The sequence below is a fragment of the Piliocolobus tephrosceles genome, chromosome Y, assembly GCF_002776525.5.
Source record: "Piliocolobus tephrosceles isolate RC106 chromosome Y, ASM277652v3, whole genome shotgun sequence".
Lineage (NCBI taxonomy): Eukaryota > Metazoa > Chordata > Mammalia > Primates > Cercopithecidae > Piliocolobus > Piliocolobus tephrosceles.
Window position 1 is genome coordinate 12,686,997 of NC_045456.1, and position 72,089 is coordinate 12,759,085.

A 72,089-nucleotide genomic window follows, 5' to 3' on the forward strand; every position below is an offset into this window, starting at 1 on the left:
AATGCTACTTTATTTATTTTGTTGCTCAAATTGTCCTAGCTGTGGCCATTTGGAGCTCCTTCACTTGGCTCCTATGTCCCTTTGGCATACTCTCATGATTGTGATTGTTTGTTTGTTTAGCACTTCTTTACTTCTAGCACTACAAGATGTGCCAGGCTCATTTTATGTGTTTCCTGCACCAGCTTTAGGCTTAGCCATCTCCCCAAAACTCCCTAATTTCTTTTATTTGAGAATGATATTAGAAACCAAGATCTGGGTGCTAAATTGGATTTTTACTAGTAGGCGCTTTCATCTGGCAGAGCTAGGAAATATATGTTTGCAAAGTAAGCCATGTATATGCACATATCTGTAAATATTTCTATATGTGAACATTTGTATCCACATTAAGCCAAACATAAATAGCTATTGATTTTTGGCAGTATCTATTAATTTTAAAATGGACATATACTTTACCCAATACTGCTAATTTGGAGACATTTCTACAGAAATAAAATTACAAATAGCTGTATATATAGAGCAAGGGATGTTTATTGTAGCATTGTTTGTGGAAGAAATTACTAGAAATTATTGTTCATGGAAGTTTATTACTAGAAGTAGCCAAAGTGCCTATAAAAGTGTGAACATTTAAATAAATTATTGTATATTCATACTGCAAAGCATTTGGTAACCATTAAAATATAATTAATCATTTTATGTATTAATCAGAAATATATCAAAGATTTTTTGGTAAATGATAGAAGCAAACTGTGGAGTAATAGAGTCCTATTTTTTTTAAAGTTTTTAAAAAGTTTTTTTTTTTTTTTTAATGTAGGTACATGGTACAATGGGCCCGAGAAAGATGTAGAGAGAGATGTAGAAAAATGTATACCAGACTGTTAACAAAATTGTGGGATTTGGAAGGACTCAGAATATTATTTTAAAATCTATATACCTTAATATTATATGCTTCCTATGATGATCACACTTTACCTTATTTTATGTTCTTAAGATCTAATAAAATCATTTCAATCATACACAAGAAAATATGGAGGCATGGATTTGGACTTACGTAGAAAAGGTGCTTGAATATTATTCCACTTTAATTTGCATACTGTAAGCTCTATATGTTGTTACAAATTATCTTCTGGGGCTATCATTTGGGTAAACATACAAGATAGAACAGAACTTCATTATTAGAATCATGAAAATCACAATGGCATTTGAGAAACTTGTTTCAAATATGTGTTACTCTCTGCTAAAAAGATACCACATTGTAGTCTGGTGATAGTTAATATTTCAATCACATAAAAATGTTTATTTATAAATATATTTGTGTCTCCCTATTCAATAAAAAGAAATATGCTTTTTTTCAGATTCTTAAGTTGGTGAACAAGTCCTCCTCTTTTATTCCCAGGTCTGATCTAAGGACTCCTTGTTTTCACTTTTCTCCCCTGTGAAATACCAGAAAGAGAGATGAGGTAGCTAATTCAGCATTTATGAGTTGGAGACACAATTTCACCACATTAGGCAGTGCAACTGAAATATTCCCAGCACCTCTCCTGGACACCAGCAGGGCTGCTGGACAGTGGTGGCAGGAGTGTGCTGATTTATTCTCAGGTTAAGCACAACTGCTTCTCCTCCTCTCTTTCTCAATATTGCCCTGTGATAAATTACCAGATCTTCTCAGAAGTAAAGAGGCACAAGGATGACAAGGAGACTGTGTTCGATTTCTTGTAGGAAATATTTTTCAGGTCCAATATAAGTATTTTATTGAAAACTTAAAGTTTGTTTATACTTTCAATTTTTATTATTTTTATTAAGTAGTAAATGCTATATTTCTAAAAATACTGATAAGCACTTAATTAGGATATTAAAAAGTAAACCTCCAATAGTTTAAATGTAGATAACTAATATTAGTGATTTAGGATAAGGGGGTGGTTATAGTTCTAGAATATTTTTTAAAGCTCTTGCAGGTAATATTTTAGAGAAAAATCTTTAATCTGATATAGCCTGTTCTATTCATCCTCAATGAACATTTAGTTGGTAGTTTCACATAGTCCCCTTTATGATGGTATTGCCAACTCCTTTCAGTTGGAGATAGCATAGCACAGTGAAAATTGCATGCAGTGCAAACTGTGGTGGTATCAGTTCTGGGTTTGAAGCTAGCCTCAGTCAAGTTTTTCAATACCGCAGAAACTTGTGTTTTCTCTCTGAAATGAAAATGAAAACACTGCCTTGAGGATTAAATTAGGTAATACACAAAGCAGCTAGAGTGCCTATTTAACAAATGATAGTCATTGATGTACATATGCAACAATTTCATAGCTCTCTGCTTGTAAATAGTGAGCCAATGAATAGAAGCAGTAACCTATCTGCTTAAATGAGGAGCAAATGAGGTGATGATGCAGGGTAGGTGAGCCCCCAAATTGGGGCTTAGCCTAGGAGGGTTCTTGGCTATGTCCAGGAAAGAATTCAAGGGTGAACCAGTTGTGTTAGACAGTAACTTTTATTGAAGCTGCAAAGTAGAGCAGCAGCAGAGGTACTGCTTCTTGCAGAGCAGGGCCATCCCATAGGCAGTGTGCCCAGAGTAGAAGCTTGGAGGCAGTTCTGTAGTCATATTTATACCCACTTTTAATTATATGCAAAATAAGGGGCAGATTATGCAGAAATTTCTAGAAAGGGGGTGGTAACTTCCAGGTCATTGGGTTATTGCCATGGAAGGGGGTGGTAACAACTGGGTGTTGACATGGCAATGGTAAGCTGATGTGGCACACTGTGGGCGTGTCTTGTGGAAAGCTGCTTCCACTCGTCCCTGTTTTAGCTAATCCTCAATTTTGTCTGGGGTCTGAGAGCCCCACCTCCAGAGTCAAGTCCCACCTCCTACCTCAATTCAGAGCTGTGCAAAGGAAATTAAGACCGTGACTTTGAATTAAAATGGATGTTAGATAAAGAATCCAACTCCCTGAAACACATTTAATTATTATAGCCTAATATTACAAGGGAAAATGTCAGTATTTAAATGAGCCCTCAAATGTATCATAGAACTGCCTTGTAGGATGAATCATTTATGACTATGGTTCATATTTTATTTTACCAAACCAGAATAGGTTTTCCTCCAGAAGTTTCAGAGCAAATATATCCTTCTCAACATTAATCACATTGTCTCCAATTAAACTTTGATTGTTGCCAATTCACAGGAAATTTGGTTTGAAGAAAGCATTTATAATTTGGGGATATCATTCATTGGAATGCCACAGAAGTAGAACACAGATTAAAGAACACTTTCCAAACCAATGTCTGGATTTTGTTTGGAATTATCCTCAAAACCCCAATTCTGAAGCTTAACTGGGAATATCAAATGACTTTCCATGTCAGTTATCCCTCCTATCCCCTACTTGTCCCTCCTTTCTGCTGAATAATTTTTCCCTCTAACTATGGCATTATGCATTCAACTGAGCTACCATGAAAGTAAAGCATACTGAAAACCCACGCAATGTCAAAAGTGGAAAATTAGCTAATATTTTCAATTGTGTTATAAAAAGATATGGACTATACATTGTAGTCCATTCATGTTGCTTGCTTTTGAAAGATCTTACCTAGCACTGACACATGAAGCCAGCTGTGTCTGCCCAGAGTTGGAAATGTTACAGATTTCAAGAGGCAGTTCCTTGTGCTTATATTTGGAAGGCAAGCTCCTTTGTGTGGTGTCCCACCCCACCCTGTTATTGGTATGAAGCTATATATTTCAAAATGTCTTGCTTATGAATACCAGACAGAAAAAGCACCCATGCAAGCATTTAAAGAGAGGGAAAAAGGACTAAACTGGATGAAGAGAAGCATAAATGAATTTTGGAAACTCTGTTTGTTTTTCAGTGAGATCCCTTGCTTCCTTTTTCCTCCCGCTTCTTTCAGTCCTTGTGGAGCTATTTCAGAGCCAAAAAAAAAGAAAAAGAAAAGAAAAAAAGAAAGAAATTCAGGGGAACAATAATGTTTCAACTTTCATAATGTTGCAGTATTCCTTCTGTTTGCATTTTTCTTTTCATGTGAACAAATAATTCGTTTTTATTGTATTTTACCGAATTTCCTTTTGAATTTACATTTCTGAAACTTGGCCATTGTGGAAACACTTATAAAAGCAATCTAACCTATTATTAACTATCAGATTTTGCCTATTGGAGTCACTAGCATCTGCCAATTTGCTTCTCTCCCCCACTCCATACACACAAATCCATTCTCTCTTTCTTGCCTGTCCTGAAGACTGTTGCATTTCTGCGATTTTTATAACACTCAATTATTTGGGGCTGTCTTACAACTTTGTTGTTCACCACTCATATTTAAGTCCTTAAGGAAATTCTACAATAAATAATACTTTTAAGGCTACAGCTTAACTCTTTGCAAATTTATTTTGTTTTTTGCTTCATTCTATCATATCATGACCAAGATTACAAGCCAGTCTGCCAGTTGCTATGTGTAATTTCTGAAAAGAAGAAACTGTTAGATTCAAAGTATAATTGTTTTTGTTTTCAATAATTCATTCAATGCAAAAATTATCTATCTAGTTTTGTGAATCCTTAATTATTTTGTTCTATCTATATTTATGTTGTCTGTTGCTAAACTTATGTGAAGACAGAAACGTCAAACTAAAGGAAAATAAAAATCAAGGAGATGTTCTCTTCTTCCCTTCCTTCCTTTCCTTGCCCCTTCTTCTTTTTTCCACTAAGGCCTTGTCAATTTCTTTACTATAAAGGACAAGTGAAATCAGGAGAATAATGATTAGTTGCCTTTGCAAAAAAGGAGGAGACTCCTGGTATCTTCTAAAAGAGATGGTGACTTTTGGAAAGGGAGCACCCACTCTCCAGGTCAATATAAATGCTTAAAATATGAGAATTATTTTTGCCTTAGAATTTTGGATCATTTCATTTTCTGTTTGGTAGCAGAATAAAATAATCACTTTTACTGTTCATCTTCTCATCCTTGTGGACTCTCTTCTTTATCCCCTTCAGTTTATCACTTAATTCTTTTTAGCACATTAACCAAAGGAGAAATGTATCTGGAAAAACCATGGTTGGGCTAGACCTGTAACAAGCAGCTAAATGAACTTATGAAATCATGTTTATCCAAGCTATTACCAGCTTCTGCTAACACACACACACACACACACACACACACACACACACACATACACACACACACATACATGACTAGAATAAGATTTGGTTGATTTTCTGCTAATATCAGGGGTTTAAATAAAATTTTTAGAACCTAAACAGATTTCAAGATATATCTTTTTCCTTCCTAACTGTACACTATTATGCCTAAAATAATAGGATCTAGAATTATTTAAGTTTCTAGTGCCAACCAATTCAAAATAGATTAAAAAGTAGAATGTATTGTGTTTTGTAACTAAAAGTGAAAAGAATTAGTGCAGTCTTCAGGCATGGTATGATCCAGGGAGTCAAATGATGTGGTAAGGAGATATACATATGTGTCTTTCTGTTTGTCTGTATATCTATCTATCCATCTAATCTTTTTTCCTTTTTAAATTTTCAGTAATCTTGTGCCTTTTAAAATGTTTTATTGTGATAAAATATATATATATATATAACATGAAATGCTATTTTAATAATTTTTAAGTGTATAATCCAATGACATTAATTATATTAGCAATGTTATGAAACCATCATGACTATTTGTTTCCAAATCTTTTCCATCATATGAAATAGAAACTTCATACCCATTAAGCATTAACTTCCCAATTCCCCCCTCCCCAAGCCGCTGGTAACCTCTAATGTACTTTCTGTCATTATGCATTTGCTTATTCTAGGTATTTCATATAAGTGGAATTATACAATATTTGTCCTTTTGAGTATGGCTTATTTCACTTAGCATAATGTTTTTAAGGTTCATCCATGTTGAAGCATGAATCAGTACTTTATTTATTTTTGTGGTGGAATAATATTTCATTATATGTCTATACCACATTTTGTTTATTCATCCATTGGTAGATAGATATTTGGGTTGTTTCCATATTTTGGCTACTGTGAATAATGCTGAAATGGACATTGGTGTACAAATAACTGTTTGAGTTTCTGTTTTCAATTCAATTGGACATGTACCAAGGGGTGGAATTTCTATAATCTTGATTCCTTTTTCCTCTCCATGGCTTCATCCTGAGGTGAGCAAAAACAACTTGGTCCTCACTCCTAAAGTTCTTTAAAGAAGGGAGATATTTTCTCTCCCATTGTACATATTAACCCCAAAAGAGAAAGTCTGGTTGGCCATGTTCTGATGCCAACCCTTGGATCCATCACTATACATAGAAAGAAGCTCCTTCATAGCTTCATGACTAATAACCCCACTGTGTGGGAAAGCAGTTCTCTACTCAAAAGAGACACTCTGTTTCTATGCTGGGGGTGTGGAGGAAAGGAAGAGACATTTGGTGCAATGTCATCCCAGGTGTGGGTAGAAAACTCATCTTGGTTGTTTACCAGGGACCTTTGGGTGAATGGAATAATTTAAGAATGATATAGTTAGAGTTTTGGCAAGAATTAGGGAAAACAGAAGCTTTCAGTGCTGCCAGTTGGAATACCAATTGCTATCACCTCTCTGTAGAGCATTTTGATAATATCTAGCACAGCCGAAAATGTGCAGATGTTCTGACCAAGCAGTTCTGTCCTTAATATAGTCCCAAGAAAACCTCTTCCCCTAGTGCCTAGGAAACATGGACAATACTGTTCATTGCAGAACTGTTTGTAATGGTGAAAAATGGAAAGCAGCTGAAGGTTTCATTAGCTGACTAAAAGATAAACTGTAGTATAGTCATAGAATGGAATGTTATGCCATCATTAAAAATAACCTAGATTTGTATGTATCAAAGAAAATAGACTCAAAAGTATAACACTGAATGAAAAAAAATCAACTTTCAGTATCATAAATACTATTTGCAATAGCATTTATGTAGATACTAGAAAACATACAAGACTATATTATATATTGTTTTGGGATATATTATGGAATTAAGATGTATATGAAAGAAAATTAAAAACCTGTGTATTGGAAGAGTACCCAACAAGTTCATAATAAAAAGGCAAATGGGGCACAAAGAAATCAAGGGTTTTTAAAAATTATACTGCTCTTTTTATTTTAAAAATAGCTAAATTTTATTGAATAGGTGTGAGCAGTTGCTAATTTTGGCTGGTTGATGCTGTATTATTTTCTTTTCTTCACTGTTCTATATTTTTCAAGCTTTTCACAATTAAAAGAAGTAGCACACGGAGTTCAAATAGAAATTCAATTTTTTCTTTATTACATTTTTCTCTATATATATATCTATAATATATAGAATCTATATATATTAAATTCTAAATATATTAAATTTTCTATATATATTAAAATTTTGAAATATGTAATAGGTAGACAGTTTATCCTAAGCAAATTAATGCAGGAGCAGAAAACTAAATATCACATGTTCTCACTTATAAGTGGGAGTTAAACATGGGGCATTCATGGACATAGAGATGGCAGCAATACAAACTGGGACTTACTAGAGAGGGGAGGGAGGGAATGGAGAAAGGGTTGAAAAACTAACTGCTGGGTACTGTATTAGTCCGTTCTGACACTGCTATGAAGAAATACCCAAGACTGGGTAATTTACACAGGAAAGAGTTTAATTGACTCACAGTTCTGAATGACTGGGGAAGCCTTAGGAAACTTACAATCGTGGTGGAAGGTACCTCTTCACAGGGCGGCAGGAGAGAGAATAAGTGCAAGCAGGGGAAATGCCAGGCACCTATAAAACCATCAGATGTTGTGAGACTCACTAATTATCATGAGAAAAGCATGGGGAAACCACCCCCATGATTCAGTTAACTCTAGCTGGTCCTGCCCTTGACACATGGAGATTATGGGGACTACAATTCAAGGTGAGATTTGGGTGGGGACAAAGAACCAAACCATATCAGGTACTAGGCTTAGTATCTGGGGTGACAGAATCATTTGTACCCTGAGCCTCAGCATCACACAATATACCCAGGTAAAAAACCTGCACATATATTCCCTGAGTCTAAAATAAAACTCAAAAAAAAAAAAAAAAAAGGGCAGGCAGGTAGGTTTGTAGGGGGAGAGAGAGAGAGAGAGACAGAGAGAGAGAACATTGTGTTTTTTTAACTTGGTATGTTTTTCATGTAATCCTGTAAACAAGCTCTTGCCAAAATCTCCCTGCCATGCTATGCTACTTCACGCCATTTTATAGCATTTATGCGTTAGAATGCAGTTTGTCCTTAATCTTCCCTGTGCCAGAGTATTTCCCCTAACTAAGAAAATGCCCAGTGTGTTTCCCATTAACCTCAAAATTCCTACCAGGGTTCAGCCTTACAACCCTGAAATGCCTCCTATCATTTCAGCAAACAATGAGACTGCTCCCTGAACATTAAAAGCTGGTAAAAGTAAACTATTGAAATCAGTATTCCTATGAGAAGAAAGTCCTGGGAGGAGGTGAAGATGGATTTCAGAAATCCTATTCATACCAAGAGGAGAAAATGATTAAATAATTGTGCGTGAGGCAGTTGGTGACAGCCTTGTCTCTTTTGGTTTTGCAAAAACGATAACAGAAAGATTTGCAACATCTTGCATGATTCTGAAGTGGTTAAAATTTTATAATAGAAACTTAAAGGCAAGAAACAGAATTGCGGAAAGAGCATTGCTTGCTGAGCACTGACATCATTGAGTGGGAATGAATGAGTATTTTCTTACACAATGGAATGCATTCTATCTCTCCTCTGAGAGGGAATTTGGCTTGGTAGGCAAATTAAAATATTGTTTTGAAAAATCTGTTGCATCGAATTACAGAAAGAATTTTTTTGCTAATCCACTTCTTTGGTCCATTGTTGGCAAAGCAATTGACAGCAGGCTCGTCTAGCCAGTTTGTCTGGGGCTCCACTCTTGGATTCTGTGACAGAGCCCAATCAAGGAGAACTGTCCTTTGGCAAAGAAGCAAAAGAGCCCTAAAATCTTGGGGTCTCTGCTTAAATGTTTTTTTCAGGCATAAAAGAAGGAAGGGTAATTTGTTTGAAATACTTGTAAACCCTTAAAGGCATTTAGAATTTGAGTGTTTGTTATTTTGTTCTCCCTTTGTTGGGAAGTTGGCAGGTGAGTGACTGCGTAGCTGGCTTGTGTTGGTAGGTGGCCTTCCTCTTCTCCTTTCAAACTTACCTGAAGGGGCCTATCCTCAAATAAAGTCTTTCAGTCTGAAGTTCTACAGCCAGGAAATAATCTGAAACTATTCAGAAATGCCATACATTTCACAGCTCTGCTCCCCAGTGTCCTTGCCTGGGGTTGGCCCTGAGTTCGCTGATGGGGATTCAGAGAACAACTGATGCCAACATCCATGCCCGTGGCTCATGCCTCACTACGGAGCAGTGGCTTTGTGAAGAGTTGTCCTGAACAACATCATCAGCATCACCTGGGAGCTTGTTAGAAATGCAGATTCTCAGAGTCCACCCTAGACCTACTGGGGGTGGGGCCCAGGAATCTGTGATTTAACAGGTTCACCAGGTGTTGGGGTCTACACTCAAGTTTGAGAACCACTGCTCCAGGATCATCTGTCTGTTTGGGTGTAGAGAATCCCAATTCTGATCTCCTTTAGTCTTCCTCCTCCTGTTGTAATAATTGCTCCTTGTTGAAATAATGTTAGAATTATTGATGAAGGAGGTGGAAGGAGAAAACTGGCATTCATCAAACAGCTAGTATAAGCCAAGTGTTTTACATATGCAATTTCAGTTAGTGTTTCAAGCAATTATGAGAATAGGTCATTTGGCCCAATTTACAGATGAACAAACTGAATCTTTAATTACTTATTGTAGCAAATTTGGTTGTTTGGGTGTTCAGTGGTGATTTCTTTTTTTTCTTCTTTTGTTAACAGAGGAATCCAGATTTACTGCAGGTATCACATAGTTCTGTGATCAGGAAAGAGGGCCCAGCCCCAGGGTATGGAATATGATTGGGTTTAAGTCAAACATGATATTCCTTCTCTTTTCCAGTGATTGATTTGAACGTGGCCATGTGACCTGGTTCTGGCCAACTAAATGTAAGGGGAAATTTGTGGATGCTGTTGGGAAAATGTATTCTCTCTGATGAAGTAAAGACTTGCATAAATAAAAATCCTCATTCCTTCTTACATTGGACTGCTGTCTTGTGAAGATGCAGTATTTGTTTGGAACCGCAGCAGCCACCTTTCAACCACGAAGAAAAAGTCAAGGGAGAGTGGTTGAGATTGCCCTGCCTGGCACTGTTCTGTTTCTCGATTTTTGGTTATGTGAGTTAACAAATCTCTGTTGTTTAAGCCATATTTTGTTAGGCGTCCCATTATTTTCTACTAAAAGCATACATTCTGAGGGTACACATGTTTACCAGGCACCATAATAAAGATTAGAATCCAAGTTTGACTGATGGTAAACATCATCCGAGTTTGTTCTCTCTCATACCTATCTGCCTGCCTGCCTTTTCTTCCAATAAAAATACATTTTGCAGGGATATATGGATAATCTCTGTATCTTCCTCTTAATTTTGCTGTGAACCTAGAACTACTCTAAAATAAGTCTTTAAAAAATTATAGTTACTTTTCAGTGAACCCCCTCCACCACTAGATAATTAAATAAATAAACTTTGTCTACAATCAGCCTACAGAATTTAAACTCCTAGAAAAATGACTAGCAATGATATGAAAGTTTTTGAAAACATTGTATTAAGTGCAGTTTATTCTAGGCCAGATTGTCCCAAGGAATGGGTAAAAGTCCAAATATTACAAAAAACCAGAGCTTTCCATGACTCACTCAATTCCACTTTTCTCTCCAGAAATAATCATCCATCTCCTGTTAATAACATGTTTTACTAGTTATTTTCTGTGCATTTATATATTTATATGCTCAGATCAAGATAATTTTTTTAAAAAATAGCATTTTTGCATATATTGCACTGTGATTTAACTTCACAACATGTCTTGCACGTTTTTTCACATCTATTAAGTGTACTTTTATATTATTTTCTTTTTTCTATATAAATTATTTTCCTTTCTTTTCTTTTCTATATAATTATTTTCTTATTATATTCAGCCTAGTGCTCTATCATAGCTGCATACCAAAGTTTTATTTAATTATCCCTTTGGCTAAAGCAATACTTGGCACATAATAGGCACTTGATAAACATTTGTTAAATGAATTTGTCTTCGAAATTACTTAGGGTGTTTGTAGTTTTTCCTTGTTTTAAACAATATTTCTATGTAACTTTTAGAGTCCATTTGCCAATTTGCTCAAAATAAATCCTATTTGGACTTTCACTGGACTTTTATTGGCAAGGATTGACATTTTATAATATTAAGCTTTTCCATGCTTTTTTTTGCAAGTGTATTTCTTCAGGATAGATATTTTGGAGAGAAATTGCTGACTCAAATGGTATATGAATTATAAAGATTTAATAGTTATTACCAAAATTATTTTTAATAAGTCTTCTCCCATTTATTGTACTATCAATAGTATATGATGGTAGCAATAATGGTGATGATGACAGAGATGATGGTAATGATACTGTATTGCAAAAGAACCCAGTGCTTTTCTATAATAATTTATCTCTGCTTATCCTCAGATATCTGATGACCTTCAGATTTTATTACTGTTCATTTTGAGTATGGAGAAAAGTTCTGATTCTTTAGCTAAACCCATGTTAGGAAAATTTGCCTTGCCTGAGAGCATGCATTTTATGATCACCACCAACATATTGGACTAGTCCCAGTCAAATGTTGAGTAGTGCCTTGAACCACTATCGTAAAATGCCCTAGGATGGCAAAGGAAGACTTCTAGAAGGGATGACAAGTAGTGAAAATAAAATAAATAGTTGACTATTGGTTCATGTTTATGTAACTGTCTTGCTGAGTACTAGGTATCCCAGCTGAGCACCTTGAAGTCCCTATTTCCTAATAAATCTCCAGATCTCTGTAAATGGATGGATCCCTGTACCTTAATGGAAGCATTTACCTGGCTGCCTTCACTTAGAATTTATTTTTACATTTTAAGCAGGCTATGTAAAGTTTGCAACTCCTAATCTTCATCATACCATGACTAGTCCATCTTGTTAAACTAGCAAAAGTATGAACAATTTGAAGAGTTCTTTTGCCATCATTTACATGCCTATGAGTTTTAGTTGTTTGTGTTTCTTTGACAAAGTATTTGCATGCCTGAGGATTAATGCCACTGACCCAATTAACAATAAACCTGATCAATTGAAATAACTCATGTGTATATCACACCACATTAAGCACTGATATTTCCTGTTTTAAATATAAAGTTTCATTCTAAATGATAAATCCTTAAGAAAATGGTTGGGGGATTTATGAATATTCTGAATTCTTAGATTCAATGATTCAAGTACATTTAAAAAAATACAGTCTGGAACTCTTGCATAGAGATAACATTTTTGTCATCTTAAATATTTATTTAAGGATTTAAGACTTTCAAAATATGTCCCTATGGGATATCAGATATAATACTGTCACTGTAATCTTACCATCTCTTGTAATGCTATTGCCCAAAGATCACTCTGAGGCAAAATCTGTTTTCCTTTATGTTTGCCTGAGGAGCAACGTTGCACCCAGCAGAACTACTGGGAAAAGAAGCCCTTTCCCCCGACCTGATTATTGAAGCAGGCTCTGGCCCATCCCAGAGAGGGACTCCCTGACCTACATTCCTCCTTCCCTGGCTATCCTACTGAAGCAGGAGCTGGAGTGTCGGTGAAGCTCCTGCATGTGGCCCACTGCTCTGGTCTCAGATGATTCTGAAAGATCTGCTACCTGTCCTGCAGGAGCTGCTGGTCAATGAAAATCCTCCAGATTGATGATGGGAACACATTGGGGGAGATGAATTGATTTTTAGTGAATATACAGAAACTGGAATGCCTGTCCAAATGTTTATTTTGAAACCCAAAAGCTATCCTGTGTCCACTGCTGGAACCCTCACTTGCACGTTTGAACCTGAAGCTGTCGAATATCAAAGCCTGAATTGCAAATCCACACATGGAGAGAGGCGATTTCTAGAAACAGAGAACATAACCATAGAGAAAAGAATACTTGGTCCTCACAACTCAAAATGTGACCCATGGAACAGCATTGCCCCATTACCTGTGAGCTTCTTAGAAATGCAGAACCTTGGGCTCCACTCCAGACCTAATGAATCAGGATCTTAATTTTAACAAGATTCCTTGGTGATTTGTATGCACATTAAAGTGTGAGAAGTGCTATTTTAGGCAGTGTTAAGACTAGGAGATGTTCCTTTTCTCACTTACGGTCACCTATATTCAGTTTGGAGTACTTCAAAGGACTCTCACAGGAAAATGTCTGCACAGACTTGTATAGAGAACTTGAGATCAGAGGTGGCAATAATGAAACAGTCCAGCAGTTAATGGTAGAGCTCTCACCAGCCATACAATCGATAAGCTCTGCATGGTTAGAGTGGGAATCCCCAGTGAATTAAAGGCTGACCCTAAACAATTATAGGCTGACACTGAGAGATTATAGCAGTGACACATCAGCAGGTTTTGGGTGAATCAACATGAGATAACACTGGCTAGAGACAGATAAAAGGAAAAGATCACTCATCAAGTATGGGATTGTGCCCTTTTTATAGCAAGCCCTGTCTTGTCTGTAGCTGTCCATTAAATACTATGAATAAGAAAAGTAGTATGATTTTAAAAATATTGATCTTGGATGGCTTGCAAGACCTGGCTTTTAACTCTTGTATCATGGACTGAATTTGGAGCTGACTCATTCTCAATATTCTGAAATAACAATATTTGACCATGTACAGTTAAAAACTGAGGTATAATTATGCTGCAATAAATTGCACAAAACTTTATTTCAGTTAAGTTTTGAGAACTGTATGTACTAACCATCCGAAACCAAATAACATTTCTACCACGCCAGAAGTGTCTCTTGGCCCCTTTCGGGTCACTTCAATTACTGTTTTAATTTCTATCATCATATATTATTTTGGTGGTTCTAGAACTTCATATAAATGGATTCATACATATGTACTCTTCTGTTTGACTTCTTTCACTCAGCATAATGTTTCTGAGAAACATCCATCTTTGGGGGTGTATGAGTAACTTATATTTTTTATTGCTGAATAGTATTCAATTGTATGAACATAGTTTTATCCACTTACACATCGGTGAGCATGTAGGTCATCTCCAGTTGTGAGCTATTTGTCTTGTTTTTCTAAGACCAGCCGAGCGGGCGCAAAAGAACCAGTGGGTAGGCAAGTGTAACAGCAAAACTGCTGGTTTATTTTGGTAACCTAAGGTGTGCGGGAGAAGTCTGTCGGCCTCCGGGGAAGGAGGCCGGCAGAGTCCCCCCGTGGGGCTCTCGGACGGACTTCCCACAGTCCCGACATCCCGACAGGAGTGGGGCTGCAAGAAGGCCGCAGGGCTGTGAGAAGGCCGCGTGGCTCAATGGCGGAGAGCGGCTTTTCTAGGAGTGGGAGGGCAATAGGTGGGGCATGGGCGTGTCAGGGGCGTTCCACAGGTGCGACCAGGTAAATCTTGGTCTCTTCAGATTGACGTCACCTGGCGCGTGCCCAGTTGGTCTGCACCTTCCCTGGTCGCCAGCTGCATTTTCGCGCGCGCGGGAAGAGTTGGGGGTGGGGATGAAGAACCCGGAAGTGCACCATCTTGCCTCCGTTCGTCCAAACACTATTATGCATGACTGTTTTGATCATTAGTAAATAAGTCTTTTCATGAACATGCATTTTCATTCAGCTACAGTAATTGCCTAGGAGTGGAATTTCTGGGCCTTAGGGCAGATGTATGTTTAACTATTAGAAATTGCCAAACAGTTCTTCAAATTGGTTGTACTATTTCATACTCTGACTAGAATTTTAACGTTTTTAATTAGTGGGTTTTTTAAATTATTTTTTTAGAGAAGGATCTCACTCTGTTGCCCTGGAACTGCAGCCTTGAACTCCTAGGCTCAAGAGTTCCTCCTGCCTCAGCCTCCCAAAGTGCTAGGATTATAGGCATGAGCCACTGTGCCCAGCCTACACTGTAAATAGAAATGCACAAGAGTTCTAGTTGCTTCCTATTCTCACCAATATTTGATGTTATCTGTTTTACATTTTGGTTTAATTTGCATTTATCTGGTAACTAAAGATATTAGCCACTATTTTGTGTACTTATTTGTCTTTCATACAATCTTCTTTTGTGAGGTATCTCTTTGAGTAACTCTTTTGCCCATTTTTATTGGGTTGTCTTTCTGTTGTTGACTTGTGGGAGTATCACAGATAGGTTTCTCTCAACTTACCCATGCATTGAGTACCTCAGAGCCCAGAGTGCCTCAGATGTGCTTTCTGGAGTTTTCAGTTCTGTTTTTGGATGTGGCTGCCTTGCACTTAGGAAAGGCCTCATTCATCTCACAGGTATATCTTTTTTCTACCTATCCCAGCTTGATGTAGTTTGGATGTTGTCCCCACCCAAATCACATGTTGAATTGTAATCTCCAATGTTGGAGATAGGGCCTGGTGGGACGTGATTGGATCATGGGGGCGGATTGCTCATGAATGATTTATCACCATCCTCTTGGTACTGTCCTCACAATAGTGAGTGCCTTCTTGTGAGATCTGGTCGTTTACAAGTGTGTGGCATCTCTCTCATCACACTTTTGCTTCTACTCTGGCCATGTGATGTGCCTGCTCCCCCTTTGCCTTCTGCCATGATTGTAAACTTCCTGAGACCACCCCGGAAGCAGATGCCATTATATTTCCTGTATAGCCTGCAGAACCATAAGCCAATTAAACCCCTTTTCTTACAAATTATTCAGTCTCAGGTATTTCTTTATAGCAATGCAAAAACAGTCCAATGCACAGCCTTTGGCACAATACTCTGAGCATTTGGTGACAACCTGTGGGAATGATTTGATGGGTCAGGGCAGACCCTGTGGCTGAGCGCCTTAGCATTCTCATCTGTCACACCAGACCACATGTGACCATTAAACTTTCATTAAAATTTTGCCTAGTTTCTCCTTGTTCTCTTCCAGGGTGGATTTCTTCTCCACCCATCATTTTATTCAGATTGAGAACAATTAGGGCCGTCTTCTCACCTATGACAGGCTCACTGCTTTCTGGAACCATGTTCATTTATGTTTCTTTACCTCCTCCACTCTCTGGTGAATTTTATAAAATTTTGATTTTATAGCTTATCAGGCTTGTTTTGGTGGTTAAGGTGAGAATGATGCTTTCTTGTGACTTTCTACATTCTAGCCAGAAGTGGAAGTCCTGCACATTTTTACCCTTCCATTACCAGTCCGTTCCTTCTTGAAATGTGCCAGAAATGTTGTCTACTGAAGCCTGGAGAAAGACATTGCTTTAAAGATAACAAGCCAAGATGTTCATAATGACCCAGTGTAGAAACCCTGGAATTATCAGAAGAACCAACCACATTGTACATTTATGCTGATAATTTAATGTTTAAATTAGCAACCAGTAAACCATGATAGCTGCTGACCCTAAGCACATTACTAAACATCACTGTGACTTAGTTTCCTTGTTTATAAAACAAGAATCAAAAGGGTACTTACATCATGGGATTGCTGGATGATTAAATGAGTTAATATATATAAAGTGCTTAAAAGTATACTTGGTACATAGCAAATGCCTGATAAATGTAACGTTAGCTGTCATTATTAATATATTGCTACAAATGACTATTGTTCCAGGAGGAGAAGTTTTTCTAAGAAGAATTTATTTCTTCTCAGTCAATCCCTCTTATGTCCTAATTAAACATTAAGTTAAAGCTTTCTTTGGGTTTTGATGAGAGTTAACAGATCTAAGCAACCAATACTGTGGTCTATTTCAGTTCCATGAACAAAAGGTTGGAAAATTTTGGCTTAAAAATTGGTGCCTGTGATAGTGTCAGAGGCGGTCAAACCAGAGTGGCTCCATCTTGAATAGGTGCTGGGTAAAATAAGGCTGAGACCCACTGGGCTGCATTCTCAGGACCTTAGGCATTCTTAGTCACAGGACGAGTTAGGAGGTTGGCAGGACTGATGTCACTGGATACAGGTCACAAAGACTCTGCTGATAAAACAGGATACAGTAAAGAAGCCAGCCAAAACCCACCAAAACCAAGATGGCAATGAAAGTGGCCTCTGGTCGTCCTCACTGCTCATTATATGTTAATTATATTGCATTAACATGCTACAAGACACTCCTACCAGCACCATGACAGTTCACAAATGCCATAGCAATGCTTGGAAGTTACCTTATGTAGTCTAAAAAGGCGAGGAACTCTTAGTTCCAGGAATTCCCCAACCCTTTCCTGGAAACCGCATGAATAATCCACCCCTTATTTAGCATACAATCAAGAAATAACCATAGCCAACCAGCAACCCTCAGGGCTGCTCTGCCTAAGAAGTAAGCATTCTTTTGTTTCTTTATTTCTCTAATAAACTTGCTTTCACTTTACTCTATGAATTCACCCCAATGCTTTCTTGCATAAGATCCGAGAACCCTCTCTTGGGGTCTAGATCTGGACGCCTTTCTGGTAACAGTAGAAGTTAATATCATTCAGCAATATCTTTGGTTCCCCTGTCTTTGGGTGGGATCTTTTGTGCCTCCTGATATGAAGCATGCTTATGTGATGCATTGGCCAATTAATTGTGACTGAAAATGTGTCACTTCTGGGCAAACCTTTAAGAACTGATTTGCAATGCAATAAGGTTCTGGGCAAGTCTTTAAGAACTGCTTTGCAATACAATATGCTTTCTTCCTCATGTTATGTGGCCAGTGAAGTTCCAAAAAGAGGAGCCTCTAAGTGAGGGTGATTTGGAGCAGAGTCACAGCTGGCTCATGGTGGGCCCATAGAATAAGCCAAACATAAACCTTTGCTTTAGACTGCAGAAGAGTTTGGAGCTATTGGTCACAGAAGCATCCCCAAGCCTCTCTTGATTGATAAAGTACCTTCACAGGATAGAGGCCAGACTGTTCGTTCTGCTCTGTCTGGGCAGGGTTGAGTCTGATGGATACACTAGTCAGGCAGAGAACTCCTGGAGACCAGAGTTTGAGTGGAGGTGTAGCCAGATTCATGGGTACCAGAGTAAGTTCAAACCACATCTAAGTTAAGGTGCCAAAAATCCAAGTGTCCAAATCTGCCCAAAGTGTAGGTGTGGGACTGGAAGCAGAAGACAGAAAGTGGAGACCAAATGTTTGAAGCTGAGTAAAGGCAGGGATGGAGCAGGAACCGAGGAACAAACCTTGGAACTAGATAAGAAGTTCTCTCTATGACATTTCATTGAGTAGTAAAGGGAGAACCAAAGGGCTGTGTTATTGGGACAGCTGTTTGTTGTATGGTGGGCCGTTTGACTGAAAGGTCAAGTCACAAGGTCAAGTTCACCACATCTCAGGGCGATTTCTGCTTTTATGAGCCAGTCTTCACACCAGCAAGATTCCTTGGCACCTCAAGGTTTGAAGAACAGCTACACAAAAAAATTCACTCTATTATGGATGATGATGATCTCCCAACCCAGGTTTAAAGGTCCATCACTTTCAAATTAACAATCACTCTCACTCTGCTCTGGGGAATTACTTCTGAAACATCAAAACACCTATTTTGGCTCCCTTTTATGGTACCTTGTCATTTAAATCATACAAAATGTTACCAATACAGAGCTGTCCATGTGTGTTTTTAATAGGGTCAGCGATGTTAACGCAGCAGCAGTGTAAGCAGAGCATTTTAAGAAATTCTTCCAGTCCTTTTGCAATACAGCTTAACAGACATGTATTGACATAACTAACTTGTTCAACATGTCTTTCTGTAAGTTTTAAGTGAGGAGAAAGTAAAGCTTCCCATTAAACTAACAGATGAGATTTTTGTATTAGGGATAATGTACTAATATGATACACATTAATAGGATATATATTCCAAAGTGCTGTTACATCATTTAATGCAGTTACCTCCTACTAGGAGCTAAAGATTATTTTACAGAAAATATAAATAATGTTAAGACTCTCTGGGCACTCAGTAATAACCTGGAATGTGAAATAACTCGACTTGTGCCACTGGCCATGTACAATATCTTTTTGTTGAAGATGATTATCAGAATTCTATGGAAAATGTATTGTCAGGGCTGTAGAATGGACTATTCTTGCCATGATTCACTAGGGAACAAGCTTTCTAAATGATTGTTTTTGTTATTAGTTGTCCTCTAAATAAACTAGAAAGGTAGAACGTGTTCACCTAAGTCTGTTTCCATTTGTGGCCATGAGGTTGTTTAATATTATTATTTGTCAGTTAAGTTGTCTGATTTTTTTGACAATTGACTTATTACAGTGATGATACACATTGACATACACTAGCATATCCACCCATAGAGAGTAGGTGTTTAACAAATGTTTGTTGAAAATGATTCTATAAATACATCTATAAAGTTTGAAATCTACATTGTCAGAAAGCCGAGGAAAACTCTTCTGCAAGAAAAAAACAGCAAATCTTAGACATTTCCATCGTTTGTAATATATATGTTATATATATATACACACATATATGTTATATATATACACAATACATATATAAATATAGGAAATATCTTGAAATAAATATTATCAAATAATCTTTAGGTGTTTAGATGGAGATTTGTATGAGGAAGGTATATTCAAAGAGAAAAGCTGCCTTCACTTAATTTATTGCCTATTTGCTAAAGGTATTTACTCAGTAGATCAGGAGTAAAACTTTAAACTCAGATGTCTGGAGGAATTTAAATATATGTGAATGTGTATGTTTAAATTGAAGAAGAATGTTGACAGAAATAAATCATTTTTAGAGAGAATTCCCAGGACCTGGTCCCTTTTAAGAAAGCTCTCCTGGTCCTTGTGCAAATACATAGTTCTTTAAAGTACTAGCCCACATACTTTATGGGTTTATGTCTGTATGCCTCTGTTTATTTTTGGAATAAAAATCCTTGCTTATAAAAAAGGTAGTTAAGCATGGTACAACATAGCTGTGATCCCTTTGGCCTGACTCAAGAGTTTGTACTTAAGGAATATAAACTAAAGTCAGAGATAATTCAATTAGCATTTTGAACACACAAAGGCATGCTTGCTTCCTAGTTTTCAAGGCACAAAGCAGTCCCATTAAATTATAACAGTAATTACACCACTTGCACACATCCTTCAAAATTTCATGAAGTGCAATGCTAAGCTCTACTTTGAGATATTTGTCTGTCTCTGGAGAAACAACTGAAATAGGAATCTGCAAGTCAAATAACTTCACTGCTTGTCCAACTTCACACAACAAAAATTGCCACTTTCCCTTCTAGGACACATATCCAGTATTCCCTGTTTTCTTCCCACTCCTACTAATCCATCACTAAACTTTGTGGATGTTAACTGTGAAATGACTCTCGAATCTGTCCACTTCTTCCCATTTTCCTTGCCACTGCCCTGGTGTAGGGTGCCACGTTCCCTTGCCCATACTCATGGCAGTGGTCTTCTACCTGTTCTCCCTGCCTTGACATTGACTCCCCCCATCTCTCCTCCCCTCTGCACAGAGCTATCCTTTCAATAAAATGAAATATCAACAATAATACCGAGTCTCAGCTTCATCACCTTAATCACTTCCCAGGTCACCCCTGATTCATCTCCTTTACTCTACACTACTGAAGCCCCTATAATTAACTCTGCTGTAGTAAGTACCACATTTTATTGTGCTTCCTTGCATAGTGGTCTGTTTCAGTAGATCATAAGTTCTGAGAAGGTCGGGACCATGCTTGTCTTGTTTACCCCAGAATTCTTGGATTCAAGCCTAGGATGTACTCTCAAATTACGAAGGAATTTATCACAACTCTTCAATATCAGAGCAATTCCTGAGCCAAGGCACATACCAGTGCTCTCTAACATATTAAAATACTATTTTTTTCTCATGTTGGAGCCTTTATGGCTCTAAAGGAAAATTCCCTAAGGCAGTGTGTCCCAACGGGCTTTATTTTACTAGTGAGAATAGTGAAATCATATAAATTTCTCCTTGAACTAAAGGTACCAACTTAAATTCCTTCTCTCAACTTTGACTAAAATGCTAGTAATTAGATTTCAAAATATTTTTATTTTATGCATCCTTTATGATATATGAAAATGACATGACTTATAATGATGGTGATATAATAACAAACAAACTGTGATATAAAAATCTGCACATGTGTGGGATGGGGTGTGGCCTAAGTTCCTTTAAGTATTAATAGGTTAGTTGACTTTTTTGTATTTTTCTTGTTTCTTTCTCTAATGCCTTATTTACAGACTTTTACCCATAATTGAAGACTCTAGTTCAGTTTAGGCTAGAGAAGTGAGATACAGGAAGAAAAATTACATGTGTCTTTCTGTGTGATTTGTATGTATACATGTGTGATGATTGATTAATGACTATTATTAGCCATACAAATAAAACACATGGGAGTTCATGGAACAGAAGTTTATTCACAGGTCTATTGTGAAATAAAAGGTCATTGTCAGTTCAAATGAAATCTCATCTTTATTGTATATGTGCTGTCAAAGTGAGCACTCATCTTTATTGTAAATGTTAAAAGTGAGTAGTGTTGAATCGATTTGGTTCCTGTTATGAAAATAGTAGAAATAAATATAATTCTTGTAAAAGTCAAAACATTCATTTTAATTATGGCCAATGATAGATTTGGCATAAAACCCCATATAAGAAATATAAACCTAAATATGTATGTACAGAAATAATTGTAGGTGAAATGTAAGTGTAGGGTTTGTTTCAAAATAATTGTGGTGTGGGGAAGGAAGGGAAGAGTGGACAGGGCCATGGAGGAAATAGGAAGGGCCCTGAGATGATAGTTGTTGAAACTGAGTGATAAGTATATGGTGAGTTATTATGTATCATCATGACTTCTGTATATGTTTGAAAATTTCCATAATATAAAGTTTTTATAAGGAAATAAAGAAAACCCATATGTAGAAGTAGGAACACCCTGAAGCTGATGAAGCTTAAGCTTGAGGATCCACTACTGGATGAGTTCCTTCCAGAATACTGAGAGGAGCCCTGGGGATGTCTTCATATTTTTTTTCTGTAAAACTTGAAAAAGTGAGATAATTTAACCACAGTTGGCTAAGACTGTTGTCCCTTCCCCTTTCAAAAGCCCCTCTATCACACTTCCCTTCAAAATGAGAGATGTTTTGGCAGCTGTAGACTTTTGGGGGATCTAACTAAGGGAAAGTTAAGTTGGGGATATAAGGTAACTTTCAATTATCTTTACTCATAGATGAAAGATACAGATTTAAAATTCCCAGCAGGAACATGCACTTTGACACCCGCACAATTCATTGGTGGAATATGCTTATTGATTACCAGTCCCTTCTGTGTATGTTATGACTAGTTGCTCTGGTGTAGGAAAGGCTTCCAGGAATACTGTCCACTGTGCTGAGCCACCCTGTGTTGTGACTCAAAGCACAAGACCAGAGATTGTACTGTGACATGAGTGTGCTTCATGTTACTTGTCAACAAAGTATGCAAGCAGTGGAAGAAAAGCTAGATTTGAAATGTATGTAGCCAGAAGCCTGTCTATAGACAATCTTTCTAATCATCAGATGTGTAAAATTGTATGCATTGGATTTGGTTCTCACTGATACCAACTTAAACTCAAAGTCATCTTCAGTCAGAAATATAGTTGATGATGCTGCAGTTATAAATGCATCATATTTATTTGCATTTTTATATAAATCAAGAGAAATATAATTTATCGAAATGTTTTGTTTACAGGGCATAAATGTATACTACCAGAAATATAAACTTAAGTTTATATGTATAGCTGCTTGAATATCCATTCATTGTGTCTTAGCCTATCTAGTGCATTTTTTTGCCCTGAGGCAGTGTAGGATTCCAAATAAAAAGATACATAAAAGAGGAAGCAGAGCCAGATGGCTGAATAGAAGCCTCCACTGATTGTCCTCCCTGGAGGAACACAAAATTGAACAACTATCCACACAAAAAAATGCACCTTCATAAGAACCAAAAATCAAGTGAGTGATCACAGTGCCTAGTTTTAACTTCAAATCACTGAAAGAGGCACTGAAAAGGGTAGGAGAGATAGTCTTGAATTGCTAGCACCACTCCTCCTGCATCCCTCAGCAGCAACTGCGTGGTATGGAAAGAGAATCTGTGCACTTGGGGGAGGAAGAACAGTGATCATGGGACTTTGCATTGGAATTCTGTGCTGCCCTACCACAGTGGCTCATGGATTGAGCATTTTGACCAGCCCTAGCCAGAGGGGAACTACCCATCCCAGCAGTTGGGACCTTAGTTGTGGCAAGCCTCACCATTGAAGGCTAAAGTGCTCTGGGGTTTTAAATAAACTTGAAAGGCAGTCTAGGTCACAGGAAGTCAATTCCTGGGCAAGTCCTGGTGGTGTGCTGGGCTCAGAGCCAGTGGCCTTGGAGGGGGACACATGGCTTAGTAAGACACCAGTTGGGGTGGCCAAGGGAGTGCTTGGCACCACCTCATCCCCAAACCCAGGCAGTGCAGCTTGCAAATCTGGAAGACATTCCTTCCTTCTACTTGAAGAGAGGAGAGGGAAGAGTACAGAGGACTTTATCTTGCAAGTTGGATACCAGCTCAGCCACAGTAGGATAGGGCACCAGGCAGAGTCCTGAAGCCCTCATTCCAGGACCTAACTTCAAGACAACACTTCTAGATACACCTTGTGCCTTGAAGAGAAGGACCCAGTCCAGGCAGAATTAATCACCTGCTGACTAAAGAGCCATTGGGCCTCAAATAATCATCAGCAGTACCCAGGCAGTACTTGTCGTCAGCTTTGGGTGGGACTCAGAGAAGTACTGGCTTTAGATGTAACCAGGCACATTACCAGCTCAGTTGACTATAGAGAGGGACTCCTTCTTTTTGAGAAAAGGAGAGAGAATAGTAAAGGAGACTTTGTTTTGCAGCCTAGGTACAAGCTTGGACACAGTGGGAGCCTTTGGAGTCACCAATTCCAGGCCTTAGCTTTTGGATGGCATTTCTAGATCTGTCTTGGGCCAGAGGTGAGCCCACTGCCTTGAAGGAAGAGTCCCAGGCCTAGCAGCATTCACCACAAACTGACTGAAGGGCTCTTGGATCTTGAATGAACATTGGCAGTAGTCAGGCAATATTTGCCACAGGCCTGGGGCAGTGGCAGCCACAGGGAGAGATTGGGAAGAGTGAGAAAAGCAGTGCAAACCAAGCCCAAACTTAGTAGAAGAAGAGGAAATAATAAAGAGCAGAGCAGAGATAAGTGAAATTGAAATGAAGTGACAATGCAAAAGATCAACGGAATAAAAAGTTGGTTTTTTGTAAAGATAAACAAAATTGACAAACCTTTAGCCAGACTAAGAAAAAAATGGATAATATCCAAAGAAATACAATCAGAGATGAAAAAGGAGACATTACAATTTATCCCACAGAAATTTAAAGGATCATTAGAGGTTGCTATGAGCAAGTATATGTAAATAAATTGAAAAACCTAGGAGAACTGGATAAATTCCTAGACACATACAACCTAGCAACATTGAACCATGAAAAAATCTAAAACTTGAAGGGCCAATAATGGGTAATGAGAACTCAGAGGGGGTGGAGCAAGATGGCAGAATCGTAGTCTACATAGTTTGTACCCCACCAGAAACATCAAATTTTAACAACTATCTGCACACAGAAAAGAACCATTGCAAGAACCACAAAATCAAGTGGGCAATCACAGTACCTGGTTTTAAGTTCATGTCATTGAAAGAGGCATTGAAGAGGGTCAGAGAGACAGTCTTGGATCACCAATGCCACCACTCTCCTGTCTTCTGCCAGTGGCTGTGCAGTGCAGAGAGTCTGTGCACTTGGGGAAGGGAGAGCACAGTGACTGGAGCACTTTACATTGAACTCAGTGCTGCCTTGTCATAGCAGAGAGCAAAGCCATGTTGGGCTCAGTCATTGCCTGTGCATGGAGAGAGCATTTGGACTAGACCTAGCCAGAGGGGAATTTCCCATTCCATTGGTCTGAACTCAAGTTTCTCGGCAAGTCTTGCCACATCAGACGAAAGTGCTCTGGGGTCCTAGGTAAACTTGATAGCAGTCTAGGGCACAAGGCTTACAATTCCTAGGCAACTCTTAGTGCTGGGCTGGGCTCAGAGCTGGAGAACTAGGGTGGCACATGACCTAGGGAGATACCAGCTGGGGTAGCTAAAGGATTGCTTATACCACTTTTCCTCAAACCCCAGGCAGTGAAGCTTGCAGCAATGAAAGTGTCCCCTTCCTTTCGCTTAAGGGGAGGAGAGTGAAGAGTAAAGAGAACTTTGTCTTACATCTTAGATACTGGTTCAACCACAGTAGGATAGGGCACTGGGCAGAGTCATGAGGAACCCATTCCAGGCCCTGGTACACAGATAACATTTCTAGACACACTTGGGGCCAAAAGTGAACCAGTTGCCTTAAAGGGAAGGACAAAGTGCTGGCAGGATTTCTTACCTGTTGACTAAAGAGCCTTAAGCCATGAATAACCCAAAGCTACGATCAGGCCTTGGGCACTACTATTGGCCTTGGACACTGTAATGTGCTGACTGTAGGTGTGACCCAGCACGTTCCCAGCTGTGGTGGCTACAAGAAAAGACTCCAAGTAAAGGGGACTTTGTTTTGTACCTTAGGTACCAGCCTGGCCACCTTGCAGTAGAGCAACAAGCAGGCTCTTTGGGGTCCCTGAGTCCAGGCCTTAGCTCTTGGACAGTATTACTGGAACTGCCCTGGGAAGGATGAAGAAACAAGATCCCATTATCTGTTGCCTATAAGAAACATACTTCACCTATAAAGATACACATAGACTGAAAATAAAGGGATGGAAAAAGATATTCCATGCCAGTGAAAACCAAAAAAGAGCAGGAGGTGCTATACTTATATTGGACAATATAGATTTCAAGAAAAAACTATAAAAAGAGACAAAGAAGGTCCTCATATAATGATAAAGGGGTCAATCTAGCAACAACATATAATGGTTGTAAATATATGTGCACCCAACCCTGGAGCACCCAGATATATAAAGCAAATATTATTAGAACTAAAGACAGAGATAGAACCCAATGAAAGAGCCGGAAACGTCAACACCCCATTTTCAGCATTGGACTTATCATCCAGACAGAAACTAAACAAAGAAATACCAGACTTAATCTATACTATAGACCAAGTGGGCCTAACAGATATTTACAGAACTTTTCATCCAAAGGCTGCAGAATAAACATGCTTTTCCTTGGCACATGGATCATTCTCAAGGATAGACCATGGTAGGTCACAAAACAAGTCTTAAAACATTCAACTAAACTGAAGTAATATCAAGCACCTTCTCTGACCTCAATGGAATAAAACTGGAAATCAACAAAAAGAGGAATTTTGGAAACTATACAAACACATGGGAATTAAACAATGTGCTCCTGAATGAGTAGTGGGTCAATGAAGCAATTAAGAAGAAAATTGAAAAGATTTTTGAAACAAATGATAAGGGAAAGACAACATGGCAAAACCTATGGTATACAACAAAACCAGTAGTAAGAGGGAAATTTATAGCTACAAATGCCTACATCAAAAAAGAAGAAAAATTTCAAGTAAACAACCTAGTAATGCATTTTAAAGAACTAAAAAAGCAAACACAAACCACATCCCAAATTAGTACAAGAAAAGGAATAATACAAATCAGAACAGAAATAAATGAATTCAAAATGAAGAAAACAATATAAAAGAATGACAAAATACAAAGTTGATTTTTGAAAGGATAAACAAAATTGACAGACTTTTAGCCAGACTAGGGAACAAGAAAGGGGAGAAAATCCAAATAAAATCTGAGATGAAAAAAGAGATATTACAACTGATACCACAGAAATGCAAAAGATCATTAGTGGCTGCTATGAGCAACTATATGCCAATAAATTGGAAAATCTAGAGGAAATGGGTAAGTTCCTAGACACATACAAACTACCACAGTGGAACCATGATGAAATAAAAAACCTGAACAGATCAATAACAAGTAACTATATTGAAGCCATAACAAAATGTCTCCCAGTAAAGGAAAGTCCAAGACTCAATAGCTTCACTGCTAAATTCCACCAAACATTTAAAGAACTAATACCAACCCTACACAAAATATTTCAAAAAACAGAGGAGGAATATGTCCAAACTTATTATATCAGACCAATATTACTCTGGGACTAAAGTCAGACAAAGATCCATCAAAAAGAGAAAACTACAGGCCAATGTCTCTGATGAATATTGATGCAAAAATCCTCAACAAAATACTAGCAAATCAAATTCAACCATACCTTAAAAAGATCATTCATCATGACTAGGTGGTATTTACCCCAGAGATGCAAGGATGGCTCAACATATTCAAATCAATCACAGTGATACATCATATCAACAGAATGAAGGACAACAACCATATGACTGTTTCAATTGATGCTGAAAAAAAAATTTGATAAAATTCAATATCCCTTCATGACCCTCAAAAAACTAAATATAGAATGAACATACCTTAACATAATAACATAATAATAATAAAGCCCATAGCTAGTATCACTTAATGGAGAAACACTAAAATTCTTTCATCTAAGATCTGGAACATGACAAGGATACCCAGTTCACTGCTATTATTCAACATAATACTGGAAGTTCTCGCTAGGGCAATCAGAGAAGAGAAAGAAATAAAGGGCATCAAAATTGGAAAGGAAAAAGTCAAATTATCATTGTTTGCTGATAATATGATCTTATATTTGGAAAAACCTAAAGACTTGACCAAAAATTATTAGAACTGATAAATTCAGTAAAGCTGCAGAATACAAGATCAACATACAAAAATCGATAGCATTTCTAAATGCCAACAGTGAACAATCTGAAAAAGAAATTAAAAAGTAATCCCATTTACAATAGTCACTAATAATGTAAAATATTTAGGAATTAACTCAACCAAAGAAGTGAAAGATATCTACAATGAAAACTATAAAATACTCATGAAATAAATTGAAGAGGACACAAAATAATTGAAAGATACTCCATGTTCATGGATTAGAAGAATCAATATTGTTAAAATGTCCATATTATCCAAAGCAATCTACAGATTCAATGCAATCTCTATCAAAATACCAACGACATTCTTCACAGAAATAGGAGAAACAATCCTAAAATTTATATGGAACCACAAAAGACCCAGAATAGCCAAAGCTATCCTGAGCAAAAAGAACAAAACTGGAGGAATCACATTACCTGACTTCAAATTATACTACAGAGCTATAGTAACCAAAACAGCATGGTACTGGCATAAAAACAGACACACAGGCCAATTGAACAGATTAGAGAACACAGAAGCAAATACATCTACAGTGCACTCATTTTTGAAAAAGGTGCTAAGAATATGCCTTGGAGAAAGGACAGTCTCTTCAATAAATGGTGCTGGGAAAACTGGATATCCATATGCAAGAGAATGAAACTTGATTCCTATCTTTCATCATATATAAAAATCAAATCAAATTGGATTAAATATTTAAATCGAAGTTTTCAAACTATGAAACTACTACAGGAAAATGTTGGGGATCATCCTGCATGTAGAATTCTTAAAAGAAAAAAGCAACTAAAAATAAAAAAGAAAACACTGGGGAAACTCACCAGAACATTGGTCTGGCTAAAAATTTCTTGAGTAATACACCACAAGCACAAGAAACCAAAGCAAAAATGGACAAATGAGATCACATCAAGTCAAAAACCTACTGCACAGCAAAGGAAACAACTGATAAATTGAAGAGACAACCCACAGAATGGGAAAAAATATTTGCAAACTATCCATCTAACAAGGGATTAATAACCAGAATATATAAGGAGCTCACACAACTCTATAGGAAAAAATGTAATAATCCAATTTAAAATGGTCAAAATATTTAAAGAGCCATTTCTCAAAAGATAACATACAAATGGCAAAATGATCATCACAAAAATGCAAATCAAAACTACAATGAGATATTTTCTCATCCCATTTAAAATGGTTTTTATTCAGAAGTAAGGCAATAACAAATGCTGGTGAGAATGTGGAGAAAGAGGAACCCTCATACACTGTTGGTGGGAATGTAAATTAGTACAACCACTATGGAGAACAGTTTGTAGGTTCCTCAGAAAACTAAAAATAGAGCTACCATATGATCCAGCAATCCCACTACTGGGTATGTACCCCAAAGAAGGGAAATCAGTATATCAAAGAGATATCTATGTTTGCATGTTTATTGCAGCACTGTTTACATTAGCCAAGATTTGGAAGCAACCTAAATGTCCATCAACAGTCGAGTAAATAAAGAAAATGTGGCACATATACACAATGGACTACTATTCAGCTATGAAAATGAATGAGATCCTGTCATTTGCAACAACGTGGATGGAATTGAAGGTCATTATGTTAAGTGAAATAAGCCAGGCACAGAAAGACAAATTCATGCTCTCACTTATTTATGAAAGCTGGAAATTAAAACAATTGAATTCATGAAGATAGAGAGTAGAATGATGGTTACCAGAGGCTGGGAAGGGTAGTGGGTGGGTGGGTAGAGGGGCAAGTGGGGGAATATTAATAGGTATAAAAATATGGTTGGATGGAAGGAATAAGATCTAGTATTTGATAACACAACAGGGTGACTATAATAAACAATAATATATTGTACATTTTAAAATAACAAATAGTATAATTGGACTGTTTGTAACACAAAGAAAGGATAAATGCTTGAGGTGATGCATACTCCATTTACCCAGATGTAATTATTACACATTGTATGCCTATATCAAAATGACTCCTATACCCCATAAATATATACACCTACTATATGTGCAAAAAAATTAAAAATTAAAAATTGGAAGCATAAAACTGCCTCCAATGCAGCAAAATGATGAGAAACACACACACACACACACACACGAACACACAGTGGATTGAGCCATTGAATGTAGGAGGTGCTCAGATATTAGTGAGTGGCTGAAAGTGTTGCTGTTTAGCAAATTCTCCTATGAACAGAAAGATTTTTGGAAACCTCCTTCCAGAGTGACTTAAAATATGCAATGTGCTCCTTGAGAATAAAATTTAAAATAGAATAAAATTAGTTGCATTTATAGGTTTGAAACCAAAGTTTTCTACTACTTCAAATTTGAGTCCTTTGTGAAGATAGTTTCAAGTATAACAATATAAATTGTTCTTTTTAAATAGAGTCCCTCCAGAGAATTGAAGCATAGCTAAATCCTTCCACAGAAAAGAATAATTGCTTAAAAGAGAAAAACAAGTCATCTGTTTCACTTGGTTATTTTCTTTTCCAAGTATGTACTATAGACATCTAGAAAGCATGGTAATAGTGAGTTAATATACATCATGCTTTGTTTATTTTGGCCTTTAAAATAACACACTTCTTAAATTTCTAGTGTATAATTTCTGTATTTATCCAACCAACCTTATATCTTTTCCTATTTTTGACTTTTCAGGGAAAATCTTGGTTTATTTTCCTCAAGTTTTCCTATTCTCTTTTCAGGCATTGTTCATTAATTTTGCTAAGAATCTGTTTACTCAGAGCATGATGGTAGGATATTTTGTTTTTGAAACAAAATGTAAGCACATTAACACACAAGCAATGGTGTGTGTAATATGTATGGGTGAATATAATTACATGATCCATTTATATCTTCCATAGCTAAATATAGGATGCCAGTTGTTTGTTGGTTTGTAAGTGATTATGCTTTTGATTACATTTTCTCCACTTGCTATGCCTATAATGGCAAAGAAGTCTTTTCTTTTTCCTGAATATTCTAGGATACTGTTGTACAGGGCTACTCTAATACAGTTTCTAAAACATTCAGAAATTTTCTGACAAACCTAGTCCTTATGGCTGCATTCAGATGTAGCTAAAGTCAATGTATTAAGGTAAGCATTACAATCCAGGTAACATGAAAATCTCTCTGGCATAGCCCAAGCATGGTTGACATAGTGTAGAGAAAGGCTGTATTGCATTCAGCCATTCAGGGGCTCAGGCTCCATTCATGTTATGGCTCCATGCCCTGAGACCTTAGGAGTCAACTGGATTAAGTACAAACAAATGGTAGAAAAAGTAAAAAGGAGCATGAAGAATTGTGTATGGGGGGTTGGGGGCAGGGAGGCAGTAAAGGAACAGGCCTAGAAGTGGCAGGCATGACTTCTACCCACATTATGTGGGCCAGGATTCAGTCATATGGCCTAGTTGCATCACAGAGAAGGCTGGGGAATCTATAACATTGAGGACATATTTTGTTCTCCTAGAAGGACAAAAGAAAAAAAAAATGGGGTTTGGTGAGTTCATAGCATTGTCTCTGGTACCATATAGTTCACTGTGGTATGGCACCATAAAAGTCCCTCATGTTCCCCAAGTAGTCTCTAATGGCAAGCTGATTCTTTGATCAAGCTTGAATCAAGGTTGAATGACAACCTTAATTCCTGTTAGGTGAGAATAAAGTATCATCAGTCATTTAGCCCCCATGGTGAAGGCTTTCAGAGAAGGTCTTGTTAAAGGGTGGGTGGGGAAAATTCCTAGGGATATGAGGGGCCAGTGGGGAGTGGAAGTGAGATACTGTAGAGTAAGCAAAAATGTTGAACAGTTACTCCTTACCTACTTACAATGGCCTGAACTGCTGAGTGTGCAAGAGGGACAGTTTTAAAAGCTGCCAGACCACAAGCTTTCTAACTGCCATCAGTATAGGTTGTTTTTCCCATCCTGTGGCCTTGGGCTGGGTTCTCTAGGAAACAGACTCTAAGATGGAAATTTGCATGCAAGTAATATATTGGAAAGTGCTCAATGGATAGAAGGATGAGACAGAGGGAGGAGTTGAAATGGTAATGGGTCAGGAAGCTTTAGCACTGGGATGGCTCTTCAAAGTTGTCTTGCCTTGAAGCAAGGGGGCCAGGCTTTTGGATCCCTCTCTATTTGGCAGTCACTGGATCTGAACTCCTCCCAGGGAGGGAGTGTGATCTAGGGTAATGGATGACATCTGGGCTTCTACCACTGCTTTTCTGTACGCTCCCCCTTCTTGGAATACTATATGAGAAGTACAAAAGAGGACCCCATGAACATGTTTTCAGATGCCATGGTTCTACGTGGCAAAATTATTCTGCAAAGACAAGCTTTGCTCATGCTCTACTTTCCAGCCTCATCTCACCACCCTAGAATGGCTTCCTCACGTTTCCTAGCTTATACGAAGCATCCTCATCCTTTCAAGTATATTTCAGTTTTCACTTTGATGAGGCACTCTCGCTTCCCTTCATTCTAAGGGAACTCACACTCACCAGAAATCTTTTATAGTAATTATTGTCTGAATTATACATCTGTTACTCATTAAGCACTGTTTTACAGTGCTAGCTATCTTTTCTGGTGTGTACCTTCACCCAAAAATGTAAGTACTTGAAGGAAAAGGTTATGTGTTATATTATGTGAATTATCATCAGTGTTTGGTACAATGCAAGTCTTATTTCATTAGTTTGACAAGTATTCATTGAGCACCTGTTATGTTTGAGGCATCATGATGGATGCTGGGGAGACTAAGGTAAGAGTTCTCACATTCAAGAAGATTATTCTTGTGTGAGAGAGGGACAGACAATTTTATGGCAAATAATCTGAATAGAGGTTTCAGATGATAAAGAAGGATTGAAACTGCCTGATGCACAGGGTTGGGTCAAGGATCGGGGTGAGGATATGGGTCAAGAGAGGTATCAAAAAGATCAGTCACCATTAATATGGTGATATGAAAAACTCTGAAGCTTCAGATGATTAGGGTAGAAAGTCAGGAAGCAGGAACTGACAGACCTAAAAATTTATGGAAATATTCGGCACTAATTTATGGAACTCTGAGTTCAGCCCAGGGTTTCTCAACCTTGGCACTATTGACATTTTGGACTTTAAATTTCTTTGTCGTGGGAGGCTGTGTGCTTTGTAGGATGTTTAGCAGCATACCTGGGCTCCACCCACTAGATGTCGGTAGCTTTCCCAAGATGTGACAATTAAACATATACCTGATATTACGAAATGTCACCTGGGGCCTCAAAACACCCCCAGCTGAGAACCACTAGGCTGGACACTTGTGCAAAAAGCAACACTGGCCATGATAGCAACTTCTCTATGAGCAGGGGACATTCCTTTCATGAGGTGAAAAGTTAGGAGTGTGTTCAATGCTAATGGAAGGAAGTTCAAATGCTGACACTCTTTGTTGGAAATAATACACTTGTGATGGGTGTTTTACTATCTACTCTTGATGGTCTGTCTACCTAACAAAATATCCCTGCAGTTGAGATCTGGTATATGGATCCTATTTTCCCTAAAGTTAATACCTCCACTTTTTCAAGTGCTTCTTATAAGGTACATGATCATAGAATAAAAAGATCAGAGTTAATAATCATTTGTTTATTATTTTTTGGAAACTTTTACTAGCAGGGAAGTATGAGGATTTCTAGAAATCACCAGGGTACGGTGAAAGTTGCCAATAAAAATGTAAAATAATACAGATGTTATTATGAAGCAGAAACATGTTATGTTTCAAGTAAATCAGTATCCTTAACAATTAGCAAGAGAACTTGAGTTTTGAAAAAAGAACAATAGCATCATAATTTTATTATCTTTTTCCTACACATCTGGAATTTTAAAAACTTTTTGAATTAAAAAAACATTAGATTATTTAGGTCACTCTTGAGTTTAATAGTAGTTTTGAAAATATATGGAAAATTTCCGCCTCAAATATCTTCTCCTTTTACAGACTCTTCTTATTTAAAAGAACTTATCTATGAGTTATTGCCTGACATATATAGTGAAAATCCAGAGAGAGACTAGAAACTTCAAAATTACTCATTATTTTTTCTGATATAACTATAAAATTTGAAAACTAGAGACAAATATAAAAAATGTAATTTATCATATTTTGATGTAATTGTTGACCTTTTCTCTTGCTTATTTTTTAGTGGCTTTTAAACTTTAATGTACATAAGAATTACAGGGATAACTTGTTTTAAAAGGATGTCCCAGGGCACTACAAAAGAAGAGTACAGGATGAAACCAAGCAAACAGCATTTTAACAGCTACCCCAGATGATTCTGATTCAGAAGGTCCATAAAAACCACCTGAAAAAACGGATTTACGTTCTTATGTTGCCATCATATCATTACTATCCATTGACTGATTAGGGGAGGGAAGAAACTTTTCCCTTGTCTGTTTTTAAAAGAGCCCTGCTATTTGTAAATATCATTCTTTCTATAATAATTAGCTTCTATTTAAGACACAACATCCATTTTAGTCTTTCAGTACACTTTTGGGTGACTTTCCTTGGAATGGTAATCATTCAGTGTCTTTTGTGTTTTATCATCTGGAACAGATACATGAATGATCCATTTAAGAATTAATAATCTCCTCTGGACTCCCAGTACATTTGGCCTGTATTCCTCTTGGGATGTGTTAGCTCCAGGCATGACATAATGTTGACACAGAGCGTCTGTGGAAGGATCAGATGAATGGCACAGACCAAGATAATTTTGGTGGGCAGTATCTGTAGTAATTAGCACCTCTTAAGGTAAGAGGGTGAATGACAAGCCAACGTCCCAGGTGATTCCAAGTTTGGGAACCTGGGCAACTTAAGTGAGAGGAGCTGTGTTGGGGAATTTGGGAGCACAGGTCAGTGAATATAAGAAGAGTGGCAGTGATATGGTTTGGATTTGTATTCTTGCTCAAATCTCATGTTGAATTGGAGGAGGGGCCTCGTGGGAGGTGATTGGATCATGAGGAAGTTTCCCCCATTGTTATTCTTATGATAGTGACTGAATTCTCACGAGATATGATGATTTAAAAATGTGTGGCACTTCCCCTTTGCTCTCTCTCCTGCCTCCAGGTGAAGAAGGTGCTTGCTTCCCTTGTCTTCTCTTATGATTGTAAGTTTCCTGAGGCCTCCCCAGAAGCAGAAGCCTGTACAGCCCACAGAACCGTGAGTCAATTAAACCTTTTTTCTTTATAAATTACCCAGTCTTAGGTAGTTCTTTATAACAGTATGAGAACCAACTGATACAGGCAGGATGCAAAGTTTCAGGAGCCAGTGGGACATCTGTTAGAGATGTGTATAAGAAGTTCAGAAATTTCAACCATGCTTCAGAAGTTTATCAAGGTTTGAAATAGAAAAGTAGCAGCCAAAGATGTAAATGTACTAACTAAAAGCTGGTAAATATTAATAAAAGAGAGCCCAAAACTAAGCTGTGAGATGTGCCCTCATTTAGAAACCTGAAGAGGTGAAAAGAAGGGAATAAAATAAGTAAGAAAGGGACAAAAAAGGAAGTGGGAACTTCCAATAAAAACTTGTCCTGGAATCAAGGGAATGCTTCTGAAGGAAGATGTGTCTAGCAGAGGCAAGCCCTGCTGAATTGAGAGAGGAAAAGTATTGAAACAAAGCTTTTGAGTTTGGTGGCCAAGGTTTCACTGGTGACCTTTGACAAAACCTCAGTTACTTGAGTAGACTTAAATGAAGTGAAAAGTCATGAGCTTGAGGGAGAACTTAAAACTCAAAATTGCAGTAAGAACTTGTTTCTTCCAGGTCCACTTGTCATCAGGTTCCTTGGTTTTGTTGTGGATTTCTGCCTGCAGGATAAATTTTCCCCTGCAGTCTTCCCTTGGTGACCTCTTCAATGTAATCAGTTCAATATTTCTGCTATACCTCCATTACTGGCATCTGAGGCTCTGAATTAGGTGGAGTTAATTGATTCAATTGGAGATTCACACCCATGGCAACTTGTCATCTCCTAACCTCTTGATAGAGTATACCAGGGAATGAGAGATGACTTGAACTAATCTGACCCTTTCATTTCACATCCACAGCACAATTACTCTCCCTTTTACTCGCCTAACACTATTTCAAATACTAAAATGACCCAATCCAGCTTATTAGATCCCCAAATAACTTCATATAATAACATAATACAAAATTTAGACATTTGGAAAAGGCACATGGTAGGGTCCGTACGTACCTGCTCCCATTTTTTTCTATGGTTCAAAGCGCAGTTTTAAGAAACCAGTTAACTTTCTTCAAAGAGGCCTATTTGCCAGCTTCTCTACTGGGAATTATTTATAGTATGGCAATAAGGTCATTAACTTCTACTTGGTTCTGAAAAGCTAAAAACCTTTGAAGTTGCAAACTTGAATTTTTGCCCTGATATCTCTGACTCCATTGACAATACTATTTTCCACCATACCATGGTACCTTGACAGATTATCTTTCTCTTCAAATTTTCTTTTGTAAGAATGGCTAATTGACATGTTTTCTTTCTGCTGCCTCCTGTGGTATATAAATACAATTAAGCAATAAAACCAAGGAAACGCAATATCAAATTGATTATATATAATCCAAATGTCTAGGAATAAAACATTTAGCCTTATACCTTTTCATACTCCATGTGCAGCTAAGAACGAGTCCTAGTTTCCTAAAGCACCTCTTGATGAGCTAAAAAAAATGGACCTTAATGAGTCTGTCTTCCATACCACATCTCTAATGTTTATAAATATTTCATATAAAGTCAATTCATGAAGTTAAACTTCTGAAACCAAATTACGAGATCTGACACACTCCATCTATTTAAGGCAAAAGTTGAAAATGTCTAATTCAAAGGCATCATAAATTATTTATATGTAAATTTAAAAATTTAAAGTTTCATTTCGGCTTTTTTCATTTTCAGAGAAGGAAAGGGTCATGTTAGATCTGATAACAAGTAACTACAGTTATATATCAGCATATTCCAGATATTCGGGTGTGAAATACCCCCATAAAGCATCCTTGTGGAGCAGTGTATCTTATTTCTGAATTTGAGTGTTCTGAGGCATTGAGCTAGTGTGAGGTTGAGGATGTCAAGTCTAAAAAAGATGTGGGTTTGGTTCTGGACCATGGTTGTGGCCAGAGGAATGTAGTCTGGCTGCAGGGTCTGAGTGTTAGACACTAGAAGGACAGACTTTGTGGTGGTAGATCATGAGTCCCTTAGAGAAGGACCCCAGGCAGTAGTTATGGGATTATGAGAAATGACACCCACCACTCAGGGACAAAGTTAGCAAGAGTTGTCAATGGCTAGGACAATACCAACCATGTGTGGATCATAGAAGAGCTCCAGGCAGTCCCAGTGGAGAATTCAAAGGATAAGGATGATTGCCACAATGGGAATTATGGGAATTGTAATGACCAACAATTTGAGTAGCACCTTTGGTAGGACTTGGTGGTACCACTTGATACTCTATGGCCACTTTGTCTCAGAGATTTGGTAGCATTGAGCCTACAGTGACTCCAGCTACAAAGGTCTGAGAAAGAGGGAAACTGACAACCTCCAGACTTTTGGTCTTTGATCCTACAGTTCAATGATTTTATATATTTTATTTTTGTTCTTCTCAACATGCTGATTTAATTTTATGTAGTTTATTTTTATGTATGGGTGATTAAGTCTCTTAAAAGTCAACCAAACACAGACTCTGGAGCCAGATCACGTGGGTTCAGCTGCGGGCCCTTGGACAAGTTACTTGACCTCTCTGTGGTTTAGCTTTGTCATCTGTAGACTGGGGCCAATATCCCTACGTTATTAGTTAGTTATGAGGATTTAATGAGTTAATGCTTGCTTTACATAGAGTAAGAGTTTTCTATTAAATTGTTAAAAAATAAAAATAAAATTTTATGTAGGTTAGTAGGTCCCTTTGTATCCGTTTCACATGGGCGCATTGTTTAAAATGCAGATTCTGGAGTGTCACCCCAGACTTATTCAAATTGTTAAGGGTAGCCCTAGGAATCTATATTTCTAACAAATCTCTCAGGAAATGCCATTTGTCAAAGTAAGATCTGGGAATTAAATGAGCCATGTTTCTTGTTCACAATATATTTAAAGTTATTAGCAAATTATTTTCTTACTCATTTCTTAAGAAAAATCCTTAGTAGATTGTACAAAGCTTGCTTACTTAGTTTAAATGTTATTTGGAACAAGAAAGAATATAACTAAATCAAGCTTTCTCTAAACTATTCTTCATGCAAGATTTGCTCTTACATCTTCCTCTACCAACTCCAGATGCAAATATATCACCTATGAATTTTAGAAACTACTCTAGCCATTTGTTGGGCATGTCTTTTACTAAGACTAACCTGGAATTTGTTTTGAATTACCAAGTATTTGTAACACAATATAAAGGGAATGCAGTTCTGTGTGTCAGAAATCCCCAATTCCTAAAGGAAAAGTTCACTGTGATAGGCAATTGCTAACCGTTCACGAGCGCATTTTTAAAAAGTATAGCAATGATTGAAAACCAAACAATAGAGCCTCCGTAAAGATTTATCCAAATGTAGTTGCCAAGACAAATAATGTGGCATTTTAACAGTAACATGGTTTGTTCCTCATTAAACAAAACAAAACAAAAACAAAAACATGATCTTGTTTTCTATACATGAGTTCGAGAGGTAATGTGCAAATGATTTATTTGAAATGAAAAAAGAAAATAATTTTCTACTCCTATCACTGTAAATGTTTATGGGCTGCCCATTTTTAGGCACAGAAGATGTCTCTTTAGTAGATTATTTGCCAGTAGAAAAGGATTTACACTGAGACATTCTATTTGGCAGGGTGTGAGGGATGTCTGGTTGTCCTTGTTTGCAGTATCATTTGTTTTCAAGGTGATTGACTCAATGTAGGGACCTAATCCATGACCTTGAAGCAAAGCAGAGTTAATTGACGTAGCAAAGGATTCATTAGCATTTGTCTCTCAACCATGAAACCAGATGGGCAGGGTAGCCTAATTGAGAAATTAACTGTATATTTTCTTGCCTATGGGCTTTTAATGCACAAAAACAAAGGAAACATTTTTTCTTCCTCTTCTTTTTTTCCAACTTTTATTTTAGTTTCATGGGGTACATGTACAGGTTTGTTACCTGGGTATACTGCATAATGCTGAGGGTTGGAGTACAAATGATCCCGTCACCCGGGTAGCGAACATAGTACCCAATAGTTAGTTTTTCAACCCTTGATCCCTCCCTTCCTCCCCACCTAGTAGTCCCCGGTTTCTATTGTTACCATCTTTACGTTCATGAGTACCCAACGTTTAGCTCCCACTGATAAGTGAGAACATGCAGTATATGGTTTTCTGTTCCTGCATTAATTCGCTTAAGATAATGGCCTCAGCTTCATCCACATTGCTGCAAAGGACATACTTTTGTTGTTTTTATGGCTGAGTAGTATTCTGTGACATATATGTGTTGGGGAAACCAGCCCCACACCACCCAGCGGGTACCCCGAGTCCGGCAGAGACAAAGGAGTTAGAAAGAGACAGAATAAGAGTTTAAAAGGCAGGTCCAGGGGAGCATCAGAGGCTTGCTCATGCCCCGGAGCTCTCATCCACCTAATTTATTGGTTTACAAGCTCTTTGTTCTTAGGGCAGATGGGAGGGGGAGGGAGGAATGAGGAAAAGGATTAATCAGTGGAGAACTCATGAGTCATTCGATGAGAGGTATAGCAGTGGCGGTTTCTGTGAATTTCCTTGAGCAAAGGCGTGTGTCTAAACTACTTAAGATCTTTAACCTACCAGGACTGAAATGAGTGGGAGCGGGTTTCAGGAGTAACCAAGATGTGTGATTATACTCCACTGCTTCAAGGGACTGTTACCTCCCTGAGCAACCTGTGGAATGCTGCTCAGCAGTTAGCTCTGGGAGCATAAAGACATGAAGGCAATGAGGAGACTTTTCTCCTCAGAGGCCGCCTATGGCTTCCCATGTGTGTCTCACACAGGGGAGACTGAGACTCAACTGGTACCCCAGAAACTCTTTCCCACAATATGTACCACGTTCTCTTTATCCAGTAAACCACTGATGGACACCCAGATTGATTCCATGTCTTTGATGTTGTGAATAGTAGTGTGATAAGCATGCGAGTGCAAGTGTATTTTTGGTAAACAATTTGTCTTCTTTTGGATATATGTCCAATAATGGGATTCCTGGGTTGAAAGGCATTTCTGTCATAAGTTATTTGAGAAATCTCCAAACTGCTTTCCACAGTGGCTGAGCTAATTTACATTCCCATCAACAGTCTATAAGTGTTCCCTTTTCTCTGCAGCCTTGCCAGCATTGGCTGTTTTTTTGACCTTTTAGTAATAGCCATTGTGACTTGTGTGAGACGGTATCTCATTGTGGTTTTGACTTGCATTTTTCTAATGATCAGTGATATGCAGCCTTTCTTTATATGTATGTTGGCAGCTGGTATGTCTTCTTTAGATAAGTGTTTGTTCATGTATTTTACCAATTTTTGATGGGTTATTTGCTTTTTGCATGTTCAATTGTTCAAGTTCCTTATAGATTCTGGATATGAGACTTTCGTCAGATGCATACTTTGCAAATATTTTCTCCCATTCTGTAGGTTGTCTGTTTACTCTGTTGATAGTTTATCTTCATGTACTGAAGCTCTTTAGTTTAATTAGGTCCCACTTGTCAATTCTTGTTTTTGCTGTAATTGCTTTTGAGGACCTAGTCATAAATTCTTTCACAATGCCCATGTCCAGAATGGTGTTTCCTAGGTTTTCTTCTAGGATTCTTATAGTTTGAGGTCTTATATTTAAATCTTTAACCCATCTTGAGTTAGTTTTTGTATATGGTGAAAAGTACAGATCCAGTTTCATTCATCTGTACGTGACTAGCCAGCTATCCCAGCACTATTTATTGAGTAGGGAGTCCTTTTCCCATTCTTTATTTTTCTTGACTTTGTCAAAGATTGGATGGCTCTAAGTGTGTTATAACTGGATTCACTATTCTGTTCTATTAGTCTGTTTCCATTTTTGTACAGTACTATGCTGTTTGGGCTACCGTAGCCTTATAGTACAGTTTGAAGTCGTGTAATCTGATGCTGGTTGTTTTGCTTAGGATTGCTTTGGCTATTCAGGTTTTTTTTTTTTTTTTGGTTCCATATGAATTTTAGAAAGGTTTTTTTCTACTTCTGTGAAAAATGACATTGCTTGCTTCGTAGGAATAGTGTTAAATCTATAGTATGCTTTGGGCAGTATGGCCGTTTAAGTGATATTGATTCTTCCAATCCATGAGCATGAAAATGTTTTTCCATTTGTTTCTGTCATCTATTATTTCTTTTAGCAGTGTTTTGTAGTTCTCCTTGTAGAGATCTTTCACTTCCTTGGTTAGATGTATTCCTAGGTATTTTATTTTTGTGTGGCTATTGTAAATAAGATTGCATTCTTGATCTGTCTTGAACTTGAACATTATTGGTATACAGAAATGCTACTGACTTTTGTATATTAATTTTATGTCTTGAAGCTTTACTGAAGTTGTTTCAGTTCCAGGAGCCTTTCGACAGAGTCATTCGAGTTTTCTAGGTATCGAATCATATCATCTGTGAAGAGAGATAGCTTGCTTCTTTTCCTGTTTAGATGCCTTTTATTTCTTTCTCTTGCCTAATTGCTCTGCATAGCATTTTCAGTACTATGTTGAATAGATGTGGTGAGAATGGGCCTTCTTGTCTTGCTCCAGTTCTCAAGGGGAATGCTTCCATTTCTGTCCATTCAGTATGATGTTAGCTGTGGGTTTGTCATAGATAGCTCTTATTATTTTTACTTATGTTGCTTCTATGCCTAGTTTCTTGAAGACTTTTATCATGAAGGTGTGTTGGATTTTATAAAAAGCTTTTACCACATCTATTGAGATGATCATATGGTTTTTGTTTTTAATTCTGTTATGTGGTGACTCACATTTATTAATTTGCATATGTTGAACCAAACTCACATCCCAGGGATTTAGCCTACTTGATCATGGTGAATTAACTTTATCATGCACTGTTGGATTCAGTTTGCTAGTATTTTGTTGAGGATTTTTGCACCTGTGTTCATCAGGGATATTGGCCTATTGTTTTCTTTTTCTGTTGTGTCCTTGCCAGGTTTTGGTATCAGTGTGATGCTGGCTTTGTAGAATGAGTTAGTGATCGATAACTATTTTTGGAATAGTTTCAGTAGAATCAGTACCAGCTCTTCTTTGTACATCTGATAGAATTCAGCTGTGAATCCATCCGGTCTGGGGCTTTTTTTGTTAATATGCTTTTTTATTATTGATTCAATTTTGGAACTTGATATATATATATTCAGGGTTTCACTTTCTTCCTGATTCAAATTTGGGATGTTGTGTTTTTCCAGGAATTTATCAATTTCCTCTAGCTTTTCTAGTTTGTGTGCATAGAAGTCTTCATAATAGTCTCCAAGGATCTTTTGTATTTCTGTGGGTCAATTGTAATGTTACCTTTGTGATTTCTGATGTGCTTATTTGGATTTTCTTTTTTTCTTTGTTAATCATCTAGCTAGCAGTCTATCAATCTTGCTTATCCTTTCAAAAAACAAACTTTTGGTTTCATTGATTCTTTCTATAATTTTTTTCTCAATTTTGTTCAGTTTCTTCCTCTTCTTTTTAACACAGTGAGCCAGGTGTGGCAGATAATATTTTCTAAAAATGGCTGCAGCAATATATCCAGTCCTACATGTTCCTCCAGAACCATGCCACCCTCCTATTAAGAGGTAGAATCTATTTGTTTTCCCTTGAACCTGAGTGGAACCTGAGTGAACCTATTGAGATAGAATGGTCAGCAAATAGAATGGAGTGGAAGTGATGCTGCATGACTTCCAAGGCTAGGTCCTATAAAGCAATATGGCTCTACCTGGCTCTCCCTCTTTGGCATGCTCACCCTTGAGACCCAGGCACCATGCTATAAGTAAGCCTCAACCACATGAGGAGACAATGTGTGCTCTAACAGCACTAGCTGAGACCCCCAGCTGGCAGCCAGCATTAGCCACCGGAACTGTTAGTGAACTAGCCTCTAGATGATTTTATATCCTAGTCCTCAGCCTCTGAGCAACCCCAAATTGCAAATTCTTGAGCAAAAAAAAATGTATCATTGCTTATGAAAAGTTTGGGCGTGATTTGTTAATCAGGATGAGATAACTGTAACACCACGGCTTCCTCTTCTGGAGGTGTGGATAGTTTTTTGCTTCAAGGACAGATAAGAGAGGCCCTTGTTTCCAAATCGGGTGAACAAGATCAAGACTCAGAGGGTTCAAGCAGTGAGGTGGCAGTCTAGTCCACAAGAAATAGGATTTTTAATCCCAGTAGTTAAGGGTAGGGAGTTGTGAGAGCAGTGGAGATGTTGCCCTGCTCTCAATCTGGCTTTGGGGAAGAGGCAGGATCTCTGATAAGGCTGGCAACCAAATACTAAGCTCAGTGACCTTGGAAACTGCACTTAAGGCTGTCATGATCCGCTGGGGGAGGAGGATGTGTACATGCACATGTGCATATGCATGTGCATGTGTGTGTACTGGAGGGATTGAGTCAGAAAAGCCAGCTGCCTTCAGGAGGACCACAAGAGCCAGAGCAAAGAAAAATGGCATAGTTACAACCACACACTGAAAGACACTCTTGGAGTTTTTGTCATACCCTGGGACTCTTGTCAGACCCTAGGAAGGAGACCAGATCCTCAAACTTTATTCTGATGTTATATGTATAAATTGAAAAATTGTTAGTCATTTGTTCTAATATCATTTATCAGCTGATTAGTTACCTGGTTAATTCTTTTCTCACTAATTTGAAATATTGTGTGATCATATATGAATGTCTTTGGTCTGCTGTGTTTTTGTTCCATTAATCTGTCTGTAGTCACCAATATGATTCCATTTTACTGACTAGATATTTAAAATACGTTTTGTTATTCCTTCAGGCAGGCTTTCAAATCAAATCATCTGGTGATGTTCCTTTCAAAAAACTCATTGGGGCTTTGATGAGTATTGTCTTGCATATGAATAGTTAAAAATGGTAGATTGAACATACACTTAGCTCCTCTCCCTCCCAGAATCCCACTAAATGAGAATAAAGGAATGTTTACAGAAGATATAAATACATGAGAACAAAGTATGAGACAGGAGACAACAGTGACACAATTTTGGAAGTTGGTGGACAGATGGTAGAGATTAAATGATTTAACAGACATGAGAAAGCTGAATCCTAATCTGGAAGTTGGAAAAGGGGAGAAATAACCTAATGTACATTGCAGACTCCTACAAAGAAGCAGTATTTGGCAGGTAGAATAATCAGTTGAAAGACTGTTTAAAAATTTAGTCCCTCATATCTCCATTCCAAATTTATACATCTGAACAAATATCCATCCCCCATTCTGGCAGAAGACTTGAAGTTTATTATCTAAGGATGATAAGCAGATGATCTTTGAATTAGGCAATACGAAGTACAACTAAAACAGAGACACCAAACAGAAAACATGGGGACTAAGATAAACCTTATGTATAGGACCTAAGTTCTCTAGCCATCTTCCCTCATATAGCTCAGTAATGTTGGGAGCCAGATACATATGTTCTTCTTAAATTCTAGAAATTTTATATTGAATTATTTTATTACTGATTTCCTTCTATTTTTCTCTATCCTCTATTCATAGATTTCAACTATTCTAAAACATTCTCCCCCTTCTGCGGAGGGGGTCAAAGGCATCTTCTTTGAGAAACCTATCTCCCAAGAGAAATAAGCACATGACACTCAAATCAAAAGTTTTCCAAATATTATCCTAGAGAGAAAAGCACCATTGAGAAGCACTCCCCCTGCCATGAGCTCCCAGCCTTCTTTTTAGCGCCTGCCTCACTCTTAAATACGAGCAGACAGCCAAAGACTGCCAGGCATTTATGAAAAAAAACCCCACCTCCCTTTGAATGCCAGTACAAATAGAAAGAATAATAACTAGTATTAATATTCTTAGAGAATATTAATCTATGAAGAAGTAGATACTATAAAGCAAATATCCAGTGAACATGAAACCTTAGAAATAAACAATATGATCACATAAACTATTGGAAGATACCCTGGGCACAGTGGCTCATACCTGTAATCCCAGCACTTTGGGAGGCTGAGGCAGGTAGATCACTGAGGTCAGGAGTTCGAGACCAGCCTGGCCAACATGGTGAAATCCCATCTCTATTAAAAATATAAAAATTAGCTGGCAGTACAGCGGGTGCCTGTAATCCCAACTACTTGGGAGGCTGAGGCATGATAATCACTTGAACCCAGGAGGCAGAGGTTGCAGTGAGCTAAGATGGTGCCACATGTACTCCAGTCTGGGCAACAGAGCAAGACTCCATCTCAAAAAAAAACTAAAAATTAAAAAATATATATTGGAAGATAAAATCAAGAGAATCTCCCAGAAAGACTAGAAGAAAGAGAAGAAAATAGATAATATTTTTAAAATAGAGACTTATCTAGAATGTTCTGGAATAATTGAAGTTCTGACCAGACACGGTGGCTCACACCTGTACTCCCAGCACTTTGGGAGGCCAAGGCAGGTGGATCATAAGGTCAGGAGATGGAGACCATCCTGGCTAACATGGTGAAACCCCATCTCTACTAAAAATACAAAAAATTTAGCTGGGTGTGGTGGCAGGTGCCTGTAGTCCCAGCTACTTGGGAGGCTGAGGCAGGAGAATGGCATGAACCCAGAAGGTGGAGGTTGCAGTGAGCCATGATAGCGTCACTGCACTCCAGCCTGGGTGACAGAGCGAGACTCCGTCAAAATAATAATAATAATAATAATAATAATAATAATAATAATAATAATTGGAGTTCTATGAATAGAGGATACTGAAAATAGATAAAAGGAAAACACTAATAAAATAATTCAAAATAAAATTTCCAGAATCTATGAAGAACATGAATGTCCTGATTGAAAGGGATGTCACTGAGCACCCAGAACAATGGATAAAGTAGACCAAATCCAAGGCACATTATCGAGGAATTTCACAAAACTGGGGACAGATAATGGACAATATAAAGTCTCAGAAAAAAAAAAAACAGGTTTCATACAAAGTATCAAGTATAAGATGACATCAAACTTATCAATAACAATAGTGGAAGCTAGAAGCCAATGAAGCAACAACATACTAAAATTCTGAAGAAAAATAACTTCAAGAACTCCATTTCAGTGTCTAGAAAACAAAACTTCTCATGTAGCCCCTTTTCAGGAAGCTGTTTGAATATGTGCTTCTAGAAATTTATGAAATGTTCCAAGAAAAAAAAAAAAGACACAAAGTCCAGGAAACAGGAAATTCAATTCGAGAGAGAGACTGAGAGAATCTCTGTGATGATAATGAATGGAGAGTTCTGGGTGGCTTCCAGTTATTAGGTATAATGGTAAGCAGAATTCTACGATGACCCCCAAGATTTCCACCCCTTGATATATGTGCCCTGTAGAATCCCCTCACATGAGTGTGTGCAGAATCTGTGAATATGATGGGATATCACTCCTGTGATTATGTTATATGGTGAAGATGAAGAGGTTTTCAGATGTTATTAAAGTCCCTAATCAGTTGACTTTTAGTTAATCAATAGGGAGATTATCCTGGGTAAAGTCTTACCTAACTAGATGAGCCTTTTAAAAATGGTCTAGAAATCATACAAGGAAGGCAACAAAGAAATTTGAAACATCAGAGATTCTCTCCTGCTCACCTTAAAGACGCAGACAGCCATTTATGTGGCAAAGACCACATGTCAGGGAATGGTGGGTGGTCTATAGAAGCCAACAGCCTCAGTCCCATATCTACAAGGAACTGAATCCTGCCAAGAGTGACGTGAGCTTGGAAGAGGACCCTGAGCCTCAGATGAGAATTCAGCCGTAACCAATACCTTGTTTTCAGTCCAATGAGATCCTGAACAGGGAACTCAGCTATGCTGTGCCTGGACTCCTAACCCATGGTAAGTCTGAAATAATAAATGTGTGCTATTTTAATCCACCAAGTTTGTGGCAGTAAATAATTAATGCAGGTATGGATGGCAAACAATTCAAACTGAAGCAACTCAGACTCTAGAGGGATTTATCCAGGGATATAAAATTGTCCTAATGTCCTGAGAGATACATACAACTTGAGGATAATTAGGAAATGTATTAGTAGTAAGTACACACAAAGCTAAGCAATCCAACACCAGATCATTGCTAACTTTAAGAAAAACAGAATGCTGCGTAGAAAAATAGTCATAGTATATAAGGCAACTTAGTTATAAATAGGATTTACAGAGTCAGTATGATGTAAAAACCAAATGATGGTCTAAGCAAAATCACATGATAAATACAGTGGAAGGATGAAGATGAGGAATATATGTAGGAGTACTAGTGGGGTGAGATTTTGCAAAAGCAAAATGTTCATCTTTCATACTAGGAGTGATAGACAATGACTAGAACAAAATATTCAGAAATTGCAGTATATGTCTATCATGGTGCCTCTAGGAAGGGAAACATTTGAGTGGACGAAGCAGGTAACTTTTGTTTTTTTATTGAAACCTTGTGAAAGTACTTCACTCTTTAAAAATATGTGAATGTATAACTTGGACAAAAATGAAAATAAATTTAAAGCAAAGAATTGAAAGTTCAATAGATTAAAGACACATAGTATTAGTTCTTGAGATGATGTTTTCATTTAATTGTATTTTCAAATAGCTCCCACTTATTGGCTGTTTGTAAGTGAACAAGATTATAAACTGTAAAATTCAATTCACTTATTCCATGCATGAACAAATGCCACAAAAAAATAAGAATTTCCTTTTCCCAATCACAAACATTTCCCTTACAAAATGACCTTCAGGAAGTAACCTGACCAAATAAACAAGAGCTTCCATTTCTCAATTTTTAGCACATCATGGGGTGAAGGGATTATTTCTGTTTTCCCTTTTGTTCCTTAGAGTAACACTAAAATATTTGTAATATATTGACACCCCCCGATGAAAGATCAAACATTTCAGTGTTTGTTTCTTCAACAATCAACTTCTCATTTGGAATAGCTGGAATCTAAATTCATTTTTCTCACACTTTTCACTCTCTAGATGCTGGAATTGAGCTAGATCATGAAGAAGATATATTGTGATTGTTTTCATACTTTCTATTGAGTATTATTCACCAGCGTACATCAGCAGGGTGTACCTTTTACTATTACTTGCACTTACTATGTGAGTTCCTAAACCCTGTTAAGCAGCTATCTCCATTTCAGTAAAATGGAGATAGTAATAACATCTCCAATATGGGATTTTTGAGTAGCTTACATGAGATAAATAAGCAAAGGGCTTAGCACAATGTAAGAAGTCAGTAAGCATTAGCTGCTGATATAATTGCTATTCAGGAAAAAGAACTGTCATTAGTAATAAGCATTAATATTCATGTTTAATAAATTTAAGAATAAAATTCTAACTTTAACCAAGTAGAAGTTTTGATGCTGGGCAAGATGGCTGAATGGGAACAGCTCTGGTCTGCAGCTCCCAGAGAGATCAGCACAGAAGGCAGGTGATTTCTGCATTTCCCACAGAGGTACCCGGCTCATCTCATTGCAACTGGTTAGACAGTGGGTGCAGCCCATGGAAGGTGAGCAGAAGCAGAGTGGGGCATCACCTCACCTGGGAAGTGCAAGGGGTTGGGGAACTCCCTCCCCTAGCCAATGGAAGCTGTGAGGGATGGTGCATTACGGCCCAGATACTACACTTTTCCTACCATCTTTGCAACCCACAGACCAGGAGATTCCCTCAGGTGCCTACATGACCAGGGCCCTGGGTTTTAAGCACAAAACTGGGCAACCATTTGGGCAGACACCAAGCTAGCTGCAGGAGTTATTTTTCATACCCCAGTGGCACCTGGAATGCCAGCGAGAGAGAACCATTCACTCTCCTGGAAAGGGGGCTGAAGCCAGGGATCCAAGTGGTCTAGCTCAATGGATCCCACCCCTATGGAGCCCAGCAAGCTAAGATCCACTAGCTTGAAATTCTCACTGCCAGCACAGCAGTCTGAAGTTGACCTGGGACACTCAAACTTGGTGGGGGGAGGGGCGTCCTCCATTACTGAAGCTTGAGTGGGTAGTTTTCCCCTCACAGTGTAAACAAAGCCACCAAGAAGTTCAAACTTGGCAGAGCCCACTGCAGATCAGCAAAGCCACTATAGTCAGACTGCCTCTGTGGGTTCCTCCTCTCTGGTCAGGGCATCTCTGAAAGAAAGGTAGCAGCCCCAGTCAGGGGCTTATAGATAAAACTCTTGTCTCTCTGGGACAGAGCACCTGGGGAAAGGAGCAGCTGTGGGTACAGTTTCAGCAGACTTAAACGTTCCTGCCTGCTGGCTCTGAAGAGAGCAGTGGATCTCCCAGCACAGCGCTCAAGCTCTGCTAAGAGACAGGCTGCCTCCTCAAGTGGGTCCCTGACCCCCTTGCCTCCTAACTGGGAGACACCTCCCAGCAGGGGTCAACCTCATAAAGGAAAGCTCCAGCTGGCATCTGGTGGGTGTCCTTCTGGGACGAAGCTTCCAGAGGAAGGAAGAGACAGCAATCTTTACTGTTCTGCAGCCTTTGCTGGTGATACCCAGGCAAACAGGGTCTGGAGTGGACCTCCAGCAAACTCCAACAGACCTGCAGCAGAGGGGCCTGACTGTTAGAAGGAAGACGAACAAACAGAAAGGAATAGCATCAACCTCAACAAAAAGGATGTCCACACAGAAACCCCATCCAAAGGTCACTAACATCAAAGACCAAAAGTAGATAAATCCTTGAAGATGAGGAAAATCTAGCACCAAAAGGCTAAAAATTCCAAAAACCAGAATGCCTCTTCTCCTCCAAAGGATCACAACTCCTCACCAGCAAGGGAATAAAACTGAATGGAGAATGAGTTTGACAAATTGACAGAAGTAGGCTTCAGAAGGTGCATAATAACAAACTTCTCCGAGCTAAAGGAGCATGTTCTAACCCAATGTGAGGAAGATAAAAACCTTGAAAAAAGGTTAGAGGAATTGCTAACTAGAATAACCAGTTTAGAGAAGAACATAAATGACCTGATGGAGCTGAATAAAACAGCACGAGAACTTTGTGAAGCATACACAGGTATCAATAGCCAAATTGATCAAGTGGAAGAAAGGATATCAGAGATTGAAGATCTACTTAATGAAATAAAGCATGAAGACAAGATTAGAGAAAAAAGAATGAAAAGGAAAAATAAAGCCTCCAAGAAATATGGGACTATGTGAAAAGATCAAACCTATGTTTGATTGGTATACCTGAAATTGATGGGAAGAATGGAACCAAGTTGGAAAACACTCTTCAGGATATTATCCAGGAGAACTTCCTCAACCTAGCAAGACAGGCTAACATTCTAATTCAGGAAATACAGAGAACACCACAAAGATACTCCTCAAGAAGAGCAACCCCAAGACACATAATTGTTAGATTCACCAAGGTTGAAATGAAGGAAAAAATGTTAAGGGCAGCCAGAGAGAAAGGTCAGGTTACCCACAAAGGGAAGCCCATCAGACTAAGAGTGGATCTCTCGGCAAAAGAATACAAGCCAGAAGAAAGTGGGGGCCAATATTCAACATTCTTAAAGAAAAGAATTTTCAAACCAGAATTTCATATCCAGCCAAACTAACCTTCATAAACAACAGAGAAATCTTTTCCAGACAAGCAAATGCTGAGAGATTTTGTCACCACCATGCCTGCCTTAGAAGAGTTCCTGAAGGAAGTACTAAACATAGAAAGGAAAAATCAGTACTAGCCACTGCAAAAACATACCAAATTGTAAAGACTGTTGACACTATGAAGAAGCTGCATCAACTAATGGGCAAAATAACCAGCTAGCATCATAATGACAGGATCAGATTCACACATAAAAATATTAACCTTAAATGTAAATAGGTTAAATGCCCCAATTAAAAGACACAGACTGGCAAATTGGATAAAAAATCAAGACCCACCAGTGTGCTGTATTCAGGAGACCCATCTCACATGCAAAGACACACATAGGCTCAAAATAAAGGGATGGAAATAAAGGTTCAAAATAAGGCAAATGGAAAGCAAAAAAAAGCAGGAATTGCAATCCTAGTCTCTGATAAAGCAGACTTTTAACCAACAAAGATCAAAAAAGACAAAGAAAGGTATTACATAATGGTAAAGGGATCAATGCAACAAGAAGAGCTAACTATCCTAAATATATATGCACCCAATGGAGGAGCACCCAGATTCATAAGGCAAGTTCGCAGAGACCTACAAAGAGACTTAGACTCCCACACAATAATAGTGGGAGACTTTAACACCCCATTGTCAATATTAGATCAACAAGACAGAAAATTAACAAGGATATTTAGGACTTGAACTCAGCTCTGCCCAAGTGGGCCTAATAGATATCTACAGAACTCTCCACCCCAAATCAACAGAATATACATTCTTCTCAGCACCACATCACACTTATTCTTAAATTGACCACATAATTGGAAGTAAAACACTCCTCAGCAAATGCAAAAGAATGGAAATCATAACAGTCTCTCAGACCACAGTGCAATCAAACTAGAACTCAGGACTAAGAAACTCAATCAAAACCACACAACTACATGGAAACTGAACAACCTGCTCCTGAATGATTACTGGGTAAATAATGAAATTAAGGCAGAAATAAATAAATTCTTTGAAACCAATGAGAACAAATACATAATGTACCAGAATCTGTGGGACACAGCTAAAGCAGTGTTTAGAGGGAAATTTATAGCACTAAATGCCCACAAGAGAAAGCAGGAAAGATCTAAAATCAACACCCTAACAGCACAATTAAAAGAACTAGAGAAGCAAGACCAAACAAATTCAAAAGCCAGCAGAAGAAAAGAAATAACTAAGATCAGAGCAGAAATGAAGTTAATAGAGACACAAAAAAACCTTCAAAGAAATCAATGAATCCCAGAGCTGTTTTTATTGTAAAGATTAACAAAATAGACTGCTAGCCAGACTAATAAAGGAGAAAATAGAGAAGAATCAAATAGACACAATAAAACATGATAAAGGGGATATCATCACTGATCCCACAGAAGTACAAACTACTATCCGAGAATACTATAATCACCTCCATGCAAATAAACTAGAAAATCTAGAAGAAATGGATAAATTCCTGGACAAATACACCCTCCCAAGACTAAACCAGGAGGAAGCCAAGTCACTGAATAGAACAATAACAAGTTCTGAAATTGAGGCAGTAATTAATAGCCTACCAACCCCCCCCAAAAAATCCCAGGACCAGACAGATTCACAGCTGAATTCTAAGAGGTACAAAGAGGAGCTGGTTCCATTCCTTCTGAAACTATTCCAAACAATAGAAAAAGAGGGACTCCTCCTTAACTCATTTTATGAGGCCAGCATCATCCTCATACCAAAACTTGGCAGAGACACAACAAAAAAGGAAAATTTCAGGCTAATATCCCTGATGAACATCGATGTGAAAATCCTCAATAAAATACTGGCAAACCGAATCCAACAGGACATCAAAAAGCTTATCCACCACGATCAAGTTGGCTTCATCCCTGGGATGCAAGACTGCTTCAACATATACAAATCAATAAACATAATCCATTACATAAACAGAACCCATGGCAAAAACCACATGATTATCTCAATAGATGCAGAAAAGGCCTTCAATGAAATTCAACACCCCTTCATGCTAAAAACTCTCAATAAACCAGGTATTGATGGAACATATCTCAAAATAATAAGATCTATTTATGACAAACCCACAGTCTGTATCATACTAAATGGGCAAAACTGGAAGCATTCCCTTTAAAAAGTGGCACAAGACAAGGATGCTCTCTCTCACCACTCCTATTCAACACAGTATTGGAAGTTCTGGCCAGGGCAATCAGGCAAGAGAAAAAAATAAAGAGTATTCAAATAGGAAGAGAGGAAGTCAATTTGTCTCACTTTGTAGAATACATGATTATATATTTAGAAAACTTCATCATCTCAGCCCAAAATCTCCTTAAGCTGATAAGCAACTTCAGCAAAGTCTCAGGATACAAAATCAATGTGCAAAAATCACAGGCATTCATATACACCAATGATAGACAAACAGCCAAATTATGAGTGAACTCCCATTCACAATTGCTACAAAGGGAATAAAATACCAAGGAATACAACTTACAAGGAATGTGAAAGACCTCCTCAAGGAGTACTACCAACCACTGCTCAAGGAAATAAGAGAGGATACAAACAAATGGAAAAACATTCCATGCTTATGGATAGGAAGGATCAATATTGTGAAAATGGCCATACTTCCCAAAGTAATTTAAAGATTCAGTGCTATCCCCATCAAGCTACCATCGACTTTCTTCACAGAATTAGAAAGAAACTGCTTTAAATTTCATATGGAACCAAAAAAGAGCCCATATAGCCAAGACAATCCTAAGCAAAAAGAATGAAGCTGGAGGCATCACGCTACCTGACTTCAAACTATACTACAAGGCTACAGTAACCAAAACAGCATGATACTGGTACCAAAATAGATATATAGACCAATGAAACAGAACAGAAGCCTCATAAGTAATGCCACATATCTACAACCATCTGATCTTTAACAAACCTGACAAAAACAAGCAATGGAAGGAGGCTTCCCTGTGTAATAAATGGTGTTTGGAAAACTGGCTAACCATATGCAGAAAACTGAAACTGGACCCCTTCCTTACACCTTATACAAAAATTAACTCAAGTTGGAATAAAGACTTAAACATAAGACCTAACACCATAAAAACCCTAGAAGAAAACCTAGGCAATACCATTCAGGACATAGGCATGGGGAAAGACTTCATGACTAAAACACCAAAAGCAATGGCAACAAAAGCCAAAATTCATAAATGGGATCTAATTAAACTGAAGAGCATCTGCAAAGCAAAGGAAGTTTTCATCAGAGTGAGCAGACAGCCTACAGAATGGGAGAAAATTTTTGCAACCTTTCCATCTGACAAAGGGCCAATATCCGGAATCTACAAATAACTTAAACAAATTTACAAGAAAAAAATAAATGACCACATCAAAAAGTGGGCAAATGATATGAACAGACACTTCTTAAAAGAAGACATTTATGCAGACAACAAATATACGAAGAAAATCTCATCATCCCTGGTCATTAGAGAAATGCAAATCAAAACCATCAAAACCACAATGAGATACCATCTCATGCCAGTTAGCATGGTGATCATTAAAATGTCAGGAAACAACAGATGCTGGAGAAGATGTGGAGAAATAGGAACACTTTTACACTGTTGGTGGGAGTGTAAATTAGTTCAACCATTGTGGAAGAGAACGTGGTGATTCCTCAAGGATTTAGAACCAGAAATATACCCTTTGACCCAGCAATCTCATTACTGGGCATATACCCAAAGGATTATAAATCATTCTACTATAAAGTCACATGTACACATATGTTTATTGCGGCACTATTCACAATAGCAAAGACTTGGAACCACCCAAATACCCATCAGTGATACACTAGATAAAGAAGATGTGGCACATATACACCATGGAATACTATGCAGCCATAAAAAAGGATGAGTTCATGTCCTTTGCAGGGACATAGAAGGAGCTGGAAACCATCATTCTCAGCAAACTAACACAGGAACAGAAAACCAGACACCACATGGTCTCACTCATAAGTGGGAGTTGAACAATGAGAACACATTGACACAGGGAGGGGAATATCACACACTGGGGCCTGTTGGTGGTTGGGGGCCTAGGGGAGGGGTAGCATTAGCAGAAATACCTAATGTAGTTGACAGGTTGATAGCTGCAGCAAACCACCATGATATGTTTATACCTATGTAACAAACCTGCACATTCTGCACATGTATCCCAGAACTTAAAGTATATATATATAAAAGATACTAAAAATGAAAGCTATTTACCACTTTTAAAAAAATAAGTTTTACAATTCTGTATATGGAATTTTTTCACCTTGCTTAAGAAATAAATGGCTAATTAATTAATTTCTACCCTTTTTATGAAACTAAATTAAACTTATAGTAATCCGCATAGTCTTTTCTATGCGTTTGTATCTGCAATTCAAAAAATGTTTTAATGACAAGGGTAGTTGCATCCATACACCTACATAAAATTAAAAATACACTATTTTTCACACTTAGAATTTCACAAATAATTTTGTTGGAAATCTGCAAGTTCTTTGGAAAGTTGGTGGGAAAATTGTGTTTAAATAGTCACTGACTTTTAATTCTCAGAAGATACGAATGAATTCTTCTGACCTTATCTAGGTAACCACATTACTACATGTGACTATTATTTGCACATATAGAGCGAGAAGGCATACTAAAGAGTTATCCTTGTGTAAACCTAATTCTTCAACCATTAAGACTTTGGCTGGGAAAGAAAATGAGAAAGAATGAGAGTTCCTCAGTTCAGATTCTTTCTTCACTCGCCTTTAACCATTTATTGTTTGCTCAAAAAATTTTTTTAAAAGCACAGATGCCTATGCTTTTACATTTCCAAATGACAAACTTAAAACTTCACTTTAGCAGTATGCTCATTATTGCTCAGGAAAAATTCTCAATGCAATGTAAAGAATGAAAGCCTATAAAGACATATTAATCTTTTGCTTTGATTGGTTTTGTTCCATTGCAGTCCTATAAAGATACGTGAATAAAGAAAATTGGGGTTAGGAACTGCTAAACTGAAGATTTCTCTAGAATGCTTTCTTCTCTTGCAAACTCGTGGAAATTAAATGCAAAAACTATGTTACCACAGTATTTCTGTGCAAAGACTGAACTTTAGAAAAGTTGTCAGGAAATTTCAAAACTTCTACACCCTAATTACGTGGGTGTTGTGGCCTGAGTGTAATTTTTCTATTCCTCTTTTCCTTGTTAAATTTATACCTTCAGTACAGTTCTGTTCATGTGGTAAAAACTGTGTCATAATTTGCCCAGGGTATGCAATGTGACCAAGTTCTCACTGTTCTAAAGATCCTTAACTAGGCATTTCCTGACTTTTGATTTTTCACCCTTTAAACAATTTTGCACTAATGCACACCATACAGGATATTAGCTTGAGAGAAAAGGAAGAAATTTAGGATAAGGATATTTGTAAACATGTGGCACCCACAGAGAACAGTTCAATAAGACCAGGTTTGCTGTTTGAATAAATATGCTTTTTAGGGCAGTCAGTTTATTCTTCTAAGCATGAGAGGAAGAGAAAGACAAATCTTTATTTTGCATTTTTTATAAAAGCGATGCTAGGTTCACCTCATTTATCATTCAGCTACAAAATGGAAACTTGGCCTTTGTTCACTCAGAACTCTAATTTTTCAAAAAGTCATGCACAGATTTGAAGAACTCTCACTTCTGTGTGGTTAACATGAAACCTTAAGTTTTTAGAACTTGGAAAACAGTTTTAACAAGGAAGGAGAACAATTTCAATCAGGTAAGAAAACAGTTTAATTTGGAGATTCAAGCCCTTAAATAATGGGGATCTAGAGTAGGATTAGAAATCAAGAGAGATCGAGATCTCCACAGACCATAGTTAAAATGAAACTAGTTCCAGTGTGGTGCAAATTGAAATTGATATTAATAGTTAATATTGTAGTGGATTTCAGGAATAAACTTTCTGTACAAGTGTAGAAAACTATGATTGATATTTAATATAATGAAGTTTGCCCTGTTTCTTAACTGAGTTCTGGTCTACCACCATACCCCCTACTCTTCCTGTCCTCTCCCCATGTCTCCCTCCCTCTCCCCATCTCTCTCTTTCCACTCATACACTTCTCTCTCCCCCTCCCTCTCTCTCCTGTTTTCCAAATGGAACAGAGTTGGCTAGAGATGATGGTCTTAGCTGTATGTCCCTTCCACCCTCTTTCTCTTGTTGCCTAATTCCTCCTACCTCAGAACCTTGACTCTGTGGATTCACATTCTTTTGGCACTTGGTGCCAAGTTGCCTTCTGCCACTTGGCCATCCAGCTACTGCGTGCTCTCTGATGGGGCAGCTGGCAAAAGGAGGGGCCATCACTCCCTTGATTCACAGATATGATCATTTAATCAATTGTTCAACAATCATTTATTGCATATCACCATGCGCCTGGCACTTGGATTGGAGTCCCTGGGAGGAGTAATGTTTTTCCAACTTACCTTGACTCTTCTGCAACTCCTCAAGGTCCCACTCCACAGCCTTATATGGTTAGTAGGCTCTCACTTTCTTTGGTCATCCTGGACTCCCAATTTTGTTCTCCTAGATTTAGGAAACTGTCAGACATTTTGCTCAACTTTTCAGCTTCTTCATTCCCTCATTTGGGCTTGACAAATGTCTCTAAAGAAGGAACATCCAAATGGCAGGCTTACCTCTCTGCAGTTCTGTCTGCTCCCAGTTCCTTGAAGTTAAAGTTGTTTAATCCCTTGTTAGCAGTTCAATGCCTTAAAGCAGCTGTTTTTAAACAACTTTTCCAGCTTTTCTCAACAAGTTGTTTTAAACAACTTGTCCAATTTGTCCCTCATTGGAGGGGTGGTTCCAATGATCTAGTCTTCCCTCACCTTTTAAGATTCATTTCCACATCTTAGCTTCCTGAGATCATATCTCTTATACCCCTTTCTTTTAGGCAGAATTCATCATGTCATTCTCTGTGTCAGCAAACTCCTGAGTGCATGCCTGTATTAAAGAGTGTATTCATGTTATAAAACTTATTTAAACATTTGTTTCTCATCTTAGACAGTTTATGTGTAAAGGACACTAATTATATATAACATATATTTGTACCCCTAGTGCCTAATGTTGGTGCATATAGTAGATCTTCAATAATGTTTATTGATGGAACAGATGGCATTTCATATAAATGTTATTGTTAGTTAGATTCAGTGTCTCAAATCAAAATCATGAGCTTTCTTCCCACCACAAGAAGATAAAAGAAGAAAAGGAGAATGAAACTTGTGTATCTCACATAGGATGCTTCAGATAGGGAAATTAGAAAACCATGTATCGTCTTTGGTTTTGTCAAAGGAAGAGTGGGGAAATAAGAAAAGATAAGTACAGTAATCATCGAGGTTAGAAAGGTAAAAAGAAAGAGAAGAAATCTTTAAATCTTTATGCACAATTTTTTTGGGATGGTTTTCCGAGATGTTAGCCTATTTACATTGTTCAACCTCTGCATGTGTGTCATTATCTCCCAAAGGAGAATCACATGATACCCAGATATCTGCCTTTAATCCTCATGCCTGGTGGAATGGGAGTTCAAAAGGAATGGAATTCTGACAATTGTTTTCAGAGATATCCACCTCGCTATTTAGATTCTCTGGGTGGATATTTGATTGATAAATTATGTAGAAATATTTAAAAGTACAGAAAAATAATAAAAAGTGCACTTTTGGCACAAGAGGTGGATGGGAAATAATAAAGGAAATGGCACTTTTTCCTCACAGTGAAAATTCATTTATAATAAGAAAAATTGTCCTATTTACAACACATTAATTACTGCAAATGGTATAAGAAGAAGGAATTTATGTGAAATTGCAGTTTTGCCTTTTCATTCTTGTCCTATTCTCAGCCTTTTTTTCTCCATATCTTCCCCTATAAAATAAAATAGTCACATGGACAATTTCCTTCTGGTGTTTAAGGATGTCTCAATTCTCAGAATAGCAACGGTATGCTATGATAATGTTTCTAATTTCAAATTTTGCAGTTAAAAAATACAAAATCTGTCACTCATGACCAATAATGCACGGAAATCATGGAGTGACAGTCTCTAAAATCGCCATTAAAATAATGTAAGCAAGAGGTTCCACCATGATCTATTTATTCAGCACAATTTTACTGTTGAAAGAAAGTCAAGGGAACCTATAAGCATTAAGCACCTTAACACACTGATGTTGTATTCTCCCCAGTAAGCATAAGAGGTAGGTGATCTTACCCTCAGAGAGCCAAGGAAGCAAGGGTTCTGAGAAATGTAGTGCCTTGTTCAAACCAAGGAAGTGGAAAAAGAGAATCCAAACACAAACTTCGGTTCTCTTGCTTCCAGAATCTCTGCTGTTTCCACTTGACCACACCATTTTCAGTCTTCAGGCGGGATGGATCATGGCTCTGACATCTAAAAAAATGACTCCTCTAATGTAATGCAAAATAAAATAATGCCAAACCCTAAAAGAAGTACAAAAACATACCACATTGTCTCACCTTTTTCCCCATGGTAACTACTTTATTTATTTATAGAAGTGTCAATAACCAATTTTTTTCAAAGAGCCCTCTCCTTCCTTCCTCTTCCCCCTCTCCCACCCGCTTGGTAGTGTCCTAAGCACATAGCTTGTTTTTCATTTGTGTAATTTGTTACTAGTCAGGGTAGGAAAACTTTTGCTCTGTGGAGCAGAGTTTCTTAAGTAAGGTTTACGGGCAACTAAGGAGTCAATAGAGGGATGAAAGATATCGATGAGAGCTCTGAAGTAATGTGCAAAATGTTGTGTATATAGGTAGTTTTCTGGGGTGTAGGGTAGAGCTTTTGTTGTTGTCCTCAATAGATGAAAAACGATTGATATAAAAAGTTGATGCTGCTAGGAATTCCTAAAAGCAGAAGAGACTGAAGAACAAATAAAGAGCAAGGTTTTCATATTGCTTTCATAAGACAAATGCTAGAAATTTTACACATTCGCTTCTAAATTAATGACAAGGATTATAAAATGCTATTTAATAAATACCAAACATCAAGATAATTCTTGCTAACTTATCCTTACGTAACTTTTCATCTCTCCTTGGCATTGTTCTAAGCCTTTTATGTATATTATTTAATCCTCACAAGAACTTGATGAAGTTAGTATTATCATGGTTTCCACTTTATTTAAGGTGCAAGATATTTCATAAATAAAAATCTCAGTTCTATATTACGATAATAGATCATGGAGAGAGATAGAAGAACAGAAGAGAGGGAAAGAGAAAAAGGAAGAAAAATAGAGCAAGGAAGGATGCAGATGAAAGGGTGAAGAAGAGAAATCTAGTGCTGAACTGTTGTAGGAAAACAGAAGTAACAACTATGTATAGGCTGGGGCAACCATAGCTGTAAAAACACAATTCTGCAATTTGCCAAAACCACAAGCATTAACAGATTATTTTAGAAGAAAAAAATATGTAAGTGATTAGATTAAAAACATGTATAAACACTGTAAGAATTTATTAGGAGAAGTGTTTGAATTTCAGCCTAATATTTAGAAGCACAGACATTTCTGAAATGTTCTCTTTTCTTCATTTGATGGAAAATCCTTATTCACACAGTGTAGAAACAGGCTGAGAAAATAGTCATTTCATTGAATAAACATCCATCTTCCACATGGTCTTTTGGACTTTGGTTAATGGTCCCTCATAGCTCACCCTGTACATTGGTGAAATTAAGCCAAGAACTGTATCAAGACTACGGATGAATGCCTGTCCATCCTTCCTCACTTGCCAAGTCTACCATGAAATTAAACTAAGCTGTCATAATTGGAAAGTAGATTATATTGTAACTGAAATGCTCTCGGTATGTTTAAACTAGCCCTGTATAGTACCTGTGATGATAAATATACTATTGTAGGAATTTGAACTAGATTCTTTCTTCTCTTTAATGAAAAACTTATGAATACAGTAAGTGCATTTAGGATAGGGAAGTTTGTATGGTTTTCCTTTCATATTAAAGAAGTTTTGTTACTTGAGAGAGAATGAATGATCTTGGATCAGCGTCAAGTTTCTCATTTTCTTTGTTTTCATCTTTAAAAATGTGGGGAGAAGAGTGGATTTGAATATAAAAATTGACTTTGTTTTTTCCTTTATTCTCAGTGATCAAGGTGGATCTGAGATGCACATTTTTCAAGCAAGTGTTTTCTAATATATTTGATATTTGTTGTGTTGTGCCTCTCCTATACCACCCCTCATCCCTCACATACATTGTCTACTCTACAAGACTGTAGAGCCATGGAATTAGGGCCACAACTTAGGGAATGGGCAAGGAGGGACGATTCAGGCTCTATGTGAATTGTTCTTCTCACAGAACTAATGGATTTACAATTTAGACTAAATGGCTATCAAAGATGGACGTTAAATAGCTTGAATTGGCTCTGAATGACCAAATTTTCTTTTGAAAAGTTAAGCATGTATATTTCAAAGATAGAAAGGGAACTTGCTTATTCATTGTTCTCTTTATGTTCACTTATAAAAATACATACTCCCTACTTGCCCATTTCTTTTCATTGGACATAGACTGTTGTCACAGTCAGCTCATGAAGCTGTCAGCAGATCCATGGAGACCGCTTTAAAGTAAAGGCAATGTAACATCAATGCAAATCCCATGATTATTAACAAAACAAATAGAATTCATTTAAAATAACTTTTATAGTTGAGGTCTCCTCTCAGAACTCTTCCCTACTATTCTGTTTCCATTTCAAAGTCACATCTTTGTTAATGACATCATGGGATCTTGAATTCAAATTGCTTATGTTTTGTTAAGCTTTGAGAACACTCATGCTAGAGTTTCAGCTTTGCTAGGGCATATTAGAAAACCACATACTATTTGAAAGGATTTTAATATTGGTTAAACACTTTGTGTATTAAAATGCTATATTATTGCAGCAGAGTTTAAAATCTTCCCTTGAATTGGGGATATTGAGTAAAAGAATTCAGCTAAAGGTATATCACTAAAATATTTGCAGATGAAGAGCATTTGAATTATGACTCCAATTTTTACTCATTTTTCCAAAAAGAACATTTATTAAGTGCTTACCATCTGCCAGACATTGGCTATATGTTAAATAAGGAGAAGAGAATAATGTAAAGAAAGATCAGGCATACCCATGATGCTCAAGGATTTTTTGGAATTTTTAAGTGAGGGAAATGCAAATGCATAATTCCAGTACAACATGCTGAGGGCCACGGTAGGGGTATGCCTCATGAGATTGAGAGCCAATTGCCTCAAGGAATCTGTTGATTAGTTTTGGAAGGGACATATAAATCTGGTCATCAAAGAGCAAGGATGTTGTGGATAGTTGCCAGATTCTCTAGCTGCCTAGACCCTTTAAACACTCTTGTAATGGTTGGGAAACTTCTTGCATCCCCAATATAGAAGGCAAAAACCTTTCTTCACCAGACTTACTTGGAGCTAAACACTTGCCCATTACCTAGATTTCAGCAGTCAGAGGGGTAAACAGGAGACATTGATATAGAGGTGAGCAATGGAAGTGGTAGGTGTGTGGGTTTTGCCTTCTGGAAACAGAAGTAGAGCTTTAGCGTGAGCAATGTAGGGGTGAGGAAATCTGAGATGTTGAGTCGCAAAAAGGAGGCTAGGGTATTTGGGTATTGTTCTTGGCATCTGAGTACACAAAAGTCCCTGATTCTTCTGGAAACTTTGTAAGCTTCTTCATACCAGTCAATATGTTTTGTGAGCTACCAGTATCCTATAATAAATGTCCTTTTGCTAGAATGGGTATAGTTTGGACTTGAGGACCTCGACTGATAAAAATATGTAGGTATTTATGGTTTGGCCAAGGCAGAAAGAAGAGGGTGTGCAAAGAAAAGAAGAAATTAAGGAAGCAGACTAAGTTTAGAGTGTGATAGGGATGGTTTTGACGTGACCACTGATAGTGAGGTAGGGAGTAATATAAGGAGATTGAGAAAAGTTAATATCAGATCTGGGGGCAAACTAGGATATAGTTCTAAATTATCTAGACTTTACTCCATAAGCAATGGGGAAACTTTGGACAGTTTTAATTGAAAGACTGACAGACATTTTGATGTCTCTATTTTCAAGCAAGAACCCTGGTGGTATTGGGAGGAGGCATGAATGAAGAATTGCTCATGGTGGGAGTACCAGTTTGGAAGCTGATACCATAGTCCATGTGAAAAATAATGAGGCCCTAATGAGATGGTCACAGTGAAGATGTGGCTGTGAGGGGAGCACTGGCAGGTGTATCTGTGAGATCTCTAGAGAGGACAATCAGTAGGACTTTATGACATTGAAAGTTATGGGGCTGGGCGCAGTGGCTCACACCTGGAATCCTAACACTTTGGGAGGCCAAAGCGGGTGGATTGCCTGAGCTCAGGAGTTTGAGACCACCCTCAGCAACATTGCAAAACCCCATCTCTACTGAAAATACAAAAATTAGCTGGGTGTGGTTGTACATGCCTGTAATCCCAGCTACTTGGGAGGCCAAGGCATGAGAATTACTTGAACCTGGGAGACAGAGATTGCAAAGACTAGAGATCATGCCGCTGCACTCCAGCCTGGGCGATAGAGCAAGACTCTGTCTCCAAAAACAAACAAAGTAATGGGTCATGAGGAAGGAAAATAGGGATAACTCAGGTTTTCTAATTTACATTATTAGGTGAATAGTAATGAAAGTCATTGAGATGGGAATTATAGTGGGAAAGGCAAGTCCTGAAGTGAATGTGAGAGGATAACTTAATTTTAGACATCAAATTTTAAGCACTTGAAGGAAATAGTTGGGAATACACAACTGGAATTTTATAGAGCAGTCAATGTTGTAGATAAAATTCAAAATCATTAGTAATTAAGTCATAGTTGGAGTCATGGGCACACATATAACAAACAAGGGAGGGTATATAGGGAAAAAAGGAGCAGAGATCTGGATAGGGGCTGGGGAGGTGTAATTTTAAGGAGACAGAAAGAAACCAGTATAAAAGACAGAAAACTGGGAAAGGAACATCAAAGATGTAGAAAGAAAACTAGAAGTGACACTCAAGCAGCCTTGAGTCTTCTACTGTTGGAAATTAATGTCTTATTTTACTTCATCTTAACATGAAGGTCCTGCTATTACCTTTAAAAATATTTTCCTTTCACTGGAATATTCCACATAGCATACATCAGAATGTTAACTATGTTCAGTGGGTACTGCCACTAATTCATCTTGCAACCCCTATGTTCAAGGTTTTAGAAGAGGGTAAAATGTACATAAAATAAATACGATAAAGTAAGCATTAAGTACATGGGTTAGGTTTTCTGTAGAAAGTGAACAGTCTTCATTTCCTTTACAGATTTCTAAGTGATAAAACCCCCAAATAATTCCTTGTGGTAAATCACTGCAGACAGCGTGAAAAATTTCCTTAGGTAATTATTACCCTCAAGGATTTCTGGTAAGGCAACCAAATGAGCATAATACTGACAGTCCAGACACCTTAGTTTGAGTTTTCAACAGGTGATCCACATAACAGCATTCAAATTTATATGTTCACATGAATGGAAACATTTGGCACATGTACAGAATTTCTTTTCAGAAGTTAACAATTATGATTTCTAACTAGGAAATTTTATTCGCAATCCTTCAATAACTTTCAGCATTGACAATAACTTAAAAAACTAGAGTTGGCTTAGTCCCTACTTCTAGATATTTAGTTCTTGAGTTCATCAATTCCTCTTCTGTAATTTTTGAATATTGGATTCCCCAGATTCTTCTACAGACACACAACCGTTCTGCATCTTGTGAAAGATTCCTCTGGGAGCAAGAATTATTCTCAGTTCCTTTAATGTGCTATTACCATTTTGGCCCATCCTACCTGGAATCATCTCTACACTCTTCCCTGCCTACTTCTATATCCAAAGGGGAAAGAGCCCCATACTCTAATTGCTGGTATAAGAATTCACCATCAATATCAAATCCCATGCCTTTTCATCTTATATTTACCTGGCATTTTTCATGGTGACATATCCAATGAATTGCAAACAGAAATATCCTGGATCACAAATATGTTTATAATGGTAACCAACAACATTCATGTAATTATTTTAGCAGCCTTCAGTACAAACTTAGGAATGGTGAAAGCGAATGACTACTATGGGTTGGAGGTTGACAGAAGTGGGCATAATGGACAAATTGAAGGTTTTCAGGAGAGCCAGTGAAATAACTAACCCCAGAGTCCAAACTGGGGAGGGAAATTTATGAATTTATTTATTCTTTTAGCTGATTATTGTGTGCTTGTTCCACCAGGGCCAGATTACTCTTATGTCCCCAGGTTTTTGCTGTTTAAAGGAAAGATTTAAGAAAGGAAATGATAATATATTTCACAGATGAGGAAACAGAGGTTCAGAGAAGCTAAGTAACATGTGTAAGAACTAGTCAGTGTTGAACTACAAAGTCGGACCTGGTCTGTCTGCCTCAAAGGTTCATGCTCTTTTCATGACACCATGCTGGGATCCTGGAATCCTTCACAAACTCACGTTGCCCTTAACACTTCCCTCTGTTATCAAGGGGTCATGCAACTCTGAGAGCAGGTCAGGTGCCTCAATATAAAGGTCCAGGTGCCATGGACCCCGACACAGTCAGAACCTGTGTCTCTACATCTAGGAAGATATAACCATCAGACCAAGGTTTGCTGTCCTCCAAGCATTATCCCCTGATGTAGGAATGTAGTCAGGAAGTTTGACAGCTTTCACGTCTGTCTCCTTGAGTGTTCTGCCCTCTCAGATTTCCCTCTCCCTAAGACAGTCTTCAATATCTGGTCTCTGATACTCCAGTTTGGTTTTGAAATGCTTTTGGTTTCTCTGGCCATGCTATGTTCCAGGGAAGAGTTGTTCTCTTTTTTTTTTTTTCCATGCCTTAAGTTCTGTTTTGGTCAAAGCAACACCTTCCTTCCCAATTTATATTACAGTGGAGGTTTTCCACTGAATAAGGAGGAAAAACATCAATTATAGTAGAAACCAGTGGGAGAGGTAAGGGGACCTGGTGGATGAGAGGAGGGAAGAAGGAAGAGAAGATGAGGAAAGAAGACAGGGACCAAAAAAGGAAAAGTTGTTAAAAGCTTGACACACACACACACACACAAAATGGAGGAGGTAATTATGGCTGAAAGGCTGTGGGGAGAGGTCATTAGGAAGTCTTTAAGATTAAAAAAATAATATATCCAGTTCTGGGGAGGTGACAAGGTCATTAAACATTGCTGGAAGCAGTGTAAATTAGTATGCCTTTTTTGGCAAGAATCTAGAGTTTGGCAAGAGCCTTAAAAATGTTTATACCCTTTGGCTCAATATTGTACTTCTGGAAATATATTCTAAAAATACTTCTGAATTTTGAAGCCTAAAGAAAAAAAAAGTTTGTGCACAAAATTTTTTTCTCAGTAACAGTTATATAACTAAATAATTGGTGACAACCAATGTGGCTATCAATAGACAAGTGGTTAAATAATTTTGACCATTCAGTAATTCCTGTTACTTGATTGAATATTAGGTAGCCATTGAAAATGATTATTTTCCAAGACCATGTAATGTAGCAAGTGCTTACAATAAATTGTTATAAAAACAAGCTACAAAAAACTATATGATCCCAATTATGTTTACAAATGAAGAAATAAGTGTCTGTGAGAAATGGTGTTGGAAAACACACCATTGTATTGATAGGGATTGTGTTTTAGTAGTGAGACTACAGGGTTGGTATTTTTTTAACAAAGCAATTCTTAAAATTAAGATATTATTTACACACTATAAAATTCACCCATTTTTAGTGTGCAATGTGATACATTGTGGTATTGTGTACAATTGGTTACCACCACTTCAATCAAGAAGTTCCGTGTGAGGGATGAAAAATTACCTATTGGGTACAATGTACACTCTTCAGGTGAAGGGTGTACAGTAAAAGCCCAGACTTCACCATTGTGCAATTTATCCATGTAACCAAAAAGCACTTGTACTACTAAAACTATTGAATTTTTTTTAAAGAAGTTCCCTTATGGCCTTTCACGGTGAATCCTCTCTTCTCACCCCTGACCCGAGACAACTGCTACTGAACTTTTTTCTGTCATGAAAGTTTTTCCTTTTCTAGAATGGCACATACATGGTTTCATATGGTATATGAGACTATTATTTTTAGCGTTAATCTACTTTAAAATGTTTCTTCAATGAGTACATTAAAAAATAATTTGAACCTAAAACATAGAGTTCAACTGTTTCTTTTTCCACTAAATGCAAAGTGGGAAAGAAGTAAAAAGCTTTGATTACTTAAGAGAAGAAGATATTTCAAACAGACCTGAGTTATCAGGGAGCTCAGAAAATCTCCCTGCTTAGAGACTATAAATAGTATGGTGTAATACTGATCCTCATTCAAAGCTCTGATAGAGTAGTAAGATAACTTTTCAAAGTTTGTCTCTAACCCGATAAGAGGATAATAGAAGAGAGAGATAAGAAAAGATGTTTGTCAGCAGAAAACTATAAAGGGGGGATACTTTTTCATTGCTTTATATTCTGAACATGTGCTATTATAAATTTACCATTCTGGAACATTCTCTTTAAAGAATGCAAAGCTTGTCTGACCACCCAGCTATATTTCTGTTTTTCGTTTTTAATGTCTGCACATTAGTCATTTATTTTAAGCCATATAATTGTAAGACAAAAGATGCTAGGTTAAGTATAAGTATAACCACCCACGAACATAAAGCCATTTTTAGTAAAATTACAGTCTGAGTTACTATATGTAGTCTTGTGATTATCTGCATAAACACCTATGCATTTGGGGTCAGTATGAAATAACAAAGTTAAATATTGAGTGAAAAATGTTATACACACAGTATGTTTTTATGTGTGTACACATCAATATATATGCAGTTGAGAATGTTAACTAAAAGTGTTCTTTCGTTCTTTCCTTATTTTACAAAAGAAAAAATTTTGAATGTTTTGCTTCCCAGTAACTCCCCAATACCTTATTTAATGTTTGTTAATTGTGGTAAAATATGTGTAACAAAATTTACTATTTTAATCATTTTAAGTGTACAGTGTAGTCGCATTAAATACATTCACATCATTGTACAACCACCATCCCCATCTATTTCCAGAACTTTTCTCATCTGGCAAAACTGAAACTCTGTACCCATTAAACATAACTTGTCCTTCTTTCCTCCCAGCAAGGTTTTGGCAGCCACCATTCCACTTTCTATCTCTATGATTTTGAATACCATAAGTACCTCATATGAGTGAAATCATATGGTATTTGTCCTTTTTTTATTATATGGCAGAACATTTCTATGAGTATTTCCTCCTGGTGACATAGGGAAGTTGATCCTATAATGATACAAAGATGCTCTGGGCTGCTTTCCTCATGTATCTTTATGCTCCTTGACAGGAATATCTCTATCTATATTTTTCGCTGGAATATAGTTAACTATTAATGGTACACTGTGTTGTAGCCATGTAATAAAACAGAGTAGTCCTTAACCTGACTGAAGGACTCTGTTGTGTTGGGTACTTGACAGGAGTTTTTAATCTGGAAACTTCTTAAATTTTAGGAAATTTATTTTTGTATTATTTCTTATATACTTTTCTCCCTACACTATTCTCTGCTCTCTTTCTGAAATTCCTAATAATTTGGATTTTAGACCTCTTAAACTTATTTTCTAATGTTTTTCTCTTCCTCTCTAGTTTTCCCAATTGTTTGTTTTAATTTTTGGTAAAGATTGTCAGCTTCTAATCCTTCTTCTAAATTTCTCCTCCTTCTCCTAAATTTTAATTACTGTTATCATGATTTTAATTTCTATGATCTGATTTTTCTTTCTTTCTTTTTAAAAATAAAACCCTGTTCTACTTTCCCAAATGCCATATCTTTTTTATCTTTTGGATGATATTATAGTGTTTTAAAGTATCTTCTCACTGATTTACTTCTATTTTCTTCAATTCCTCTTTGGTATTCACCTATCATTGACATTAGAGGCTTTCTTGAAGGTCTGGGGATTCTTTGCTTCCAGCATGTAAAAAAAGAGCTAATTGATAGATCTGGATTCCTGTGTGGGTGTTGGGAAAGGAGGGCCTTATAGAGTGTGGACTTTAATGTAGGATCACTGGGATGAGTTATCTGGGTAAGGTGGGGGGTACAAATCTCAGTAGCTTTGAGCCTTTTATTTGAGCTAAGTTTCCCAGAGAGAAGTTTTCCATCTCTTCCTGGGGTGTTTAATGCTGGCTTCTCAATGGGATCTCACTCATCAGGCAGTAGATTTTTACTTTATTGTTCTGACTACAGTACAGCACCCTTTTCTCTGACCAGCCACAAGTCCAGGGTGCCTTTGATTCATCACTGCCAGAGAATAGGCCTGCAGTCCTTTACTGAAATGGGAGTAGTTTCCAGATTATTTGAGTTAGGGAAGAGATACATGTCCCTAACTGCTTTTTAAAATGCAGCTAATTGTACTATTTTCAATTTTACCCGTAACCCAATTTTAAAGGTAACCAGTGGTTCTAATTCCTGAGTGATTCTGGAGTTCTATGGTATGAATCGTCCTGCTTTGGGTTTTCTCTTATTACCATTGTGAATTTCATCTCTATTTCTGCTTCCAAACTGTGGTGGCTGTGGCTTTTTTCCCCCTACTTCTTTATCTTTGTGAGTTTTGGCCTTTTTATATCCCTGTAATTTTAATAGTGTTTGGGGAAGGTGTGGAGGTGAACATGTGTGTATCTAGGCTGATGTGTGTGATTGGAAACTCGATGTGTAATTTTTAGATCCCTACTGTATTTTTATTATTATTTAAATATGATTTTTTCACTGTATGTTACTGAATTGTAATTAGAAAACATGGGCTGTATGTTATTAGTTCTTTGGTGTTGAGATTTTCTTCATGAACTATTACATGGTCATTACAGTAAATGTTCCATGAATATTTAAAAATAAGCTCAATTGTCTTAGATGGGTGCAGAAATTTTCTGTTTCAATTAATTAAGGTTTGTTAATTGTGTTGTCAAAGTCTTCTATTTCCTTGCTATATACTTGATTTCTGAGAGAGTCATCTTCCTTTCTATTACTATGAGTATCATTTTCACAATTTCTCCTAGCCTCACAATTTTGAGGCTACTCTGTTGAATGCACACACGTTTGGGATCTTTACATATTCCTGGCGAATTTTTCATTTACCACTTTATGAAGATCCTCTATACCTTGAAATCTCTTTTGCTGTCAAGTCTATTCTAGCTAATGTGTACTAGTGTTCTTTCAGAATGTTTCTGTTAAATCTTTTTTTATTCTTTCACTTCCGCCCTTTTGTTAAAAGATACAATTGACACACAATGAAGTACACACATTTAAACTGTGTAATTAGGTAACTTTTGACATACGTATACACCTGTGAAATTATCATTAAAATCAACATAATGAATATACTCATCACCTCCAAAAGTCACCTTGTGTTTTTCAACCCCTCGCTCTAGCCCCTCTCTGTCTCCTATCCCCAAGCAACCACTGACATGCTTTCTGTCATTATAGACTAGTTTGTAATTTCTAGAATTTTATATAAATTGAATTATACAATGTGTACTCTCTTTTATTCTGGCTTCTTTCAGGATAATTATTTTGGGTTCACCTATATGGTTGCTTATACAAGTAGTTAATTCCTTTTTATTGCTGAATAGTATTCCATTGTATGGATATGCCACAATTTGTTTATCCACCCACTAATGGACATTTGGGCTGATTCCAGTTTTGGATAATTTATGTGTAAGTCTTTGTTATGGATATATACTTTCTTTTCTCTTGGAATGGCTGGAGTATATGGGAGGTGTATAATTAACTTTTAAAGGACCTGCCAAATTGTTTCTCAAAGTGGTTGTGCCATTTTATACTCCCACCAGCAGTCTATGAGAGTTCCAGCTTCTCTGCATTCTTACCACCAACACCTGGTATGGTTAATTTTTAAAATTTAGTTAATTTAATAGGTGTGTAGTTGTGTCCCATTGTAATTTTAATTTGCATTTCCTTAATAACTAGTGATGTCGAGCATCTTTTTATGGGTTTTTTTTTTTTTTTTTTTTTTTTTTTTTTTTTTTGCTATCTGTATATTTTACTTTTGAAGTGTCTTTATTTTTTTTTTATTTTTTATTTTTTTTGAGACGGAGTCTCGCTCTGTCGCCCAGGCTGGAGTGCAGTGGCCGGATCTCAGCTCACTGCAAGCTCTGCCTCCCGGGTTTACGCCATTCTCCTGCCTCAGACTCCCGAGTAGCTGGGACTACAGGCGCCTGCCACCTCGCCCAGCTAATTTTTTGTATTTTTTAGTAGAGACAGGGTTTCATTGGGTTAGCCAGGATGGTCTCGATCTCCTGACCTCGTGATCTGCCCGTCTCAGCCTCCCAAAGTGCTGGGATTACAGGCTTGAGCCACCATGCCCGGCCTGAAGTGTCTTTTCAAATCTTTTGTACACAAATGCTCATTTAATATCCACTTGAAATAATACCATTTTTCTCCTTTGACATATTCAAGTGCTTAATCAAAGTAATAAAATTTATAATACTAAATCTGAGGTAAATTTTGTGTTTCCAAGGTGTGTCATTTTTCAATGTACACCAGATAGTTTGGTGGGTTTTTGTTTTGTTTTGTTTTGTTTTTGAGACATTGTCTCACTCTGTTGCCTAGGCTGGAGTGCAGTGGCGCGATCTCTGCTCACTGTAACCTCCGTCTCCTGGGCTCAGGTGATTCTTTTGCCTCAGCCTCCCAAGTAGCTGGGATTACAGGCACCCGCCACCATGCCCGACTAATTTTTGTAGTTTTAGTAGAGATGGAGTTTCACTATGTTGGCCAGGCTGGTCTTGAACTCTGGACCTCAGGTAATCCACCCGCCTTGGCCTCCCAAACTGCTGGAATTACAGACATGAGCCACCACACCCGGCCTCCATGACTGTTTTTTATATTCCCTTTCTCATTTCCACATTTTGGTGTTTGATATTTCTCAGTTTTGTTTCCTAAAACTAAGCTGAGGGTTTTTCTGTATTTTTTTTAGTCTTTCAATTTCTCAGGTATTTGGTTTTGAAATTATTACTTTGTTCTATTTTCTAATTCATTAATTTTGCCTTTTACCTTTATTATTTCCTCTCTTGACTTTTCTTATAATCTTGTTCTCTTCTTAGTGAGTGAGTTAACTCATTTATTTCCACTGTTTTATTGATTAATTTCAATAAAATGTTATGAAGTTACCTTTCGGTATAATTTTGCCACAACCTGTTTATCTTGATATGTTGTAATTATCTTTAGTTGTAGTGCTTATTTACATTATATACGTGCACAAATTTAGATTAATGCTTCTAAAATTTCCAGTTAGTTGTTTTTGTTGGTGTATATTTGCCTAAAATTTTGTTATAAATTTCTAAGTCATTACATTGTGGCTGGTAAAATGTCTACTTTGGGGAAATCTAAAAATAGGCTATTTGTGGGTGACAATTTGTAAACATCTTTGAATGTGAATACACATTCCTTGAGGCAAAGTTCTATATGTAACTATTAA